The following is a 61,789-nucleotide window of genomic DNA, read 5'->3' on the forward strand; positions in this document are numbered from 1 at the left end:
ACAGGTGTCAGCAGCTGCTCCAAACAGACACGTTACAAACTTTATTTTGAAGGGACAGATTAGATGTTGATTTTGTTAACAGTGACTTTATTGCACCCAAACATTAAGCATAGCCTATCTGTCGGCTGCTGTCTCGTTTAATCGACCCCCCACAATATTTGTTTGCAGAATGTTGTTGTTGTTGCGGCTGCGATTTTATTCAGAGGATCTACGGGGGGGGGGGACGCTTCACCTCCTACGACATCTAAAGCTTTTATCTTGGTTTAGGTGAGGGATTCTCCAGGCAGGGACTGTTTTCAATGACTGAAATGCTGGCGGAAAAAAAAAAAACAGCGGCGAGAGCTGGATGTGATCGCTCAAAACGTGACAGTGTCTTAATGACCAGTGAGATGACCTAAGTCTTCGTGGTTGCTGCTCTGTGCAGTGTCCGGTCTTGTCGCTGAACCAATGTTTTATCCTCCAGCTCCGTGGATCACGTCTATGAAAACTATGAATTATCTTTGTGACTGCGTCTCTTGATATCGCCAAACTCTAATTGGCAGCTTAGATGAGGGGAATCGCCGTGCGTAATGGTCGCGCGTAATGACAGCTCCTCGCCGGTGAAACACAATAAACTGCGCTACTTCTTGCATGTTTGTCTCATGGCACGGTGGAGCCTACACAGAGGTACACAAACAGGTGGATCAGGAGAACGAGCGAGGAGAACAGTACATGAGGAAGATTAGTTAACGATCAGCTTGTGTGAAAAAATAAACACAGCTGTGAAAATGTATCTATGTGCTCAAATGTATCCATGTGCAACAGTTACAAAGAAAAAAAGTATTTATAGGCCATTCATATACAGTCTGTGGCTATAACACGAGTCACTGGGCTTTTATTTGGAGTTCAGACATTTCCGGTCTGTCATCGGCGTTAATGTGTTGTTTAAGATCAAAAACAAAAAGACAATCAAAATTTGACCGTAATTTGATTTTGGTTTCCTCGTTTTTCCGTTTCAAAACCAAAAAACAAACAAAAAACAACTTTGTCTTTCTGTTATTCTGTTTTAAAACAAAAACAGAATAACGTGGAAAATTAAGTCTTTGACTTTTCTATTGTTTTGTTATTATGATATTTGGAAACTTCGCTCCACAGCGGCCAGGTCCCGGAGCAACTCTCTCCACACCTTGCGTCCGCTCCCCCCCACCCCCCGGCCGGAGCTCCGTGGTCCATATGCCATCCCTGCACCAGAGTTCCCCGGGTCACGCTGCTGATCCGCCCCGCGGAGCAGGCAGCTCGACCCGGGGATGGCATATGGACCACGGTCCACAGCGGCTCAGACGCAAGGTGTGGAGAGAGTGGCTCCGGCCGGCCGCTGTGGCCAGCTGGGACACGGATTATTCTCTCTGTCTTCATTGAACAAATAAATCATGTCATGCAACAGCCTATATATCTGTATCTCGTATTGGATCGACTGCACCATCTACTGGATGAAAATGAAAATGCAACACAGAACAACTAAGTTACACTACGCGTCACGTTACGCGTAGTGGTGCACACCGGGCAGATCAACTTCCGGCTGCGTATGGCGAGTTTATTGTGCCAAATCATGGATTACCAGGAGAAGGAGAAGGAGCAACCTCCCCTCCCGTCGCCGTCTGAACGTGTGGATTTTTGAATGGGAGTGGATGGGACAGCAGATGAGAGACCGGCGGCGACGTCACGGCGAGTGCACTGAAGGAACGTGTGACGGCGGCGACGTGACGGCGGCGTATGTTAGAATTACCAACAAATTTACGCCTGCTCAGGACGTCTGAACTAAGTACGTCGTCACCACAAACGTGTGAAACGACGTGTGAAACTAACGTCGCCACCATTGACTTGTGAAACACACGTCGTTGCTACTACGCCGTCGTCAGACTGCAGTGAAGTTAGTTTTAAGTTGGATATTTGACAGACATTCACTCCTTCTCAACACATTAAAAATCCATATAAAATATAAGATGTGTTCAAATACAATAAAAACAGGTGTGTGTCATAGAGGAGGCTTAGCTCTACCCTCCTGTGTTGATTTTGAGTCAACAGGTCACATGACCTGGGAGTTATTGTGCTATAATGCTCATATTTACTGTATAAAATACATACAAAATTCATATAAAATATTATTTGTGTTTAAATGCTATTAAAACAGGTGAGTGTCATAGAGGAGACTTGGATCTTCTGTCCTGTGTTGATTTTGAGTCAACAGGTCACATGACCTAGGAGTTATTGAGCTCTAACGCCCATATTTACTGTATAAAATATATAAAAAAATTCATGTGACCTGTTGGCTCAAAATCAACACAGAATGGCAGAGGTGAGCCTCCTCTATGACACACACCTGTTTTTATTGCATTTAAACACATTTACTATTTTAAATGAATTTTTAATATATTTTATACAGTAAATATGAGCATTATAGCTCAATAACTCCCAGGTCATGTGACCTGTTGGCTCAAAATCAACACAGGATGGTAGAGCTAAGCCTCCTCTATGACACCCACTTGTTTTTATTGCATTTAAACAAATGTAATATTTTATATGGATTTTTGATTTATTTTATACTGTAAATATGAGCATTAGAGCTCAATAACTCCAGGTCATGTGACCTGTTGACTCAAAATCAACACAGGATGGTAGAGCTAAGCCTCCTCTATGACACACACCTGTTTTATTGCATTTGAACACATCTTATATTTTATATGGATTTTTAATGTATTGAGAAGCGAGTGAGTGAGCGAATGTCTGTCAAATATCCAACTTCAAACTAACTTCACTGCAGTCGTCGTCAGTAGGACAATATTATAGGGCCTGGACTCGATTTAATCTAATTAATTAGAGGCTTTGTAATTAGGCTAATTAATCGAAATTAAGATTAGCCTAGGCTACTGTATTTAATAGCCTACTTAAATCACAGCATAAAGTGATTTGTCCCTGTGTGATGTCGAGGGACAGGTCAGGACAGTCTGAAGACAGAAATCTCTGAGTTTGAAGTCCTGGACAAGTCTGTGTCTTGACCACATGTCAGCTGATCAGCTGCAGCAGTGCAACTCCGCTCTTCTCAGCTCCACCGTGACCATCGCTTTTTTTTTTTCTTTTTTTTTAATGATGCTCCTAAAGACTGGAGGATAGGCTATTGTAACCCCCCCCATCTGGTCAGACAGAGCTTTTTTAGATCAAGTATCATTTGAACCACGAGCCTTCTCATCCCCCTACAGTAGCCTAGCGCACAGCGTCTCCCAGACCATCATATGTAGCCTACTGTAAATTCTCAAAAAGGAGGGGGGAAAAAAGGCGAAAAGGGAGATGCCGGTTGCACTGGGTCAGGTCTGTCTCCAGGTTTCAGCAAATAAAAGCCGGTCTCAATTAGAAGCCGGGTCTGTTTTGTACAAGTTCTAGTGAATGAACAAAACCTCTGAAAGTGCTTAATTCCTGCTACAGTTCTTAAAGACCTGATGGTCCGATCTGATCCGCTATTGCGGCCAGACTCACGTGCATTAATTCTCGTCCATTCTCGAATTAATTATGATTAGATATTATTTCCCATCTTTGCTGAGCTGATTTGTTTTAAATGAAATAGCTAAAAGCGTCCCATAGATGCTTGTCTATTAACATAACCTACTGTGTGACTATAAACTACAGGTCCACAGGTAACTTATGCTTAGCTCATAACCTGTTATGTTCAGAGTTTAATCATAAAATCGGATATAAGGGCGCCGCTGTTTCACCATTTAACTCATTTACAGCTGCGTCACCTTTACATTGAAAGTCCAGTGGAGCTGGATCAGAACGGAGCGTTTGTACGGAGGGAGAGATCAGCTGATCCGCTGCTGTTGACTTTCTCTCTGAGCGTCTCCGCCGAGAGTTGTCTCCACCTATGATGTTCTCCTCACCCGTTGAGCTGAGTGTCAGGAGGTCATTAGCTATAGCCTATATTTTACTTTTATATACAGTCACCACTGATAGAAGTTGTTCGCTCGCAGCAGGACGGATAATCAGATGGATAATCGGTAAAGTTAATAATTTCACTTAATGTGGCCGTGAATAAATTAATTCCGATGTGTCGCCTGTTATATTTCAGTGTTGCCCAAACTCAAATCTTGAATAAGTTTCCACTGTTTTCACATTTAAAAAGGTCTTTGTTTATGAGATTTGCTTGTACCTAGCTGCAGCAGCACCTAAAAACACTCACTATAACCTATCCAGCCTCGCTTCCAATAAAACACACACTCGTGTTATAATTGCGATCAGTGAAATATTTAACAATATAAAACACAATTTAAAATGACAGTTGATGTTGCTCCTAGTTTAAATGGATAAAGCTTCATATTTAAAAGTAGCGCAAGAGCTGTCAGAAAAATTAAAAGCAGCCTCCTCTCGCAGCAACACTGTTGCTTCAGGCTGCGATCGTGCTTTTTTTTTATATCGCTCATACTCTCTCCATTAAAACAATTGCACTCCTCTGGGCTGAAATCATAGAACTTAAACATCATAACAAGAACATTATTGATTACAAGCTCTGTCACCAAGAAATGTATTTTTTTTTATTGTTAATTCTATTGTTCTCTCTTTAGTTAACTCTTATGCTGTCATGTGTAAATCTAGCTATTGTACTGACACCTGGAATGTCTGAATTGTCTGTTGTTCAATAAAGTTGGAAGAAAAAAAAGTAGGCTACGTCGATCCCCTCATTGTCACTTTCCCCAATTTACAGTAATTGAGTGAATTCCAGTCTTTCAATATTGGATTCACTTTTTGTTTTTCTTAGGCCTAAGCTGTGTTTTATATGTACTGACGGTGCTTTGTGCAGCTTAGGCAGTAGTAGCTACTTTTTACAAACTGCAGGTGTGTGTGTGTGGTGGGGAGGAGGGATGGGGGGTGGGGGCGGCGGCGTAGGTGAGGCGACGTACTTATCAACACGTAGGTGAGGCGACGTACTTATCAACACGTAGGTGAGGCGACGTAGTTCAGACGTCAATTCCACACGACAGTCTCCTTTGGCTGGGTAACTATGGCGGGTTTATAGTGCCACATCATGGATTACCAGGAGAAGGAGAAGGAGCAACCTCCCCTCCCGTCGCCGTCTGAACGTGTGGATTTTTGAATGGGAGTGGATGGGACAGCAGATGAGAGACCGGCGGCGACGTCACGGCGAGTGCACTGAAGGAACGTGTGACGGCGGCGACGTGACGGCGGCGTATGTTAGAATTACCAACAGATTTACGCCTGCTCTGGACGTCTGAACTAAGTACGTCGTCACCACAAACGTGTGAAACGACGTGTGAAACTAACGTCGCCACCACAGACGTGTGAAACTAACGTCGCCACCACAGACGTGTGAAACTCACGTCGTCACCAAAGACGTGTGAAACTCACGTCGTCCTAAGTACGTCGCCCCATATATGCCGTCGTCAGTAGCTGCATGTCTTCAGTTTGTTTACTCAGCAAGACATTTTCCAAGACGAAAATGTTTCATTTAGGGCCAAAAATTGAAACAGTAATGTTAATCAATAAAGCAAGCATAATTGACCACAAGTAGGTAGTAGTAGTAGTAGTAGTAGTAGTAGTAGTAGTAATTTATTTGTCCCTGTAGGGAAATTGAGTTGCAGCAGATCACTTGACATTTCATCTAAAAAACAACAACAACAACAACACAGATAAAAACAGCACAGTACAACTTTCACACAGATTAACACTCATCATCAGTGAGTCAGCTTTATGTTGTTTATCGCAGCCTTAACCTGGTCAGACCAGCTGAGCAGGCTATGAGCTGACCAACACTAACAGTGACTATCGATTATTATTAAGGGATTTAATGGCCTGGGGCACTCTGTTTTTAGTAAACAGAGGGGGGCGATATCATAATATTTTTCATCCTTGTGTATGACTAGCCATCAACCTACAATTTGTGAATATCCAACAACTGGCAACAATGCACTTAATTTTTCATGTGGGTATAATGTTTTTAGTGTATGAGGTGCTTGCAAACGTAGCCTACTGTTGTTGAGTTAGTAATGTAGGCTAACAATCTTTTTTTTATGTAGCATAGCCTACTATTCAGCCATCCATCTGTTCCTTTCTGCAAAATAGCAAATTAAACATTCCCAGGACCTTCAGTGTTTTTTTTTTTTGTTTGTTTTGTCCGTACACTACACATATAGATTATAGCATACTGCACACAAATCTAGCCTACACTTCCGGTGAAAATTTTGGACACACTATCCTAGGCTATTTAGCCTACTTGAATTTAAAAGTCCATCTCCAATTGTAACAATGTTTCCCTGGGAATTTCTATTTTTAGAGGCTTCGAATCAAATCCTGGACCTGACAGTGGAGGACACCTCACAGTGCAGACGTCTGCAGCCAGACTGTGTTGGATCTTAAGATAGTCTATAGGCTACATCTTACCAACTAGATGGTGCCATTGTTCACAGGGCAAGTCTGGTAGCTCTGAGTTTTTATTTAACCGTTTCTCTATTTTTTGTGTTTCTGTATGTTTTTGTCGTATTTTGTCTACTGATGACTACTTTACTTTACTACTTACGCTTCTGTCAGTCTGCCACCATTGTAGGCTATGTGTATGAATGAATAATGTTTACTGTAAAGCATCTTTGGGTGTCTTGAAAAGCGCTATGTAAATGTAATCCATTATTATTATTATTATTTTGCATGGAGAGAACATTCTTCAGGACAGGAGCTTCTTTCACTGAAAATGGAGCAAGTCTGGAGGATAACACCCTGTTCCAGATGAGATGAAGATGTGATTTCCTGGTTGCCATGCTGGTGGTGAAAGGGTTGAAGGCCTGGAAGTGGAGATGAATCATGGGAAATCTCTGCCCAACAAGAGTGACCCAGAAACTTGACTTATTTTTTCATATCATAACAACACTTGTGTACATCCCACCAACGGCTACTGCTGAAGTTCTATGTAAAGTTCTGCATGTCGTTGCCAGGATACAGGACAAACCTTCTGAGGCACCTGACTTCAGTCCTGTTTCCCTGATGGACTAGGGGATATGATGGAGAGAGGCACACTGAAGATGGAGGAGGTCATTCTGAACAACTGGGATCATCCACTTAATGGCAACGTGATGGACCACTTAAGAATGGAATGTATCAGATTATAATTTTATTCCAATTTCCTTTCACAGATCTTTCACTCAATCTCTGTTCTTTTCAAAAATACAAAATGTTCCTTTTTCTTTTTTAATTGGCATTAAAATGCGCCAGGTTTTTGAAAATATGACCGAAAATGTCATCTTACATGTCATCTTATAAGAGATTGGAGATTTTTCAGACCCTTGGCTCGAATATGTCAAAGATTAGTATCAAACTGATTCGATGAATTATTCATTTATTTTTGTAGTTTAAAAAAAATAAAAATAAAAATAAACTCACAGTTAAAGCCTATAACGACATAAAACATGTAACATCTGCAATAAAAGTGTCTTTTCTTTTACAGAGGGGGTGATTTTTGCAGCTTTTATTGTTCATATGTCGTGAGTGTCACAAGAGTGACACAAGATGGCGCCATATTACAGTAATGCCGGTTGAAACAGATATAGGGTTTTCAATGGTACTCTAGGGTGTGGTGTTGAGTTGTAGAGCAACAGGCAAACTGACAGATAGACAGTAGTAGAGCTTCCTGGGTCACTTGAGAGAAAACCAGTGTTTATTGCCTATCATGAATAATGACTGTAATTCAAATATTTTAGCGTCCTTATGATACTGATGGTACCCTAATTGTTTAAGTCATCCTTACTTTGAGATTTATAGCTTTAACAACGACAAACATGTTGTTGTGTTTGTTTTGTTTTTTTCTTAGTTTGCCCCCCCCCCCCCAAGAACCATTGTCTCATCTGCATTATACCTGCTTGACTATAGTTTCAGAGAATATGAATGTGACATAAAAACCTATTTAATCTAATGTTAATAGTCAATGAGGATGAGCTAGTAAAGTGAATTGTATCCTCTAATACATGATTTTTTTTAAAAAGAAAAAAAAGAAAAAGAAAAACGATGATGTCTACGCTGGGGTGTCTCTAGGTCAAGACAAGTTATATATATTTATGGAACAGAATAGAATATAAAAAACTTTAATCATCCCCAGGAGGGAAATTCCAATTCAAAGACCATCTCTGCACTTTCAAAGCTGCATTATATGCGACTATAGGCGTTAAGGGGATATATATATATATATATATATATATATATATATATATATATATATATATATATATATATATATATATATATATATATACATATCCCCTTAACTCCTGAATTTATATGCAATTATGTAATAAAAATTAGTGGAGATTATTAATTTGAGTGTAGCACATAGAATAGTTATAAATTTGGGTATGATGCAAATTAGCAACAACAGGCATCAATGGATAAAAGTAGTAATAAAGTAGTAATGAAAACACATTTCCCATCTGAGGTATGAAATTGATTTTATTAATGCCAACGTACAATTTAAATTTATATTGTAATCTGGTTTCATGACAGACATTCAAAACTTCATCATGACAATGATAACAAAACAATGAAAACAAATATGTGCGTGTATGTGTGTGTAGTTCAGTGCAGGACCTGACATGACTTGCCTGGTTGAGCCAACGTCAACCACTTGTTTCTGACTGTCTGTGTATGTCCTCAATGACAGCCCAGATGCAGCATACAGTATGTGTGATGTGTGTGTTGTGAGTGAGTGAGTGAGTGAGTGAGTGAGTGAGTGAGTGAGTGAGTGAGTGAGTGAGTGAGTGAGTGAGTGAGTGAGTGAGTGAGCGAGTACATTTGTGAGCGAAGTAAGTGCAAAACACTCATGTAAATTACTGTGCCAATGAACTGTTCCAGTTCATTACGATCCAATTTTAGCACACAGTTGGTATTTTTTTGTATGCAGTATAGATTGCTCTGTTTCTGTGTTTAGAAGCTCGGTGTCAAAGAAATCTCTAAAGTACTGAATGGGCAGTTTTATTGCATCTGCCTCAGGAAGAGCAGCTTTCCATTTCCACACTGGGACTTCTTTTGCAGAGTTTGGTTTCACTGACTCCCACTCTACCCTCTGTCTTTTCTTTCTGATAGCAGCTGCTCTTGAAGGAGTAGCTGTGCTAGGAAGTGCATCGTCCTCTGCTTCAGTGCTGCTGTCATCACTGCTGCTGCTGCTGCTGCTGTGGTCACCTGGTGTTTAAAAAAAAAAACACTACTGGAAAAAGTGCAGACATTTGTATTTACATATACACAGCATGTTCTCACGGTGACATCCACAAATATGAGGCTAACAATACAAAAGCTGAAAGTCTGTACAGTATTATAGCATTATTACCGCTATTTTCATCACCTTGTGCAGGTATGTACTCGTCATCACTGTCTCACTGTCCATCGCTATCTGCTGGTGGAACCCTGGTTTGTACTCCTTTCCATAGCACGTGCATGCATATTCTCCTGCTTAAAAATAAAGGGCAAAAATTGCATTCATATAACAACATGCTAATTCTATAGTGATTACAGAGAAATACAAGGATTGTATTTGTTATTGAAAGTGTGTGTATTGTTTACATGTAGCCGCTATGGCTAATTTAGCCAATATGGCCGAACGTCGCGAATTCTCGACGAACGGAAAACTTCAAATATATTCAAAAATATTGGTCAAAAGTAATCTATTTGCTTTTGCTAGCTCCATAGACAAACAATAAACAGACATGTATTTTTATTTTACTATACCTTACCTCAAATAAGACAATCCATTCGCGTTTGCGGCTTAGACTCGCTAGCACCAAAACCGGAACGTAAACCGGATGTGGCTCACACTTTGACCGGTCCTACGAGAAACCAGTGATTGCATCATCGAGCTCTGACAGATTACATTCACACATATTTATGTTTCCTTTTGCAAGATAAACAACTCCCTTTCATTTTCCCAACCCCACTTCAATGGATGGATACACGAAGAAAAAGTCTGTGCACTACATGAAAAGCAAAAATGCCCTAAGGTTATTTTCTTTGCTGGACTTACCCTAACGTTCTCTTTTCTTTCTTTTTGTTCTTTGTTGATCAAGATAGCTGATTCAACACTATCTATCACCAATGTGCCTTTAATGTTTGTATCTTGACGATACTTAAAAAAAAAAGATAAACAACTTCCGTTTCTTAAAAGTGACGGCGGAAGTCCGTCCCTAAACTTACGCAAGGCACTACAAATTGCCCTCCGGGGACAATGAAGATCTCTTCACTTGACTTGACTCTTCGTGGGAGTAGCTTTGAAGTTAAAGCAGAGACGCTAAGAACTTTGGTTGCCTCTTCGTTTTGCTAGATGGTTGTGCTCTCAACTTTGCTTCAACATTTTATGCCTGGTTCTTATTGCAATCGTACAACTCTTTTCAACAGAGATGGCTAGGTAAGTTTTAAAAAAAAAAAGTTTTTAAGTAATTTTTATTTTGAATGTTGTACCGTCGTCAGTGTCTTTATCCAAGTCCCTGCCCGATTTCATACAAAGTTTTGTTTTTATTTTCTTTCTTTTTTCTTATTTATTTATTTGCTATTTCACTTATTATGCTGGAGAATTTTACGTTTTAATTTAAGTTACTTCTCAGGTATTTCTCTGTGTGGGTCTTGGTCTTGTAATGTTACTTTGCATTTCTTGCAAATGCGCTCTTACAATCAGGAGCACTTGTTTTCAATTGTAACATATTTTGTTACTTTAGTATGCTATTTTATGTTTTTAGATACGTTATTCAAAGAACCACGTTGTTGTAATCATAAAAACAAAACTTGATTCATCACTGATACACACAGGGAATCCGTGTTATTCACTTTCCATTTCCACAAAAGTTTGTAGGACAAATAGGCTAGTCGGCAACTTGGCTTACATCATCACTGGAGGTGGGTGTTGATAAAGTTAGCCAGCATTAGCTGCAACTGCTAACGCCTGAGGCCTATTTCACGACTTCCGGCCGGGTTTAGGTACAGGTTTCCGTTACAGGGTAAAAGTACTTCCGGTCGCGGAAGCGCAATGGCTGAATCCAAAAATAAAAGCTTCTGCTGCGTACCTCAGTGTACAAATTCAAGAAAAAAAAGAGCCGTGCTTGCATTTCCATTAGTTTCCGAAAGAAAGACCTGAGAAAGAAGTGGGTTTTGGCTACTGCTAAAAAAAAAAACAGCATAGACCAGCATCATTTCCATGCTGGTTTTTCTAGCAGGGTAGGCTATACGAAGAGATGATGGAAAATACTTTGTTTAGCTTGCTTTTAAACGGCAAAATATTAAAACTAAACCGTAGGTCTACACTGGTTTACAACCGTTACTGAATTACTGTATATCAATGTCAGTTCTCCAAAAAAATCTTCTAGCTTCAAGGTTTTATTTGTCACTGTCCAAATGGAAGATTAACAGCTAATCATTAGCCTACTGTAATAATGCCATACATAAAACATATTAAGCAGCAATATGTATTTAATCATCAAAGATGTTCACTCAAACCCACATTATTTGAAACAACCTTCAAACCACACACAGCCAGTACCACTACTAAGCATAAAGTCCGTTAGCTTAATGCTAACTAAGCATAACGTCCGCTAGCTTAATGCTAACGACGGGCTAAAAAATTAGCATCGCTATCGCCGTTCAGCAGCAACTGACAGTGATAGCAGTAAAGCTGCTAAAAGTTTTAATATTCTTTAATGCGAGAACATCGCCGTTAAATCCGCAGCCTGTTGTCAGTTTATCCAGATGTTGCCTGTTAGGAAATGTGCTTGTTTTGGGAGAAATGCAGAGGGAGCAGCGACCGGGGGCTAGTAGGCAGATGCTCGTAGGCTACATCCAGGTAACTTTATCCACAGGTTTTTAGAGGTTTACCGCTGACTGGTTAAACCTTTTTTTAGGAGATTAATGTTAGTCTCACTGATGAAATCTTTTGTGGCGGTCGTATTAGTTTGTTTGAATGAAAAGTGTAGCCACTCAATCGCTCTAGCCGCAGCTGACCGGATGTTGATTTACCCTGTGTGACGTCACTTCCGAATCTCGTGAAATAGGCCAGATTCTATTATTTTTCTCTTGAATGCAATATTTATTAATTAAGGTGTATCTGACCTCAGTAGTCACAATTGTCATAGCCTACACCCGCAACACTTTCCACATGCACTGTAAGACAGAAAATAAAGTAGCTGCATTAAGTTCAGCAACTATTTTTTTCTGCCTTCTTGGTGTAATGTAATGCTGCACATGTTCTATCAAACCATTGTTGCAAGTGTTACATTCTTCGCCATTGTCTGCTGGGGTAACAACATTAGAGTCAGGGACCGGAACAGACAAGCTCATAAATGTATCTGGGAGAGGGAGTGGAGCTGGTGGAGGCTGAAGGCCATCATGACTGACCCCTGTAAAATTTTGAATTTCGCTCCTGGTGATGTTTAAAGTATTTTCTATTCTAGTAGAGCTGTGCTAAGAGCACATTAATAGCACTGATAACACCTGCAATTGCCCCACTAACTGATATCCTTTTTCTTTTTCAGTCCACAGGAGGTGTTGCGATATATAGCAGATACCTTGGATGACTTGGGCAACCAACTGCAAGTGCCCCAAGTAGAGACAGATCGCATCCTTATCAGCTTGGAGGGCATCGGTGATCTCCTAGCGATTTTAGGTGCTTTCGGGGAACTGAGCATTGCTAATGAGGAGCACATCTTCTCTCTATTGCACATGGCAATTATGGAGGTTGAGGGCTGCAATTCTTTCATGTCAAGTGAACAGCTCCAATTCCTTCTGGAAAAACAATTCAAAGTTACAGATATTGCCAAAATCTTCGGCGTCAGTAAGAGAACTGTACGAAGGCGGATGACAGAATATGGACTGTCTGTGCGTCAGACTTATTCTGCCATCTCAGATGATGAACTTGGGCGAGAGATAGCAGACTACATATCTCACTGCCCAAACGCAGGAATCAGAACAGTGACTGGGTATCTCTGTTCAAAAGGAATCAGGTTAGTTACTGTCTCATTTCCTCTATAATGAAATAACTTGTCTATATCTGTCTCTGCTTAAACCACTGAGCATTTAGTGTTAATTTGATCATCTTTATTCCTTATCAAGAGTCCAGCAGTACAGGGTGCGCCAGTCTTTAAAAGCTGTTGATCCTGTCGGAAATTTCCTTCGTGGGCTCCAACTCAACACCACTCCTAGGGTTCCATACTCTGTCCCGGGTCCCCTGTCTCTCTGGCACATTGACGGCAACCATAAATTAATCCGGTAAGAAAATCTATACTTAACACCATTAAACATTACTTTTTGTGTTAGGCTCTAAGATTTCTTAAAGGAGATAAATGTTAAACTATTTTTTTTATAAATGTTTTGTGCCTTTTCACGATTAATATCAGGAAAAAAATAGTTTTGCCTCATTCTTCAACAAATCTCCTCATTACACACAAACTCCACATTTCTTTTTTTTTTTTTTTTTTCAAGAAAGGGGGCGAGGCTTACAGTTAGCCGTAGAAGATTTTTACATATTGTAAGTTATTAGCTGGTTGGTATTACAGTACAGTTGCCTGTCAACACCATTGTTGATGAAAACCTGTGCCAAGAAGAGCTGCAGAGCTGGAGGGACGCTACTTGGCCATGATAAGTTGATGATACGATATGATATGAGCAGTCACTCCAGCCTTCAGCTCGGCCTTTGGAGATCGGCGAAGTTACAGTGTACCGGAAGAGCGGTGTTCCTACTCGCACAAGGAAGTCCCATAATTCTATTTCAGCTGACCTGAATCGAGTCCGGCTTCAGCTGAGGCAACATTCATACTATTAACAGTATTTCTAACGCTTAAATTAGTTCGGTTGAGAAAGTATGCAGTGGGGCTTTAAATTTTTGTCAATTTTTTAATTTAATTTTCAAATAATAGGGTTTAGGGGTTCTATCATGTATAATTGTTTATTATTCCCTCCTAAGTATTTTTCTTCTCACAGCTGGAGAATTGTCATCCATGGAGGAATCGACGGATACAGCCGACGCATTATGTTCCTCAGGGGTAATGCAAACAACAGGGCAGCAACAGTTCTGGAGTGTTTCCTGACAGCTGTGAATCGGCATGGTTTGCCCCACTGTGTCAGAAGTGACAAGGGCGGGGAAAATGTTGATGTGGCAAGATACATGTTGGAGCATCCACAACGTGGACCTGGTAAGATAATTTATTTCTGCTCATTCTCTCTATGGGATCTTGTATAAGCATGCCTAAAACAACTGTAGTGAATATTACTTGTCTCAAAATTTCTATCATTAAGGTTATTCTTTTTTTTTGGTAGGAAAATTTTAATTTTGAAAATCCTTAAGCAACCAATTATATATTTAGTCTCTGTCTTGCTTTTCTGTCCAATAAATATGAAACAGAGAGAAGAAGCCACATCACAGGCAAGAGTGTCCACAACCAGAGGATTGAAAGGCTGTGGCGTGATGTGTGGTGTATGGTTGTGTGCAACTACTACAGCACTTTCAGGCGTCTTGAAGAACTGGGACAACTGGATCCAGATCAAGATCTTCATCTCATCTGCCTGCATTTCGTGTTTCTGCCAAGACTAAATTGGCATCTCCAAGAGTTTATTCGGATGTGGGACAGGCATCCTCTCTCTACCGAGGGAAATAGGTCCCCAGAGCAACTCTGGGTGACTGGCCTGCTATTGGGCAATCAGGAGAATCCTGATACGGTAACATTGATTTCATTGTACAACACATTGTTTCCTCTACCATTTTGTTGGGTGGTTGACCGGCCCCACCAACATGCGACCCGCCCTTCATAGTTCTAACTAAGTCTTTTTCATATCTGCAGATAGATGCAGCAACCTGGGGCATCGACTGGGAGGGACCGGTTGGAACACCTGACCCAGAGGCTGCGGTGGAGGTTCCACAAGCTCCTCTGGATATGCAACAGAGAGTCGAGGGACATTTGAGGCTCCACATTGACCCTTTTCTGACCAGTGAAGAGTTTGGTGTGGACATTTATAGGCAGGCCTTGTCTATGGCAAACAACTTTGTTGCTGCACAAACTTAAAACCTGTGAGGAACTACTAACTATTGCATACCTTGATGTTACATTGTCCCCCTCTGCTGGCCTGGCCGTAACCTCTCCTGTGCTCTCTTTTCCCATCCAGGTGTGTGATTGCTGCGGGGCGTATATAAGGGCGGAGGTTCTGCGCGCTCTCTCTCTCCTCCCTCTCCGGTCCTGCGCTCCACCACTCGACCACGCTTCCTCTCGTGGTGCTCGCGGCTGGCTGGCAGACCTTTTGATTTGGTTTTGTTTCTGTTCAGGGTTTAGGTTCTGGTTCTGTTGGGGATAGGGAAGAAGGTCGGTGCCAGGTCCGACGGCCCTGTGTGGGTTGGCTGCGGTGGCCGTCCTTTCCTTTTTCCTTTTGTTTCAGTTTGCCTGACAGTCCAGCCGCCTCCGTTGCGCACCTTGTTTTATCCCTCCTGTTTGTAACAATAAACCTTTTTACGTGCTTTTGTAACTCCTGTCTCCGCACTTATGTTGCCTCCCGTGAATTTACATGGTGGTCGTTTGGGGTTGTAACACTTGATAATACACCTGCACAATTGCAGCAATGTCATAGCCTCACAAGCCAGACTGTATCATTACATATTTGCTGCCGCTAATAAATGCTAATGTTCCTAGGTGTAAATCATCATAAACAATTAATTTTGAATGAATATAAGATATATTCCAGAGTCATGTCACATACATTGATTTCGCATAAAGAGTCAGTTTATAAATACATGGTTGAAATGAAGGTCAGAAATGCTCAGTTTATTCTGAGAAGTGGGTTTTCCTGTTGGCCTTTGGGAGACAATTTTCTGGACATGAAAAGCTCTTCAAGTTTGGACTTGCAGTCTGTGGTGCAAAAAGAATAACATCTTGACTTGGCTGCTGAGTCAGTATCATTTTAATTCAGATCTTCATTTTATCTTCCTGCTCTACTTAGGTTATGAGAACAACAAATTCTGAATGAAAAAATGTTCTTTAGACATGGTAAGACATTAACTTTGCCTGACACGTGCTATGTTTTTGTTTGATACCCATACTGACCTCATTAGACCAGGTCCAGATCAAAAAGCACTGTAGGCCTACCCAGATTTCTCAAATCCAGACTAGATTAATCTACAGGCCCTGAAGATTCATTCATCCCACAGAGGCTAAACATTCATTATAACAGTTTCTGATCTGTAAAACCTTGATTCTATTTGTTACGTCTAGGCATAGTGTTTTTTTGATCAGGACTATGGTGAGAAAACGGTGAAATCTGCCTTTATAGCATTTTCAAAAATAGAATAAAAGTTTCACAGAAACTGTGTTATAATGAATTCTTAGCCTCTTTAGGATAATCTAGGCCAGATGTGAGAAGTACAGTGATTTTTGACCTGGACCAGGTCTAGTGGTCTATGATGAGAAAACAGTGAAATGTGCCTATATTGCATTTTCACAAATAGAAGAAAGATTTCACAGATCAGAAAATGTGTCTGAATGAATCTTTAGGGCCTGTAGATTAATCTAGTCTGGGTAGGCCTACAGTGCTTTTTGATCTGGACCTGGTCTAATGAGGTCAGTATGGGTATCAAACAAAAACATAGCGCGTGTCAGGCAAAGTTATGTCTTACCATGTCTAAAGAATATTTACATCAAGATGTGTCACAAAACAGACAATCAGTAGCCTACAAACAGTCGCACTGCACGTTACGTTAATTTCCTATCCCCGTGCCGTATCTGAGGCTGGCGAATCGGAGGCTAACTTCAGCGTCGTACAGCAAAATTTCTACAATCGCCATAACTGATTAACATTACTAAAATACGTCACAAAACCTGCAGTCCGACAAGGTATGTGATTACATGATCAACTATTACGTAATTCATAATGCGTCTATGGTCAATGGGGAAATCAAGTTTTTTTTTTTTTTTTTTTTTTGGCCCAAACTTGTTATTGAAGTTTTGTTTAACCTCCATGGGTGCCAGTCGCGAATCAGAAAATTATGAATAGTCTCTCTGAATGATTCTCATAGATTTCTGTAACCTTCCAATTTGGAAAATTCACGCATGCGTCGTGTGAAGTAACTACCATGGACGTTAGCAACAGTAACCAGGGGGGGCGTGGCTAATCGAAGTGGATCTGGCGGGCATTTTTTGCTGGAGAGTCACAGACAAGCAAGAAAAGCTAGAGAAGTTGTGTGTGTTCCATAATTTGCTTACATCATGGCTTCTGGAGATCGTCAGCAACGGTACGTTTTAATTACATTAGCATTTTGGTATTTACTGTTAGTACACGTGATTTCAATATTTTATGTTTAATTTTTAATGTGTTCATTCCAAACGGTGCTATGTACAGGCCTTTATACTTTCACTTTATACTGGCCTTTTTTTTGGAATCTCTGATAAATGGGTCTGGCCTTTTCTGTAACTTTAGGCCTGTACAGTAATCTTCTAACATTAACAGCATGTTTGAAAATGAAGCGTTGTAGGGGAGACTGGGGACAGTTGCAACAACTCGTGAGCTTAGAATTATAGGGTTCTATCTCCGTTTTGGGTAGTTCCGAGATATTGAGCATCAAAGTTCCAACTCGGCTTGTGTTTTGGTTGATAGAACATTTTTATTTTATGAATAACTAATTTAAAAAATGTTGAAAATTTAAAAATAACACCACACAGGCATTAACAGACCACTAATGGATGATATTATGCAAAAAACTCAATTTTGAAAAAAATGGAGATAGAACCTTATAATTCTAAGCTCACGAACTGCCATGTGGAAGCACATAAATGCAAATGTAAAAAATGAAACATTTTTAGCTAAAAATAGCCACAATATATCTATTTTATTCGTCATGATTAGAGCACTGGAAAATACAGTAACGTCACGCCTCCTGATGGCGGAATATGGGTATTGCAAAAGCGCCCAAGAACTGACATCTCCGCATTGTTGGTGAATGAGCAAGTGTGGTATTTTCAATAATTTAAGGACATTTATAGATCACCCACGTTAATAGCATCATTGAGGATCCTTTACAGATAAACATAGGCTGGAAAACAACAACAACAAAACAGTTATCTACATTAATGTTTCAATCTACATTTTATAATAAACTAATTATGAGTATGATATGAGCAAGACACCTAAAAACAAAAACACGGCCCTTACTACGGGAGTCAATGGAATTGTAGTTACTCTCATATTCCGGTGCTCTACCCATGATGAACAGAACAGCCAATTATATTAAACCATGAGAGACTAATGCTAAAGATTATAAAATAATTTCCCAGATAACTTCCTGTAATGAAATATGCAATTTGAGTTGTATCTTGTTCCATGGGACAAAGGTAGCCACATACTGTATTTTTCCCAATGGAAATTTGAGAAAAGTTAATTTTTTTGATGTCATACAGTGAATAAATCATCAAAACGTAGAGTATGTGTTTCATAAAAGTTTTTTGTATTGCAAATAGTTCCATTCTTCTTGTCTTACACTGAGCTATTTAGTTTCATTACCACTGGTAACCTCTGCACATTGACTCAAGGCCTATGTTCTATGCTAAACAAAACTCCAACTGTTCTCTGATATATATTACTACATAACTAAATAATACTATAGTACTATTGTAAGACAATGCATCTTTTGAGAATACTTTTGTTATTGGGACAAAAATCAAAAGCTGATTAGTGAAATTTACATGTTGCAACCGTCCCTTATCCGTGTTGGAACTGCCCCCACGTTTGGGCTCATTTGCAACATCTGGATTCTTCCATTTAAATGAATATGGTGATTGATTTGTCATATCTACGCATCTTTAAATGTCATGACTAATTAGCTGACAAATGTATGTTTAATCTATAAAAGTTTGATGAGCGTAGCCATAATAGTCTCTCAGTAAATAAGAAAAATGTAAAAAGTGTTAAAACTGTCCCCAGTCTCCCCTATAAATGTTTTCAGCCATTTTTTCTAATTAATTTTCAGTGAAAATATGAAAATCCAGATAGGTAGTTAGCTATTATAAAACAACACTACTGCACTGTATACAGTCTGTGTGTTTACTTTCACTGTCCCTCCAAAATGAAATAAACAGAAAGTATGAATTGATTTAGATTTTTTTTTTAAATTATGAATAATTTATCAACCCCAAAAGTTAATTATTTATTGATTTTTTTCCCTACAATGACACAGAGCCAGGGACATCATTATGGAGCTGAGCCAGGTAATCCGTGATGCAGCAATAAGTCAGCCTGCTCCACATGGTCCATCTGGAGGAGAAGCTGCTGGGCCTGCTCGACCGAGCACAGTAACACTACCACCCCCAACCCTCGGGAGCTTGCCCATCACTAGAGCCGATCTAGTCAGGTCCAACCTGAGTCGGCTCTTCCAGCCTTATGGTGGCAATAGGAGGCGCCAAAATGTAGCAAAACAGCCCTGGCAGCATAAGGTATTTTGCTGTGCAAAGATGGCCACCTCCGAAATCCCTGCCCTGGAGGAAGCCATGTGTCTCCAGGCCAGTGGACTAGGGTCCAAGGTGGTCGTCTTTAAGGATGCACAAGGCAGCGCCCAGGATTTTATCAGCACTCTGGAAGGGGCCTATCCACCACTGAAGACCTGTGGTGGATTTAAACTGATGCGGTGCTGCAGGAGCAGGCAGCTTGTCGATATTCCAATGCCACCAGGTGGCTACACAGTCCAGTTCTTAAAGGAGCGCAGCAGTCTAAAAAAGGCTGTTGCCTATATAGTTCCCCTTCAGAGTGACATCCAGGACAATGTGGAAGTGCCACAGGTAATATATTAAAATCATTTGAAATTCTTTTGATTTTTATTAAATTTTATGTCTCCTCACACATCTCTGTAAATTACATTATAGGAAGAAAATGTGGTGGACATTAAGGAAAGTTGCAGGAATTGCAACAACCTCATCCCACTGCATCTACTTCCGGCGCACTTAGCCCAGTGCAACATCGGGTAAGGCAATATAAAACTTTTGTGGCAGGTTAGGTGTGGTGTATGACACATATGCCGTGTTTCCACAGCAGGAGTTCCTGGTAAAGGAAGGGGGGTAGGAACTTCTACAGGAACCGTCCTCTCACTCGGCCCTCTCGGTGGCCGTGTCTCCACTGCAGACAGGACCCACCGGGCTCTTATGGCGACGTGCAACAGTTTTCCCATCATCGTGCAGCTGTTGTGCAGTGCTTTTTCCCGGCTTTTTTTTGTGCTACTGCTTTTTTTTCCTGATAATTAGTGTCGCTCGCCAGACCCTCCTCCAGAGAAGAAGGGTCTGGCTGGTCCGCCTATGATTCTGCTATCAGAGAAAAAAACGGTCCGTCCGTTTGGAATTCTTTTAACCAGTCACAATCGATGCGGTCGGCGCCGTAGCAATGGTGCGCAAAATATTGCCGGTTGGAAACTGGATTTGGGTCTGTGGTGTAACGACAGTTGGCAACCGTTGATGGATATTTCTTCTTCTGTTCAGTTCAAGACACAGATGTATAATAGATCCATGGTTCGGTTCCTGTTGTTGTTTGTTGATGTTTCCCGTTACTGGGCGGACTGTGAATGTTGCAGCACGGAGGCGGGAATTCCGCCGGGTGGCTCGTTCCGACCGATCAGAGGCTAATCACAGCAACGCGCTTCCGTCAGGCCAGACTACCTGATAATATACACGCTATCTAACAAAAAAAGGAAAAACTGTCTCGATCATCACTCTGTCCAGCAGTGCTCTTTTTTTTTTAAAGTAGCCCACTGCTAATAAGTAATGTTTATAATGTCTTTTTTTCGCAGTAGCAGCGCAACAGGTGGGGTGGCACTCTCCTCCGACCATACGTAAGTAAATATTCTAGATTACTTCTGTAACTTCTCCGCCCTCTCCGCCCTCTGAACACAGAGTGAAAAACAACAACAAAAAAGTTAGTTCCAACACATTGAAGACACATTGTTCAGATGTTTGTTTGGACTAGTGGTAAAGATGTACGAGAGAAGCTGTGTAATGTAATAACACAGTCAATTCAAATCTTTACCAATAGAAGGAGTTTCTCTCCACACCTGTAACTGTGCATTGGGGGTAGCGCACTGATATTTTGGCATTTTCATCATCCCCATGGTAGCAAAGCCACACAGCCAAACTTATTCAATGTTGAACAGGCGGCCTTGGTCAGTGAGGACCAAGCTCAAAGTGGCCGAATACGGAGACTAGTAATGTAATTAATAATACTTTCACTGCTACACAGAGAGCTGTTGCCCCCTGGAAAAATCATAAACAAAAAGGAAGCATCTGTTCTTAAAGGACACATTTACGAGCGCCTGTCTTTTCGTTCTTATTTTAAATTTTTCGTGAAAGACGCAGAATAAGATATACTACAATAATCTGATGCCTAGGATGTTTGTTCTCTTGTTGAAAGATAGGTGATTTGAATTAAGCCGGTGCATATTCTCATTTGTCCAGGTCATAGTATTTCAATGGAGGTGAAATCGAAAGCAACTGGACTTAGTTATTTGTCTAGGATTAGAGGTGAAACGTCTTCCTAGACAAATAACTAAGTCCAGTTGCTTTCTGAAGCAAAAGCTGGACCATGTAGGAGTGCATAACCATCTGATAGCTTGGCTCCTGGACCTCCTCACTAACAGGCCACAGTTTTTGAGGACAAAAGGCTGTGTGTCTGATACGGTGGTCTGCAGCACGGGGGCGCCACAGGGGACAGTTCTGGCTCCTCTCCTCTCTACCACCTACACGGCTGATTTCACTTACAATACACCAAGCTGCCACATACAAAAGTTCTCGGATGACTCTGCCATCGTTGGTCTCATCAACAGCGAGGATGAAAAAGAATACAGAGAACTGAACCAGAACTTTCTGACCTGCTGCCAGCGGAACCACCTACTGATCAACGCTGGAAAAACGAAAGAGCTGGTAGTGGACTTTCGCTGGCGAAAAGGCCCCCCCCCCCTCACCTGTGAACATCCAGGGAACAGACATTGAGATAGTGGACTCATACAAGTACCTGGGTGTTCACCTTAACAAGAAGCTGGACTGGGCTGTTAACACACAGGCACTGTATAGGAAGGGCCAAAGCAGACTCCACTTGCTCCGGAGACTGAGGTCCTTTGGGGTCCAGGAAGCCCCCTTGAGGACTTTTTATGACTCTGTGGTTGCATCTGCCATCCTATATGGTGCTGCATGCTGGAGCAGCGGCATCACAGCAGCAGAGAGACAGAAGCTGAACAAGCTGGTAAAGAAAGCCAGCTCTGTCCTTGGCTGCAGCCTCGATCCCGTGGAGGTGGTGGAGGCCAGGAGGATGACGATGAAGTTGTCATCAGTCATGGACAATGCCTCCCACCCCCTACATGGAACCGTTAGAGCCCTGGAAATGACAGTTGATGACTGTTGACTGTGTACTGTATTGTAACGGTTGGGCAACTGCCATTTTTTGTTGCTGTGTGCTGTGTTGGTATGGGTAACGTAGTATGTTGTTTAATGTGTACTGTATCAGTACAGGTGATTGATTGATTGATTGATTGATTGATTGATGTATATTTTATGCTGCTGTGTACTGTAGCAGTACGGGTTACTGATCGCTCGATTTTTATTGTTTGTTTGTTTGATTGTTTTTATTGTCAAACTGCGGACCACCTGTGAAGCCCACAACGAATTTCCCTACGGGGACAATTAAAGTATATTGAATTGAATTGAATTGAAAGCTCCATCAGTGACAGGCTTCTGCACCTGCGCTGTTCAACTGAGAGGTATCACAGGTCCTTTCTCCCCTCTGCTGTCAGACTCTTAAACAAGGCCTGCTCTCAGTAAAACCAGACCAGGAAAAAAAAACCCATCACTATGTGCAATAATAATCCCCCCTCCCCCCATCCACGATTGCACTTTGATACTTTTTTTAGCCATATATATTTTTTTATATTTCTTTTAATGTCTTAGTTGGCCTATATTTATAAATGTCTATACCTATATTTTTTTTTACCAGTCCACCACAGTGTGCATGGCATGTGTGAGTGTGTTTGTATGTACTGCTGCTGTAACTTTCCCCGTCATGGGATGAATAAAGGCATACTTTACTGTACTTTACAGTAATCAAGTGTGGCATATTATTTTATGCTGTGTAAACAAAGATTTTTATATGACAACTACTTTTCACGACACCCAGAGTGCTTTAAAATAAACACCTGCAAACTGCTCACCTTTTGGCTATTGTGACCTTCTTTTATGTCAACCAGGGTAGTACAAGTGAATGAAGAGGGTTTTAGCATCGTATGATGTTACTTTTTTCAATACCCCAGAGTTTGTAGGTCTGATTCATTCATACTTCATTCACACCGGTGGTGGCAAGCTACGTCTTTAGCCACAGCAGGAAAAGAACCTCTGAAATTTGGTCAATATCATGTAGTAGTAATTTCTCCTTGCCTGTGTAATTTTGTGTTGTTTGTGTCCTCATAGTAACACACGAGAGAACTGCTGGTCAATGCGAATTGGCCTGATGCGAACGCATCAAATGCTCTACAAGTCCCAGGAAGGTAAAACACCAATGTGTTTTTAATATTTAAAAATTAAGTGAGCATGTATTTTTTTTTTTTTATGAATTTCATTTTTTTAAAATTTATTATTCTACCTGTATGTTCAATTTGTTTTGACAATATGGTGTTCTTGGACTAAAACACAATCCAAAAGAGTAATCAATAAAAAAGTAATTGTGACTATTTAGCGACATTTCAAAACATGGAACATTTATAGCAGTAAGCAAATGTCCGTCATACACTGTATAAAGTAGCTGCTACCCACAAAGAAATAAATGTATTAAAGCAGGATAGGACAGTAATGGTCATGTGACTCATGATCAAGGCTTTTTTTGAAAATAAAATTTTATTCTACAAATATAAAGTATATCATAATTACATTAATTGTCAATAGTTAAACGTTTTCTATTACTATTTTAATTTGTTTTTGTTTGTTGTTTTAATTTATTGCATTTTTCTTTTTAGCCGATGAGGTAAAGGTTCACCAAGTCGGAAGGAACCTGAGCGAAAGTGGCTTTCGCCAGTTCATAAGGGATCACTACCCTGTGCTGCAGAACAAGGACTTTCAGTTCTGCAAAGTCAACAGGCACAGGGTAGTGATCCCTTTAACAGAGTCCACACCGAGGCTGATACGCCAAAGCAGAGTCTTGGGGCGCTCAGCCTTATATGTGCGTCCTATGGTGAGCAAATATTTTTCTCTAAGACCAACGTCAGTAGTTCAAATGTATTTTTTATCTGTTCTATTAATTATGTCTGTGTAATTCATAGACTGACTTACAAAGCGACAGCAGCAGTGACGAAATTGACATGGTAAGTTAACAATGTAAAAAATAAATAAAAAGAATTAAATAAGGTTTTCTGCACTTGGAAAACATTACACTGGGAAAAAAACTCTAAAACACTACTTTTCTAATGTCTCCTGATTAGTCACCTGCAAGGCATGAGGAGGAGGAGGAGGAGGAGGAAGACCATGAAGAGGAGGAGGAGGAGGAGGAGGAGGAGGAGGAGGTTGAAGAGCTCGTGGGGGGGGACCAGGAGGTGGAGGAGGTGGAAGATGTTGTGGAGGAAGAACATGACGAGGAGGAGGTGGAGGAGGTCATGGAGGAGGAGGTTGAAGAGCTCGTGGGGGGGGACCAGGAGGTGGAGGAGGTGGAAGATGTTGTGGAGGAAGAACATGACGAGGAGGAGGTGGAGGAGGTCATGGAGGAGGAGGTTGAAGAGCTCGTGGAGGGGGACCAGGAGGTGGAGGAGGTGGAAGATGTTGTGGAGGAAGAACATGACGAGGAGGAGGTGGAGGAGGTCATGGAGGAGGAGGTTGAAGAGCTCGTGGAGGGGGACCAGGAGGTGGAGGAGGTGGGTAGCAGTCGAGGAAATTAATAAAGAAACACAAGTAACTTTAGATGATTAATATGTATACTGTAATGGACAGTAAAGGCCAAATAAATGACTACATAGTACTTTATGAATATGATTTATGTTCCTACACCCTTGTACAAGGCCAGTTCAGTCTTTTTAAACAGCCAAAAGCATTAACAGTCATTTGCCATAATTTTATAATGTACCCTATTGGTCATCTAAAAGTGACTTTTATAATTAATCATGACATTAAAATACTAAATTTGAAAATATAAAGAACTTCCATGGTATGGCACCAAAAAACTTAATGATGTGTTGAATGATATCATTACTATAATCGACTATGGTCTGCCACAGCATCAATTTCATGATTATTTTTAACTCCCCTGAAATCAATATTTTTGCAGGAATCAATAAGAGATGTCCTGACCACACTTGTGGCCCGTGTGGATCAGGAGGAGGTGCCACCGAGAGCTAACCGGATAAATGTTGTCCGGTCTGATATAGTTGAAAGTGCCTTCAGGGCCTTCACAAGGAAGGCCTTTTGTCCAGAGAGGAGGCTGGACGTTGTGTTCGTGGACTCCTTGGGCCAGGGTGAGGGTTCTGTTGATAATGGCGGGCCAACGAGGGAATTCCTCACCCTCCTCGTGAAGGCACTTGTCACCAGCAGATTTTTCGTCGGACCGGCAACATCGAAAAGTCTGCAGCTGGACTCTGTGGGTGTGTAAATGACCAGTCACCATTTTAATTTACACTTACACATAGAAAGTGTGAGTTACATCATTAAAAATAAAAAGAAATGGTCAGAAATCATGCAAATTTACATTTACAGGTGTTAATTATAAACATCAAAGCAATTAAAGAAATTATGAAATAGTTCTACCAAATGATGTTTATAAAATTTAATTACTTATAAATTAACACAAAAGTGCAGCCACCTACACCAAAGATTTTAAATAACACGGACGTATAACAAATAAGTTATTTTAAACAAGAAATAATAGTTCACATATGCAGTACATTCTGTCTACAGTTGTGTACTTTCTTTGCCTAAACTCTGCTAACGTGAAATTTCAAATGTCTTTAATATTTCAAGGACTTAGTAGGGGCACCTACGCCGTCATAGGACGGATACTGTCAGTGTGTGTGGTCCACGGAGGAGTGGGGCCACACATTCTGTCTGTCAGACTGATGGCCCAGCTGACAGGGGAAACTCCACCCCCTGTACAGTTGGAGGAAGTGGAGGACAGTGAGCTGAGGGACCAGCTCCAAAAGGCAAGTTTTCAAGTTCGGCAATCAATATTCAAAAGTGGGATTACTGTGTAAATAATTCAGAAAGACCAAATACATGCAGGTTAGGTTAATTGGAGAGTCTAAATTGCCCATAGGTGTGAATGAGAATGTGAATGGTTGTCTGTCTATATACGTATGTTAGCCCTGCAATAGACGGTGACCTGTCCAGGGTGAACCCCGTCTCTTGCCCGAAGTTAGCTGAGATAGGCTCCAGCTTACCCGTGACCCTAGTGCAGGAAAAACGGTATAGAAAATGAATGAATAATTCAGAAGGACAGATCTGCGTCATTCAAGATGAACATATTACACATTTTAAGAGCAAATATTTTTCCTAGCTTTCATTTTTGGCTGAGAATTATTATCAAATGTTAAAAAGCAAAAACAAAACAAGAAATTGACACAGCTTTTTTGAAAATATAATCAGCTACACCAATTCCTCAATTTACAATTATATTGTAACATGTCTCCTGCCTCAGAGATGTCTGCTATGCTGTTGTTTTTAACTCTTGTAGTATTAAACTGAACATGGAACTTAGACAGTATTTATCTGTTCAAGAAATAATTTTAATTGAATTTCAGATTAAACAAGCCACCAGTAAGGCGGAGGTCCAGGAAGCGGTGGCGGAGGCCTCCACCAGCCTGTCACTGTTGGGGTCACTTGGAGTGATCCGGACCCTCAGTGACAGAGATGAGATCATGTCATCTTCACTGATGTACTACCTGGAGGCTAGGCTGGATGCACCACTAAGGCAGTAAGTCTTTTGAATGTTTAATTTTTAATTAGAGAATATATGATATTTATGGTGATTTTTCGCTTCTGTGTGTAAACATGCAATAGTAGTAGTAGTAGTAGTAGTTTATTTGTCCCCGTAGGGAAATTGAGTTGCAGCAGATCACACTCTTGACATTTCATCTAAAAAAAAAAAACAGCACAGTACAACTTTCACACATAGATTTACACATAGACATAGATTAACACTCATCAATAAGTGAGCAAATTACGCATTTCTTTAGTGAAAATGTTTCAAGCCAACCAACAAGAATGGCACAATGATTTGAGGGGGGAAATAAACAGGTATACATTTACATTCTCAGTTAGTAATCGAAAAACTTCAAATGTCACTCATTATCTCCTCACCCTCATGTGGACTAAGGGCTGGGAGAAGTTTCAGAGTCCTCCGTGGCTTCTCTGAGTTACAGTGGGTCTCCGTGCAGCACTGCATGTCCATATGACGGTTGAGAACGGAGCGTTTCGGTTCACTCACTGCTTTGCCTGTGTCTGTGCAAATCGCGTGAGATTTGAGACTGAGACACTGGGAGCTTCCGCTACAAACAAGCTTAAAATATAGACTTATTAATTTTTTTTCGGAACAATTTCTCATGTCGGGGCTTCAATACAAGAGGGACATTACATACAACAAGCACTATGGAGGTATTTGGTGTGTCTTTTTGGACGAAGAAAAGTGAGCTCCGTTTGCAACCGAGCCCCGCTGTAACTCAGAGAAGCCACGGAGGAATCTGAAACTTCCCCCAGCCCTTTGTCCACATGAGGGTGAGTAGATAATGAGTGACATTTGAATTTTGGGTGAACTATCCCTTTATTAATGGATTTTATGTTATTTCTTTTCAAGGCTTCGGGAGGGCTTGGAGACTCTGGGTGTCCTGCAGGCACTCAGGGAGAAGCCTGCCTTACGGGAGCTTTTTTGTGGAGGTCCCCCTGCTCCGCTGACAGCAGAGCAAGTGTCGTCACTATTCAAGGTCAATTACAGCATACCAGGAAGCTCCCGGCGCATCAAAGAGGAGAGGGCTGTCGGTCACTGGAGAGACTGGTTAATTGACCTTGAAGGTATGCACACTGTGATGACTTGAAAGAAATGGGGAAGTGATCTTCACAATTAAACCTTTAAAACAATGCTTAACAAATTATTAGGAATACATCAGAGAAAAAAAGAAGTAATTGTTACTGCATTATTTACAATAATTTCTTTTTGTCATGCACAAAAATCCATGAGCTGTTGTTGACAGTATACATAGGCTTACCATAAAGCCTTGAAATTCTTCAAATGTTTTTGATGTTGAAGAAGTCGCAGGTCCCTTAAAAATAGGCAATAAGAGACATCGGTAATTAAAATTACTTAAAACCATACCTTGCCCAAGATATTTTGTGAATATTTTTTTCATATTTAATTTTTACCTTGCAGACCCTAAAAAATGCATTTCCACATCATAACAAGTTTAGTTAGCATATACAGTATATATGGTCCAAAATTTTTCTTGAAGGGTCATTTTTCAATTAAATGTACTTACTCCACAGGCATTGTTCATGTCTCTTCAGCGAGCAGTGTACTTCGTTACCATAATTGTTACTGGATAGGAATTTATTTCAGAAGCAAACATTGATTTCGGCTCTAAACGGAATATTTTGGGCATGTCAGTTGGATCAATCATCATCACACTTCATCTTAGTTTAAATAATACAATACACATGGCCGAAAGGGAAAGCGGGAGAAGCAAAAGCTTATCTAGTCCCGCCCCTGTTACCCACAGAATACATTATTTTCATCATACTATTTTTCTTGTGACATTTTCACATAACATGTTACAACAGTAGGTAGTAATACAGAGCTGAAGTTTAGCTCTAGACAGTCAAAACAGACTACGTGTGTGTGTGTGCACGTGTCCATATTGGTCCATCATGAGTGAACAACGGTCTCGTCTTGTTGACTGGCATGTCACAAAGTCACAAAGTGGTCCAATCGACAGACATCAATTTCAATGATTTGATTATTTGCATAAGCAAACTATTGTTGTAACTCCATTAATACCTACCTTTTCAGTGTTCACTATTTCCATTAACATTTAAGATAGCAACACCCTCAATCAATATGAGTCAATATGATACTGGGAGCATCAGACAAAACACCAGTATCTGAACACAATCGTAATCATGTTCCTTAATTTGATTGAAGGGGTGGTTTTTACACTTAGACACTTACAGATTTATTTGGAGATATTGTATTTTTTGTGGATAGTAAAAACACAAAAAAATAACTGTAATCTTGTCTTTTAAATTACTCACCTTTTATATTGCAGGTGGAGATGCAGTCCTAGAACAGGAGGGACTAGAACCGGTGCAGGTCACCATGGACAGGCTCCTGATGTTTGCCACTGGGGCAGATAAAATCCCTCCTCTGGGGTTCAGTGTTGTCCCCACTCTGGGGTTTTTACACGAATCCCATTTGAATGAGAGGAGGAGGTTCCCGGAGGCGAACACGTGTGCCCTCATCCTAAGGCTCCCACTACACAACTCCTATGAGGACTTCAGTGACTGCATGATTTCAGGCATCGTGCAGTCACCGCAGTTTGGAAATGCATAACTGTAAACATCAGTTTACACGTTAAATGCTGTCCTCAATATATCATAGAGTTTATTATTATTATTATTATTATTATTATTATTATTATTATTATTATTATTATTATTATTATTATTATTATTATTATATTATCTCCTGTGACTGTATAAGGGTTGTGTTTGCTGTGAGTGGCCCCAGGGAAAAGCATCTTAGCTGGGGAGGAATGCAGGCATAGGGGCCCCTGTGTAGGCCGGGCACCAGGAGCACACTGGGTGCTGTTATGTCAGCTGGGTGCAATGAGACAGAAGTACAGTATGCTGTAGGGAAACCATTTAATAGTAGCACACCATCCACCGCATGCAACCAGCATGCAGGAGCACACTCCATGCACCTGCATGGCAGTAAACAACATGATGCAGTCTAATATCCAGTGCTTTAATAATAAGCATCCCTTTTCATCTTCATCCAAAACACTTGGATAAAGTTACATAACAAGTCTTTATGACTGTGAACTTCCTGCCATGCCCTGACTCACCCCCCGACAAGGTGACTGAGAGGCAGGAGAGCATTCCTGGTGGCTAGGGAAGTTCAAGCTGTGTGTCTGGGACTCAGCGCTTCGCTGTAGGGGGTCTTCCTTCCAGGCTAATCATTGACTGTTTACAGTTACCGGTACAACCCAATTCCAGTCCTGCTAGTGGGAACTGGGTTACTCAGTAGTCAGGACATACTCTGAAATTAGGGAAATTTAAGGAAAAAGAAAGATTCTCTCAGTTTTGCTCTCAGTATTTTTATATATAAAATGTAAACAGGTGGAAATGGCTTTTTATTGTGTGGTAACTACATTTAGATGCTTTCACACAGGAGCAACATGAGCAAGAAGAGTGGAATACAGTCCCCGTCTCAGTTTTCTGCTTTCATAATATCAGCCTCTTATCCCTACAGTCTTCAGAGAATACAAACAAGGATCTGATTGGTCCTGAATCCACTGGTATGTTAACATCTGGTGGGTAGAAAAATGTCAGGGCCTTGACCAAATGTCCCAGGTGCTGTTCACAGTCAAAGGAAATTCACAGAGCACACTGAGGTTTACCACTTTGTCTGTTTAACATATGTAAATCAAACACATCTAAATCAAATGACTTTAGAAGAGAATGAATTTCAATGCACAGTGTACAACTGTGGAAAGGGAAATGTGTGTTAAAGGGGATACACGTAGGTATTTTGCTGAGATGTCTCACTTGACTAATTTACACGCAGGAAAGAGCAGGGTTAAGGCTCTATTTGGGAAGTCGTGGTAGGGTCATTGTGAATTGCATATTTTCTGAATGGGATTACACGAGGGAATCCATCGAATGTTTTAATTAGAAAATGGCATGTGTGTTTTGTTCTGTCCCTCAGGTATTTTACATTTTTATGAAAGTGGAATAGTCGCACTTTGTTCTGGTGCTTTTCAAACAGTTAGCCCTGACTACTGACTTTAAACATACACCGATAATTAAAGGGGATGAGCCTACTCATATGACTATAGGGATTATGGTAGGAGAATTTGCCAAAATGTTGAACCATCCCCTTAAATGGGAAATTCCTGAAATTCAGTGCCTTGCTTTCTTTATTTTTATTTTTATGTTTAAGTTTTCTATTATGGTACTGGATGTAAATAAACTCTGTAGAAGTAATTTTGTTTGTTTGTTTATTATACGGATCTGCCACAGCTATTCTTCCTGGGGTCCAACAGTATCAGATATACATTCAATAATACAAAAACAGAGACACTGTACAAAGAAAAACAAAAATTAAAAACAAAGAAAATACAAAAACATAATATTGGGAGTTTTTCCTCAGTTGATGTGAGGGTATAACGGCAGCGGATATTGTTATGATGCTATAAATAAATGAACTTGCCTTGCCTAATGACATTATTTTCAACTCAAAACATTGCATGGAATATTGTATTTATTATTTCATTTTAAATCCTCCAGTAATACAACAAACTGAACAAAATACCATTCACATGGTGACTACAATGTGCTCAACAGCGCCGCCTGCAGGCGGAGGAGACAGAGTAGTCTGTGTGAGGAGCGAGCAGAGCAGAACACCTGGGGGCAGAAGGATCATGCTGATCTGTGGTGGTGGTTAGTGGTACTGACAGTAAACTCACTCACTCATAAAAGACGTGCCAACCAGTGTGGTAAAAGAACCTCGGCTTCGTGGTGTAGCGGTTAGCGTCGTGGCTTCTGTTACAGGCAACCTGGGTTCGAAATCAGGTCAGGGGTAGTTTCCTTACAATACTAGGCTACTTCTTTTTTTTTTTTTTTTTTACATCCCACATCCATTATAAATGCTCTGTCTTTTTCATTAGGCCTGTGTTAATCTGAAAACAGTAGGATTGAATAAAATTATGTTGTTTTTAAGAAATCTTGTAAGACATTGTTTTACTGTTTAATTTTCATTGAATATAAGAAAGTAGGGATAAGTAGTCAACTAGTATAAAATAACATGACGCCGTGGACTGGTCTTCCTCCTGTCCTCTCCAATTTTTTCAGTCACCAGCCGCCACTGTTCCCTATTTACATATAGCCTATAGGGGTGTTTGTAGGGAAAAAAACAAAACAATAAACTCAACTTAATGTCTGTGTGAAAGAAAATGAAAATAATTTTAATTTTTTAAAAACATAATTGGATATATATTTGAAGCAATTTGCACCTTGTGGCTGAACGTATAGACTCAATTCAATCAAAGACGATAAGTATCTTTGGTTCAAATGACACTCAATTTTTTTCTCATTAACTTTATTGCTGACACTGAAACACAAACAATTCAACAGCGCCATCAAGCGTTTAAAGATCGCAGTACATTAGAGTCACGACGGCGTAGGTGAGGCGACGTACTTATCAACACGAAGGTGAGGCGGCGTAGGTGAGGCGACGTACTTATCAACACGTAGGTGAGGCGACGTACTTGTCAACACGTAGGTGAGGCGACGTAGTTCAGACGTCAATTCCACACGACAGTCTCCTTTGGCTGGGTAACCGTGGCACTATCCACTCGCCATAGGGTAACCGTGGCACTATCCACCCCTCATACGCGTGACACAGTTTGCGCACGTCGTTTCCGCGTACGCGTGAGCGCCTGACAAAAATGTTCAATCAGCTTCACGCGAGCGTGAATGCGTGCGTTCGCTGAAAAACGCATGAATGTTCAGGGATGCAAACGGGTCAGGACCAAAAAAGAGAGGAATTGTCTGGCGTGGAGGGGGGGGGGCTCACCATTAACAAATGATTACATTACAATATCATGGAAAAGTCAATTTCCAGTAGTTCAACCCCAACCAAGTATTGAGTGCATATAGATGGACATAGTTTTCAGAAGGACAACATTTCTATATTAAAAATGCTTAAAAAATTAAAAAAAACATCCTTTGCAATATCTCAGTTTTGGAGATACTGAATTTTAGGTCTTCACTGAATGTTAGTCATAATTATTACTATTAAAATAAACTGAATTGTTTCATTCAGTGTGTAATGGACATATAGGTCTATATACAGTAATGTGTTAGTTTCACTTTAACTGAACACATTCTACATCGCGGAGGCGACGTCTTCAGGGCTTCCTTCACCTCTGAAACGGGGCAGAGCTCCGTGGAAACACCTGCCTGACACAGCAACGTAGGGAACCGTGCATGTCCGCGGTGCACAGCTCCACGGACACGCACGGGGGGAAAAACGGCGGCGCCGTCGCACCGACTGCACGCGGATACGCGCCGCTTTAATGAGCGTGCATGTCGCGCGTCAACATTGGAGGTCGGCTGTTATCAGCATAATCAGAGACCATGAATGATTTCGCCTCAGTTTCACGTGATTGTCACTGTCAGCCTGTTAGAAAAACATTTTACTGACCCCAGCTGAGACGCTGAGACCCCCCCCCCCCCTCCCAAAAACAAAAACTCTTCGGATCTGAACGATTCACACAAGTCACCTAATTGGTCATGAAAAAAGCTAGTTTCGCTTTTCGGCGCGCTGTTTGCATCCCTGAATGTTACACGTGGTCACTACGCGTAGTGTGATTACCGGCGTGCAGCAGTCATCACACGTGAACGTGCGCGTGAACGGGGGGCCATTATAAGTCAATGAGGAAACTACATTACATGTCAGGCGCTGTCTGCTGCACAGGCGTCAAAGCACGCGGGTGTGACACGTCCAGTTGATAGGTGCGCACGTAATATGACACGATTGTACCGGCATAGTGTGTGTGTGTGTGTGTGTGTGTGTGTGTGTGTGTGTGTGTGTGTGTGTGTGTGTGTGTGTGTGTGTGTGTGTGTGTGTGACAGTAACATCTCGGCAGACGACATGCTCTACACGGAGACGGACCTGGAGGACAGCATGGAGAAGATCGAGACCATCAACTTCCACGAGGTGAAGGAAGTGGCCGGCATCAAGTTCTGGTGTTACCACGCCGGACACGTGCTGGGCGCCGCCATGTTCATGATCGAGATCGCCGGCGTCAAGGTAACGGACGCTCACCGCCACTCACATGACTCAGCTGTTCAACCCTCTGTTGGTGTTTTGTTTTTTGCTTTTTTACTTTATTTTGCAAATAAATCGATGTACAAACCAATAAGGCAAATAGTAAACTTGTAAATATAAATAAATACAAAACATAAGATATAAGAGCATGAAATAAAATAAACAAACATCAAATAAACAAGACAAAGAAAAGAAAGTATGTACACGTAAAGTAAATAAATTAGAAAAATTTAACATTTCAATCAATAATCGATGTGACCAGATCAATAAACTGAGTCTGACAAACAGGAAATCAGAAGTAAGGCTTCTAAAACATGCAGCATCCCTTCAAAATAAAAGCATGGAAATACAAATCCTTTTAAAAAAAGAAACTGTTTTTAACACCGTGTTGTCCTGCACTTTATCGTCATCATGTCTAAATGGAAGCGCATATTGATAAGTAATTTCATCAACTCACAAAAAATATTTCCCAGAATGCACCTCTTCACCTAAACTTCATTATCACATAATATCACATTATGTAAATTATAAACATATGAATCGCAGTGATTCACTCTCTCTGCTGCGACAAAGAACAGATGTTATTATGATTTATTTATCTTAGTTGGAGCAGAAACAGTGAAGATTAAAACGCAGCTGTGTTTTGATTAAAAAGTGATTGATTGAAAATCCTAATCAATAATCACAGACTTCAGGCTCCAGAGTCAATTTCTCTTCATTTGATGAGCAAAATAAACTGTTTAAAGACGTCGCCTCGGGCTTTAAGTTGAAGGATGGTTTTATAATTTTAACATTTTGTTGAATAATCCCAATTAATAATAAACAAATGTATACTTTTAGATCATTTTATTCATTTGTATGTTGTGTTAATCCTATATATGCTGGTGTTGATGTATAATTAATTCAAATATCATGACAAGGAGAGTTTGAAGGTGATCCGTGACTAAATCTGAAGTTAATTCCCATCTACTGATTACCTTGTTTTAACCAGTCAACAGGCCTCCTGAGGTGTGTGTATATTAACCTACACCTGAAATACACAGCATCATAAAATATGCATGCACTTAAACTTTTATATGAAATAACAGGGTATCCACGGGGTCTTAAAAAGTCTAAAATTTGAAAATCTAAATTTTAGGCCTTAAAATGTCTTAAATTTGTTGAATTATTGTGTTCAAGTCTTAAATCATTTTAGACAGGTCTTAAATTTTCTTATGCCCACCATGGACGAGCATTTCACTCGCATTTGCCCCTAAAAAAAAATACATGTGTGAACCAGGAAAATCACAAAAAGAAAGAGCACAACCTGCGATTGGTCAAAAACTACAAATCCCACAATTCTCTGGCCTCAACAATAACAGTAGTTAGTGTAAGTAAGGGAGAGTGGAGCTGTCGGTGAAAAGAGGAAACAACGCCACGTCTGGTCCTGTTCTATGTTGTTCGTTCACACCGTCACCGTTTATTCGTTACGTCCGCGGTGTAAAAGGCCGTAACGCAAAGACGTGATTAGGCGCGAGACGCAATTAGGCGCGCGACGCGGTAGACGCGACTTTTTTTTTTTGCGACGCAATACACGCGATTCTTTTTGGGCGACGGGACCTTCGCGTCTTCGTCTATTTCATCAGGAACGCTTTTTTTTCGCTCGAGTTGTGACGCGCGACCAAACGCGAGATACGCGGTTTATCGCTCTTTTTGACTCGTGTCAAAAAAAAATTCAAAAATTTCAAAAATTCAAAAATTGGGAAGACCCTAAGGGGCTTCCCACCAAACACGATGGTTTGGTGGGAAGACCCACACCAAACACGAGGAACGCTTTTTTTTCGCTCGAGTTGTGACGCGCGACCAAACGCGAGATACGCGGTTTATCGCTCTTTTTGACTCGTGTCAAAAAAAAATTCACGAGCCCGCCAACAACTTTTTTTTTTTTTCAAAGCAGGTTCAACTGGACTTAGTTATTTGTCTAGGAAGACGTTTCACCTCTCATCCAAGAGGCTTCATCAGTTCATGTAGCATCTGACCAGGCTGGGACTGGTCCAACTAACTGGTCTGGAGACTCAGTATAAGTCCAGTTGCTTTCGATTTAACCTCCTTTGAAATACTATGACCTGGACAAATGAGAATATGCACAGGCCTACAACAACATTTCTGCTCTCATCAACCATGGTTGAGGTCACAACGCTGCGCTGTAGCTGCTCTGGAAGTCCGAGACACTGAGGCCAAACGCCGCCGTCGCTTCTGATCCATGTCGGCGAGTTCCGGGCTGATGAGCTACAGAGACTTTAGAGTCAAAGGAGCAGTGCGTCGCTGTGTCGGACTGTTTGGATTTAATGAAGAAGCTGCACAGAGTCAGGTGAGCAGAAGCTGCCCCCCCCCCCCCCCCCCCCTCACCGTGGAGCCGCTGCTGTCTCACAGCCGCCACCGACCCCTAGAATAAAACACCACCGACCCCTAGCGTGACGCACAGTGTTATGAGACACATTATGCATCCCAACTGTCTTTTTTTTTAGAGGATTTTTTTTTTTTAACCAAGAATGCGAAAAATCATGATCCAGGGGCCAAAATTCGAAACAAATATATTTTTAATCATAATTCTCATTATTCTCCTGATGTCGGTTTAATGTAAACAGATTGCGCTGATACGCGAGAGTAATGTGACAGCGGGGCAGTGCTGCAGCTGCTGTGCTGTGATGGACCTGATCAGACTGGTGGTGGTCCACAGTGAATCAGTCCCAGATCCTCCACCGTCAGCAGATCCCCCGAAAGCCCCCGCAAATAATACATCGACAAGAAGTTAAGTGGCAAGTTGCACCTTTTCGTCGGCTTATTATTTGCGGATTTTTTTTTTTATAGCCTATATAACGTCACTGCAACATGCGGCTCTCAGTGCTTGTCGGTGTTGTGTCTATAAATTGTGAAATAACTTTTCCTCAATAGAAATATGAGACGTGGTCGATATGTTTCATTCATCCATGTTTTGGCAGACAATACAAATAACCAATGATAATGAGATTTCCACCGCGTCGAACCAATCATGTGGCTGGAATAGAGCCAGTCAACAGTAACATGTGCATTTGTTTGGGTTGCTGCAGATGTGCACATCAGCTGACACCGCCAGAGAGAGACACATAACAGCCGCTTCAAGGAGACTAGCGGACTTTTTTTTTTTTTAATAGCCTCTTCATTCATCTTGGGCGGGGGGCGGTGCGCCGTCTTATAATGTTACAGAAAACCCTGCATTATGTTTTTTACAACTCGTGTTCCTACACTATAGAGACAACTTGCTGTTGGCTCTATATTTCAAGAAACTTGTTTTCTGTTTAAAAGGCACAATTCACCCATCTTTTAACCGGGTAGTTACGTCTCCAGTCTGTCGAGCGGGCGAGCGCACAGCTGATGTGCTTCCATTCCCACAGACGCACGGATTCAGTGTGGACAGAGAGTATGGGATTATATCACTGACATAAATAACGCACGCGCAATGAGACTCGCGCGCGAGCAAATGAGATCCGAGCGCGCGGAAATCAAACACCCCCGCGCGCATTTCCTCCCCCCGAGCACTTTTCCAAGCACTCGCGAGCAATTTTGTATCCTGCATCTCTGCCCCCTGGAGCAATATTGTAGCCTGCAAGGAGAAAAACAGCTCGCGCGCGCGCAGAGTCCGCTCGCAGTACTTTCCCCTGCTCGCGCGCACGCAGACTGCTCGCGCTCGAAACTCTCCTCTCCTCGCGCAGAAAACTGTCCCCTGCTCGCGCGCGAGTGATTATTTTTAGGGGGCGGTTTTTGTCAGTAGGGGGGCGGGCCTGAGGGCATACCAATCACCGTTGTATCCCCCAATATAATTGGTTGGGTGTATTGGCCAATTGGACAGCAGGGTACGGCAACATTACTAGGACAAACGGGACAAACCACACAGCCCTGAAGGCCTGAATGACATGTGATTTTATGTCTTGACTTCAAACTTGAAAGGAGCTGGCTTAAGTTCAGGAAGTGGCGGAGTTGTGCATATAGATTGCAGCAAATAATAAAATAAAATAAAAATAATTAAAAAAATAATAAGAAGGCCGTGGTTCCGATCCGACCAGAGGTTATCAATGTTTTAGATCTAAACTCAGCACATCCGGACAGTGTTGTTCGGCCTGACCATCGAAAGCTCTGTGGCCGGAGCAACACATTTATTTAGAAATGTAATCAATAGTTAACTTCAATGAATGTGTGCTCCAGATCCCTCTATTACTCTTTTAAACAGTAAACATTAGTTGACTATATTATTATTTTTTTCCATCTTCGCTGAGCATAAGATTTGTTCAGAATTAAATAAAAGCCTCTCCCATATAGACACCTGTCCCAAATATAGCAGCTGGAGAAATAGCCTACTATATTGACACACACCTGCTTCCATCCCATCTATTTTTTTAAATAATTTTTGGTAACACTACATAATATGACCCGCTTCTTACTGTGTACTTACCGTTCTATTACTTTACACCAGTTCCACAGGCGCAGGCTATTCATTCTCTCTCAAATGCACATCTATGGAAGTCTTGTATTGTCATCCCAGGACAAAACACAAACAATACATAATGTAATAATATACATATCTTTAAATGCAATAATGAGTCATTCAGAGATTTATAAAATGTTTTCATTACTGAATTACACAGAAACCACACAGCAGGTGCTATTCTCTCCTCCATACTTTGTGAGTACAGTAATGTAATTAATTACTGTTTAGGTAGAGCCTACAGTAATTTCCCTGGAAGTACAGCCTAACAATGGGGAACCAGTCTGGATTATGAAATTAGCATTGCTCTCTGGTCCTTGGTGTGTATTTTGGCACTCAGATGTTTACCTCTAGAACAAAGTTACTTCAATGCTTCACAAGATAACATCATCTGAATATAATACAAAGACGAACAAAGTGTTATAAACTGTTGAATTCAGTTTTAATCCTTTATTGTGATCTTTTTCACTGGAGTGTGGCACTCAATGATGGAGACTGAAGAATGGATGGGCTCCTCTGGATAAAAGGGTGATCTTGATCCAGCTGCTCGGGTCAAGGCAGAGATCAGGGTCATGGGTGGCTCGCCATCTCCCTCGTCAGGTAGGCCTACCGTTTCCATGGGATCTCAAAAACCTCATCTGTGTAGAAACAGAGCTATTGCTATTGTGTATCACATACGTACAGTAAATATATCACTGTAACACAAAGTGAGAAGATTAATCACTTTTAACCGTGCAGTTTCTCTCATCATGGAATAGCCTACTTTATCCAGTTTTTACCTTTCACATCATGAATCATTAGCCTTTTAAACCATAACTTGTAATTTTTAAGCATATTAATCAGTTACAAATTATACGTACTTTTTCTTAAACTATTGAGTGAATGTTTTAACCATTTATTTAACATCTTCAATGTAGGTATAAATACAAAATCAATGCTATTACCACACTGTTTCACAACTGTAGGCTGCACCAGTACACACACTGTTAACGTTACTCTTGACTGATTTCATAGTAAAGTTAGGTAATGGAGCTAATGTGTACAGTACTAACACAAATACAAACGGATACAATCTCAAAGCAGAACAACCGCAACACTTTACAGATCCCGGTTAGCCTGGTGCAGGGGAAAACACTATCATCTTTAGCACAAGCTAACATCGCTAGCTGCATTAGCATAGCTACGTAACTCACCAAGACGTTTATAAACGCGCTGAAACTGCCGTCGGTTCATCCCTCTCGTCTCCGCTGAGTGTTTGTTCTCTGTTTATATCATATCACATCGTAGACATTGCATAATTTCCCTCATTTCTCCACTTCGTCTCCTCCTGTCGTCCCTGTGGCGGTGTCAACAAGCTCCGTCCTCGCTGTGAGGTGGGACTTTCTACCTTCTCAACAGGCAACCAATGGCAAGTGAGCTGCTTCTGGTCTGACCAATGACAGATGGTCAAAGGTGAGTGACTGTGATTGACAACTAAGTTCATCCTATTTGATTCTAACCTGTCTAATTACGCTGCTATTATTGATCACATAAGTTGTCAATCACAGTCACTCACCTTTGACCATCTGTCATTGGTCAGACCAGAAGCTGCTCACTTGCCATTGGTTGCCTGTTGAGAAGGTAGAAAGTCCCACCTCACAGCGAGGACGGAGCTTGTTGACACCGCCACAGGGACGACAGGAGGAGACGAAGTGGAGAAATGAGGGAAATTATGCAATGTCTACGATGTGATATGATATAAACAGAGAACAAACACTCAGCGGAGACGAGAGGGATGAACCGACGGCAGTTTCAGCGCGTTTATAAACGTCTTGGTGAGTTACGTAGCTATGCTAATGCAGCTAGCGATGTTAGCTTGTGCTAAAGATGATAGTGTTTTCCCCTGCACCAGGCTAACCGGGATCTGTAAAGTGTTGCGGTTGTTCTGCTTTGAGATTGTATCCGTTTGTATTTGTGTTAGTACTGTACATTAGCTCCATTACCTAACTTTACTATTGGTTATGAATGTTATTAATGATGAAATCAGTCAAGAGTAACGTTAACAGTGTGTGTACTGGTGCAGCCTACAGTTGTGAAACAGTGTGGTAATAGCATTGATTTTGTATTTATACCTACATTGAAGATGTTAAATAAATGGTTAAAACATTCACTCAATAGTTTAAGAAAAAGTACGTATAATTTGTAACTGATTAATATGCTTAAAAATTACAAGTTATGGTTTAAAAGGCTAATGATTCATGATGTGAAAGGTAAAAACTGGATAAAGTAGGCTATTCCATGATGAGAGAAACTACACGGTTAAAAGTGATTAATCTTCTCACTTTGTGTTACAGTGATATATTTACTGTACGTATGTGATACACAATAGCAATAGCTCTGTTTCTACACAGATGAGGTTTTTGAGATCCCATGGAAACGGTAGGCCTACCTGACGAGGGAGATGGCGAGCCACCCATGACCCTGATCTCTGCCTTGACCCGAGCAGCTGGATCAAGATCACCCTTTTATCCAGAGGAGCCCATCCATTCTTCAGTCTCCATCATTGAGTGCCACACTCCAGTGAAAAAGATCACAATAAAGGATTAAAACTGAATTCAACAGTTTATAACACTTTGTTCGTCTTTGTATTATATTCAGATGATGTTATCTTGTGAAGCATTGAAGTAACTTTGTTCTAGAGGTAAACATCTGAGTGCCAAAATACACACCAAGGACCAGAGAGCAATGCTAATTTCATAATCCAGACTGGTTCCCCATTGTTAGGCTGTACTTCCAGGGAAATTACTGTAGGCTCTACCTAAACAGTAATTAATTACATTACTGTACTCACAAAGTATGGAGGAGAGAATAGCACCTGCTGTGTGGTTTCTGTGTAATTCAGTAATGAAAACATTTTATAAATCTCTGAATGACTCATTATTGCATTTAAAGATATGTATATTATTACATCATGTATTGTTTGTGTTTCATCCTGGGATGACAATACAAGACTTCCATAGATGTGCATTTGAGAGAGAATGAATAGCCTGCGCCTGTGGAACTGGTGTAAAGTAATAGAACGGTAAGTACACAGTAAGAAGCGGGTCATATTATGTAGTGTTACCAAAAATTATTTAAAAAAATAGATGGGATGGAAGCAGATGTGTGTCAATATAGTAGGCTATTTCTCCAGCTGCTATATTTGGGACAGGTGTCTATATGGGAGAGGCTTTTATTTAATTCTGAACAAATCATGCTCAGCGAAGATGGAAAAAAATAATAATATAGTCAACTAATGTTTACTGTTTAAAAGAGTAATAGAGGGATCTGGAGCACACATTCATTGAAGTTAACTATTGATTACATTTCTAAATAAATGTGTTGCTCCGGCCACAGAGCTTTCGATGGTCAGGCCGAACAACACTGTCCGGACGTGCTGAGTTTAGATCTAAAACATTAATAACCTCTGGTCGGATCGGAACCACGGCCTTCTTATTATTTTTTTAATTATTTTTATTTTATTTTATTATTTGCTGCAGTCTATATGCACAACTCCGCCACTTCCTGAACTTAAGCCAGCTCCTTTCAAGTTTGAAGTCAAGACATAAAATCACATGTCATTCAGGCCTTCAGGGCTGTGTGGTTTGTCCCGTTTGTCCTAGTAATGTTGCCGTACCCTGCTGTCCAATTGGCCAATACACCCAACCAATTATATTGGGGGATACAACGGTGATTGGTATGCCCTCAGGCCCGCCCCCCTACTGACAAAAAACGCCCCCTAAAAATAATCACTCGCGCGCGAGCAGGGGACAGTTTTCTGCGCGAGGAGAGGAGAGTTTCGAGCGTGAGCAGTCTGCGTGCGCGCGAGCAGGGGAAAGTACTGCGAGCGGACTCTGCGCGCGCGCGAGCTGTTTTTCTCCTTGCAGGCTACAATATTGCTCCAGGGGGCAGAGATGCAGGATACAAAATTGCTCGCGAGTGCTTGGAAAAGTGCTCGGGGGGAGGAAATGCGCGCGGGGGTGTTTGATTTCCGCGCGCTCGGATCTCATTTGCTCGCGCGCGAGTCTCATTGCGCGTGCGTTATTTATGTCAGTGATATAATCCCATAATAGAGCGTCAGATGTGACGCGATTGTCGGACGCTCGTTCGCGTCGCATCCAGTTAGGACACGGTGTGAGCAGCCACATCCACTGCGCTCTGGATCAGCTGATCGGTGCTCAGGTGACGTTAGATCTTCACTTTTTTAAACTCATACAAAGTGCAGCCAAACAGCAGGCTGAAGAGAGAGGACCAGCAGCAGCAGCAGCAGCTCTGACAGCTCCTCTGTGGCGCTGCAGACAGGCTGCAGGTGAGCTGGCCTGAGAGCAGAGTGCCGTCTCTTTTTTTTTTTTTTTTTTTTAGCAGCCTTTGTTACAGGTGATAGGCTACATGTCCATGTGCATGTGCATGAGAACTGATTTTGAATCGAAGAGACACCCAAATATTCACATCCTTCAGTCCAGGCTTTTGAAAAGAGAGTAGCCTATAAAATCAGCTTCATGTAGCAGTTTACTTTAAAATGGTTCGAATATATTGCTGCTGAATAAATCTGAAACATGTGATGTGCATTTTTTTGGGGGAAATATGGCTTCTGATATAATAGTCTGTAGACATCATCATCATTCAACGTTTTCACATGGTCTGGTGTTAATAAAGCAAACTAAAAATCGCAAAAAGAAAATCAAGAATCGGTTGAATCGAAAATCGATTTTGAATCGAATCGTGACCCTAAAAGTCGGAATCGAATCGTGAGCCACCCAAAGATTCACATCCCTAGTACAGAGACCTGCCACAGTGTCATGGTGCATTAATATAAACTTCAACCTCAGAGCTGTCAGTCCTCAGACTGTCCTGACTGTCCCTGAACATCACACAGGGATGCAAACAGCGCGCCGAAAAGCGAAACTCGCTTTTTTCATGACCAATTGACCCTTCGCCAACTCCTCCCACAAACGGCTATTGTCCAATCCTACGTTAGCAACCGTAACTACAGGCCTGGCAAGCTTTCAGCAGTGAGTCATTACGTTTGCTTTTGTGGACACATTTTGAGACTAGGACGAAAAACATTTGTTTGTAGAGAAGGATGTTGTTGCTGCTGCTGCTACTACGGCGGCGGCGGCGGCGGCAGAAGCAATATAGAGATGTTCAGATATGAGCGGACTTTTTTTTTCGACTTGAGCAAGTGTAGATATGGGGAAAACCATATGTTCACCTCCGAAATGACAGCTGTACTTTTAGGGCTTTTACCTGGGCTTTTAGGCGAGGGATCCTCCAGGCAGGGACTGCTTTCACTGACTGATACAGCGGTGGGAGAAAACAAAACAGCAGCGAAAACTGTATGTGGTTCACAATCGCCCAAAAACTTAGAGTTTGACAACGTTTCATGACCAGTGAGATGACCTAAGTCTTGGTGGGTTGATAGACGGTAAAATTACCGGTCCTTACTGCTGCTCTGTACATTGTCCAGTCGTGTCGTTGAACAGATGTTTTATCCTCCTGCGCGAGTCACGTCACTGAAAACTATGAATGCTCTTTGTGATTTCTTCTCTCTATTATCTCAGAACAGTTTATCCAGAAATTTGCTGATATTTCCTTTGAAATCGATACCAAATACTGCCAGGAGCATGGCTGGGAGTGAAAGCTTGCCCGGCGTAGCAACAGTAACCAAGGGGGCGGGGCTTACGCGAAGGGTCAATTAGGTGACTTGTGTGAATCGTTCAGATCCGAAGAGTTTTTGTTTTGAGGGGGGGGGGGTCTCAGCGTCTCAGCTGGGGTCAGTAAAATGTTTTTCTAACAGGCTGACAGTGACAATCACGTGAGGCGAACTCATTCATGGTCTCTGATTATACTGATAACAGCCGACCTCCAATGTAGACGCGCGACATGCACGCACGTTACCCAAAGCGGTGACGCCGTTTTTTCCCCCCGTGCACGTCCGCGGCGCACAGCTCCACGGACGTGCACGGTTCCCTACGTTGCTGTGTCAGGCAGGTGTTTCCACGGAGCTCTGCCCCGTTTCAGAGGTGAAGGAAGCCCTAAGTGGAAAGACGTCGCCTCCGCCATGTAGAATGTGTTCAATTAAAGTGAAACTAACACATTATATAGGCCTATATGTCCATTACACACTGAATGAAACATCCCATGTCTTTATTTCTTCAGTTTATTTTAATAGTAATAATTATGACTAACATTCAGTGAAGACCTAAAAATCAGTATCTCCAAAATTGAAATATTGCAATGGTTTTTATTTTTTTAAAGCATTTTTAATATAGAAATGTTGGCCTTCTGAAAACTGTCCATCTATATGCACTCAATACTTGGTTGGGGTTGAACTACTGGAAATTGACTTTTCTGTGATATTGTTAATGGTGAGCCCCCCCCCGCCAGACAATTCCTCTCTTTTTTGGTCCTGACCCGTTTGCATCCCTGTATATGTGTGTGTGTGTGTGTGTGTGTGTGTGTGTGTGTGTGTGTGTGTGTGTGTGTGTGTGTGTGTGTGTAGTTGTTGTACACAGGAGACTTCTCCCGTCAGGAGGACAGACACTTGATGGCGGCGGAGATCCCCAGCGTCAAACCAGACATCCTCATCACCGTGAGTGGAGCCGTTCAACCTGTTCAATCTTTATTTAAACACAGAGCACAGACACTTAACATTGAACCTGTGTGTGTGTGTGTGTGTGTGTGTTTGTTGTGTGTGTGTGTGTCAGGAGTCGACCTACGGGACTCACATCCACGAGAAGCGGGAGGAGAGAGAGGCTCGGTTCTGCAACACGGTCCACGACATCGTCAACAGAGAAGGTCGATGTCTGATCCCCGTGTTCGCTCTGGGCCGAGCGCAGGAGCTGCTGCTCATCCTCGGTGAGACCACGGCAACAACGACGCCATGACGACACACGGCGACCTAAGAGTGGCGCTTTCCCTTCAGCTGAGGGAAAAATAAATTCAGGCTTCAAGTTTTATTTACAAGATTAAACTAAGGGACGTGTTTCTGTCTATGGATCACACAGAAACATTTTAATTCACCATACACACTCGTTAAAGCCCCAGTGTGTAACTTATTTGGCTTTTTATTAGCAAAAATCAAATATTACTTTCATAAATACGTATTTCACTGAAGTCGAATCACACCCGCATACAAATGAAAGCTTTCTCGTACCTTAGAATGAGTTGTTACAAGTCGTTACAAATACATGAGTGGGCGACGCCCCGAACCGAGGCGGCCATGTTGCATCGTGACCGTAGGTAACCACGGAAACTCAGCGGAGCTGTCGGCTCGGCCTGTTAAAACTGTCACCACTGTGCAGGGCCGTTGCTAGGAATTCTGGGCCCCCTTAAAGAATACTAAAGTGGGCCCCTCCCCCTAACTTTTCCAGTTTTTTTTCTTAGACTACGTATGTATTATCATTTTTTATTTAGCCTAGTAGCCTACCTTGTTTTGATGCTAATGCAACATTACACTGCAAAAACCCAAGTATCTTACCAAGAATATTTGTCTTATTTCTAGTCAAAATGTAATTTCTAGTCAAAACAAATATCATTATACCTAAAATAAGACTCAGAATATTAAAAGTAGCTTGTTTTTAGACACTTTTTACTTCTTTCAAGCATATTTTCACTTGGAATAAGTAGAAAAAATCTGATAGTGGAACAAGTTTTTCTTCCTTATTACAAGCACAAAAAACTTGCTTTCACTGGCAGATTTTTCTACTTATTTCAAGTGAAAATTAGTTTGAAACAAGTGAAAATTATCTAAAAACAAGTTAATTTTTAGGTTATGAGTCTTATTTTAAGTGGAAAGAGATTAGCTTTGACTAGAAATGAGACATTTGGACAAGAAATAAGACAAATATTCTTGGAAAGATGTTGAGTTTTCACAGTGTACTATGAGTATTAGTCAGGGTCTTACACAGAATAAATCAGTCATACAAAGATTAGACTACTGGGGTTTTTTATGGGCCCCACTGGGCGCTGGGCCCCTAGAATTATCATCACCTTTCTCCCCTATACAACGGCCCTGCCACTGTGTAGTGTGAGGAAGGACGGAGGCACTGGTGTTGCATTCAGGTGCAGTCAGGCAGACGGCCGTCGGCAAACCAACCGGATGTCATTTTACTCCACGTGAGAAAGACGGTAAAACGTGGGTCGGGTAAACAATACGACATCACCATGACAACATATTGCTACGCCTGTATTGTTTTGCCTCGTGCTGGCAGACCACTTGTTTACATAGAGGCTTGTTTATCCTGTTACATGCAGCGTCTGTTGTCTGTCTGACGTCTGCCCGATTTCACGTGAATGCAACATCAAGAATACGTTCAGATATGCAACCGCACCGCTAGATGGGGGGAATTCCTACATACTATACCTTTAAAGAGGAACTATGCAAGATTTTTACCTTAAAGGGATAGTTCAACATTTTGGCAAATTGGTCCATTGCCATAATGTAACATGCAGAAAAAATGAATATGTGAGTATTGGGGGCGGGACTAGATAAGCTTTTGCTTCTCCCGCTTTCCCTTTCGGTCATGTGTGACATGCCCAAAATGAACCAAATAAATAAATAAATAAATAAATCCCTATACTCATAGCAGTAGGTTCGTTAACTTTATTTGTGTGTGTGTGTGTGTGTGTGTGTGTGTGTGTGTGTGTGTGTGTGTGTGTGTGTGTGTGTGTGTGTGTGTGTGTGTGGACCAGACGAGTACTGGCAGAACCACCCGGAGCTCCACGACATCCCGATCTTCTACGCTTCGTCTCTGGCCAGGAAGTGCATGGCCGTGTACCAGACCTACATCAACGCCATGAACGACAAGATCCGCAAGGCCATCAACATCAACAACCCCTTCGTCTTCAAGCACATCAGCAACCTGAAGGTTTGTTTTGTTTTTGTTTTTGTTTTTGTTTTTGTTTTTACTTTTCTGTCCTGTTTTATTGTGTCGTCAGGTTTGTTCTGTCCTTTGTTTTCCGTTTTGTCTGTTTTGGTCAGTGTATTGTCAGTGTATACATTGTGTATGCTTAGGGTTGCAAAGGGGCGGAAAATTTCCAGTTTTTTATTCCAAATTGGAAAATATCCATGGGAATTATGGGAAATTATGGGAATTTATGGGGATTAACTGGAAATTTGGGGTAATTTAAACAAACTGTATCATATCCAAACATAAATGTAAATATTTTGTTTCGTCATAAGCAGACATCCATGCAAAATAACAATACAATTAAAAAACATGACATTTCCACAGATTTATTTGTGAGTAGAACTTTATCAAGTTTTAATTCTTGTATGAACAATCAGCTATTTTACTGAACAACAAAAACATGAATGTTGAGTAAAATATTACTAATTGCTTATTAAAGGGATAGTTCACCCTAGAATGATATTTCGCTCATTATCTACTCACCCTCATGTTGACTAAGGGCTGGAAGAAGTTTCAGAGTCCACCGTCCCTTCTCTGAGTTACAGGGGGTCTTGGCGTAGCAGTGCATGTCCATATAACGGTTGTAAAGGGACACCAGAGCTCTTCGTAAAAAAAACACACACAAAAAAACATCCAAATACCTCCATGATGCTCGTATGTAATGTCCGTCTTGTGCTGAAGCCCCAAATTGCGTAATTGTCCCGAAAAAAATTAAATAAGTCCACATTCCAAGCATGTTTGTAGCATTAGCTCCTAGTGTCTGTTGTCCGGTTCCGCTGCCAGCGCGCATGCGCAAGGTTCGCACTGAGACCGACTCGCTTCCTTGTTTACCCCGGTGAAGGACTAGAAGCAGTCCGTAATAGCCTGCCTTGCACCGGGACAACACTTTTTCGTGCAATTTTGGCCTCTTAAAACATATTTTAGCCATGGCTGAAGATTTTGATGTCGAGGACGAGCTGCATTTCTTTGCTGAGCCGTATTTGTACGAGCCAGAACCTTGCGCATGCGCGCTGGCAGCGGAAGAACAGACACTAGGAGCTAATGCTACAGACATGCTTGGAATGTGGACTTATTTAATTTTTTTCGGGACAATTACGCAATTTGGGGCTTCAGCACAAGACGGACATTACATACGAGCAGCATGGAGGTATTTGGATGTTTTTTTGTGTGTGTTTTTTTACGAAGAGCTCTGGTGTCCCTTTGCAACCGTTGCATTGAAATGCACTGCTACGCTAAGACCCCCTGTAACTCAGAGGAGGGATGGTGGACTCTGAAAATTCTTCCAGCCCTTAGTCAACATGAGGGTGAGTAGATAATGAGCGAAATATCATTCTAGGGTGAACTATCCCTTTAAGGGCCAACCTTCAATTTTGTAAATTTCGGATTTATTCCCGTTTATTCCCATAGAAAGTTTCCGATATTACCCGATACCCGATATTTTGCAACCCTATGTATGCTATTGCCTGTTTCCATTGTCTTTGTCGTTTGTTTTCTGACGTGTGTGTGTGTGTGTGTGTGTGTGTGTGTGTGTGTGTGTGTGTGTGTGTGTGTGTGTGTGTGTGTGTGTGTGTGTGTGTGTGTGTGTGTGTGTGTGTCAGAGCATGGACCACTTCGACGACATCGGGCCCAGCGTGGTGATGGCGTCGCCCGGCATGATGCAGAGCGGTTTGTCCCGGGAGCTGTTTGAGAGCTGGTGCACGGACAAGAGGAACGGCGTCATCATCGCCGGCTACTGCGTGGAGGGGACGCTCGCCAAGGTGGGAATCAAACCTGCGACACCTCGGGTCCCTTCTGCAGTTTTTAAAAAAAATTATTATCACCGGAAGTGAAACGTTTCCTCCACTGGTTTTAGAAATGTCAGGTCTGTGTTCACTTTTGGAGACAAGATAAGAACAACAGAGAGTGAGAGAGTGAAATCAAATAAACAATCACAGCAATAAATAAAAATAGACAATAACAGCTGTAAAATTAGTTTGTCTGCCCCAAATGCATCTTTCTTTATTCATAACTTCTCCTTTAATCGGTATCTTATAGTTTGGAGATAATAACTGCGATGGCAAGAACAGCAACACAAATAACTCTGACTGAGAACAGTGTAATTGCTGAAACAAAATCTTTTACAGTGTGTGTATCTGAATAAAAACCAGAAATAAGACTCTTATTTAAATTATATTATTGATCGGCATCAATAGATATTCCCAGTATTGGATCAGTCCGGTCAGTTTTATTGATAATGTTGAGTTTAATGTGGCTACGTAACAAGAATCTGAATCTGTGACAGACGCCTGTGTTAACGACATAGGACCGATCAGAAGAGTGTGTCGTGTTGCGTTCAAGTGCTGCTGGGATTTAATGAATTTTTAATAATATTTTTATATTATTTTAAATGATGAAACTTTTCATACAGGTTATTTAATATACTGTGTGTGTGTGTGTGTGTGTGTGTGTGTGTGTGTGTGTGTGTGTGTGTGTGTGTGTGTGTGTTGCAGCACATCATGACGGAGCCTGATGAGATCGCCACCATGTCGGGACAGAAGCTTCCTCTCAAAATGTCGGGCGACTACATCTCCTTCTCCGCTCACACCGACTACCAGCAGACCAGCGAGTTCATCCGGGCGCTCAAACCGCCGCACGTGGTAAAAACATCACACACACACACACACACACACTATTTAAATCCACACTATTTAATTAAATCCACAAACCTTTGGGTTTAATGTGACACACTAACAGGCAAAAACACAGTTTTTTCATGCACTGATCAATTTTGAGATTTTGGGATATTTTTCTCTCAGAAAAGTGGAAAGAAATGGTAGAAAATCCACATTAAGGTTTTTTATTTTACTTCATTTTGTCTCTTTCATCAGTAGATTTCTCCTAAATTCACCAAAAGTTATGTCAGGTATCACTGTAAAGCTCCCTCTCTCTCCTGAACAATTATGTGGATCCAAAAATTGTCGTTTCCTCCGTATCCGCAACCAATCGTAAAAGTACGATTCACATTAATGATCTATGGAATTTTACAGTACAAATCTTTAAAGGCCGTTTTCTCAAAATGAGTTTTTCCTCAGACTCTGGACCCGAAATCTCCACTTCAGCGGCACTTACAGACACCAAACCTTCCAGTTTTATTCCTGTCTATATTCTGAAGGTTTTTACAGAGGGGATTGTTGATATATCATCCACAGCCTGATTTATACAACATTTTATTCATAAAAACAGGGCGATATTTGAATTTTTAGGGCTGGTGACAGTATTTTCTCATTTACAGAGTGATACAAAGACATATCCAAAATCCTCCTCTGTAAAAACTTCTGACTCTAGTATGTCAACAAAATAAAACAAGAATTTTGAAAGGTTCTTTATCCATTGTTCAGATTTCGGTTCTGGAAATGTATGCAAATTAGCGCATATTTCATCAGATATTGCCTCATTTACATATTTAAACATAAAACTTGACAAAACTTGTAATACAAAAAATATTTGTCTTAATGTGAGTGATAAACTTGGGAAGTTTCATGGTGATATCTGTTGGTTTAAATTTCTACCCTATTCACCTGTAGTGTCCCACCTTAATGCAGTTTGTGTGTGTCCGTGTGTGTGTGTGTGTGTGTGTGTGTGTGTGTGTGTGCGTGTGCAGATCCTGGTGCACGGCGAGCAGAACGAGATGGCCCGGCTGAAGGCGGCTCTGATCCGAGAGTACGAAGACAACGACGAGGTTCACATCGAAGTCCACAACCCGCGAAACACTGAAGCCGTGACGCTGAACTTCAGAGGAGAGAAACTGGCCAAGGTGTGTGTGTGTGTGTGTGTGTTGTGTGTGTGTGTGTGTGTGTGTGTGTGTGTGTGTGTGTGTGTGTGTGTTGTTGTTGTGTTGTTGTATTGGTGTGGGCCGTGTTGTTAACTCCCAGCATGCTTTGCTCCGCTGTGCTGTGCTGCAGGTGATGGGCGTGCTGGCGGATGAGAAGTGCTCTCAGGGTCAGAGAGTCTCCGGGATCCTGGTGAAGAGAAACTTCAGTTACCACATCCTGACGCCGTCCGACCTCTCCAGTCAGTCTGCGTGTGTGTGTGTGTGTGTGTGTGTGTGTGTGAGGTTGTGTGTGTGTGTGTGTGTGTGTGTGTGTGTGTGTGTGTGGTCAAACACTTATTATAATTGATGAATGTTTAATGTTTTTGATCCGTCATCAAATGTTTCAAGCTGCTTCTGTCACAGAAAGTAAACCTCAACATCTGGACTGATTGGTTGGTTGGTTGATAGAAAGAAAGAAAGAAAGAAAGAAAGAAAGAAAGAAGTAAGGAAGGAAAGAAAGAAAGAGTGAAGGAAATAAAGAAAGAGTGAAGGAAAGAAAGAAAAAGAGAGAAAGAGGTGGAAAGAAAGACAATAGCTGGGTTTCCATCCAAGTCGTATTGAATTTAAAAGCGGATTTTGTGAAAATGCGCAAAAAGCAAATGCGAATTTATGCCCGTTTCCATTCATTAGTGTTTTGCGATTAGGAGGAGTGCACCGTGAGATTACGTCATAAGAGAGCGTGAATGTATCCAACAGTTGACACTCAGCTGACACTCAACATCATGGACAATTTACGTACTTTCCGGACTATAGACGCACCTGTATAATCCGCACCAGCTACATTTTAAAAGAAAATACATATATAGGCCGCACTTAAGGTTTTCATGTTGTAACATGAGATATTTACACAGAAAGACAGTAGGAACTGTGACAGTCCGCTCGCTTTTCCGCTGTTCTGGTTATGCTCCTCTCGCCCATGTGCATCTGTTTACATACGAAGCCGGTGAAAAATCAATAAGTTACATAACGATGTTACGGCGTGTGTTTGTGTAGTCTTAACCGTCATAAACAAAAGATTATGGGTTACGGAGCGCGTTTGTGTCGCGGTGCAGAGAGGAGAGCTGGGAGACCGGGGCGTCGCTGGGTGAAGTCCAGCAGCTTCACCCACAAACTCTGCCTCAATTCGCATAATCTGTTTCCATCACAAAAACTCGCATTTCCTTTATTCGATACGCTGACAAATCCACCCCCTCCAAGCGTATAAACTTTTATGCGCATTTACTGCCTTTATTCGAATTTCTGGCGTTTCCATTCAAGTATTTATGCGCATTTTCACAAAATGCGCATAAGAAAAGGTGGATGGAAACCCAACTAATGAAAGATTGAAAGAAAATGCAAGAAAGGAAGACCAAGAAAATAATAATCAGAAGGAAAGAAACGAAGAAAAAAGAAAGAGGGAAGATAAAGAAAGAGAGAAAGAAAAGAAACAGGAAAAAAGGAAGATCAAGAAAGAAATAATCAAAAGGAAAGAAAATAGAGAGAAAGAAAAGAAACAAAAAGGGCAAAGAAAGAAAAAGATAGTAGGAAGAAAAAGGAAAGAAGAAATACTTAGAAATACTTAAGAAAAAGAGAGGGAAGGAAATAAAGAAAAAGAGAGAAAGAGGAGGAAAGAAAGACAATGAAAAGAAGAAAAAAATAATCAAAATAATAATAAAGACAATGAAGGTAGAAAGAAAGGAAGATCAAGGAAGAAATAATCAAAAGGAAAGAAACAAAGAAAAAAAGAGAAACAAACAAAAAAGGCAAAACAAGAAAAAGATAGTAGGAAGAAAAAAGACGGACAGAAAGAGAGAAGAAATAGAAAGAAAGACAAAAGGCTACAGAAGCAAAGAAGAGAGAGAAGTGACAAAAAAGTAAAGAAAGAGAAAGACATGAACATGAAGACGTGAAGAAAGTAGAGACATAAATGATGGAGTGACTAACAGACTCCTCCTTCTCCTCTTCTTCCACATTTTCCTCTTCCTCCTCCTCCTCCTCTCCTTCCTCCCCCTTCCTCCTCCTCCTCCTCCTCCTCCTCCTCCTCCTCTCCTCCTCCTCTCCTCCTCCTCCTCTTCCTCCTCCTCCTCCTCTTCCTCTCCTCCTCCTCCTCCTCTTCCTCCTCCTCCTCCTCCTCCTCCTCTTCCTCCTCCTCCTCCTCTTCCTCTCCTCCTCCTCTTCCTCCTCCTCCTCCTCTTCCTCCTCCTCCTCCTCCTCCTCCTCCTCCTCCTCCTCCTCCTCTTCCTCCTCCTCCTCCTCTTCCTCTCCTCCTCCTCCTCCTCTTCCTCCTCCTCCTCCTCCTCCTCCTCCTCCTCTTCCTCCTCAGACTACACCGACCTCGCCATGGGAACGGTGAAGCAGACTCAGGCGATCCCGTTCACTGGACCGATCTCTCTGCTCGTCACGCAGCTGCGCAGCCTCGCAGGTGAGTTGGCTCCGCCCCCTTCGTCCTCTAACTCCTCCTCCTCCTCCTCCTCCTCCTCCTCCTGCAGTAGCATAGATATACCCCCAATTCCAATCCGCCCCCTAAAGACTCCTTAAAGCCCTGAACCCTCACTGACTAAAGTGACGTCAGCTGTAAGTGACAGAGTGTGAGAGTCTGTGAGGGTCCAGATGCTGTAAATATGAATGGAACAGCACTTACCCACTCTCACGACATGTTACCTTGACAACAACATGTTGTTGACTCCGGTCTTGGACTGATAATTTACCGTACTTTCAACGCGCACAAGGTGTGTGAGGTGGACGGACTCAAAACAAAATGTTCCCGGATCAGATCTGATCAAATCATCATCAATAATCACAAACTGCACGTTAATACTGACAGTAAACTTCTTTTTTTCTTTTTTCTTTCTTTCTTTTTTTTTTGGTTGTTGCTCCTGTCCATTAACAATAAAGAGAGCGGCGGAGCTCTCTCTGACTACGTGTGGTAATTTACTTTTTTTTTAACACTTGCGTTCCGACGGCATCTCATGTGTTTGACTTCACAACGCTATGAACTGTGGGTAATTCCCCTACCCCTAGGGTAAGGGGGCAGTAAGGGCTCATTCACTGACTCACTGACTTGATGATCTGACAATGGAACAGCCCTCACACACTCACGGACTTCCCGTTAATGCGCCTCTAAGTCAGTGAGTCTGTGAGGGGTCGGATTGGAATTGGGCCATAGTATATACTGACTAGATGCCGCGTTCTGCTTCTCAGCGTACGTCAACACGGCCGCCATCTTGGTCCGGGGTTCTGACCATAGACATGATATACATCTGACCAGCAGTCAGACCGGTCAGTAGGGCTGGGTAAAAATATCGATTCAGCAATGCATTGCAATTCTTTTCTCTGCAATTCAATATCGATTCAGCAATCTTCTGAATCGATTCAAGCCCCTGGCCAGTGGGGGCGCTGCGAGCAACACCCTCGTGTGATTCGCCCTGTACGGACGGGGGCCGCACTAGACCAAACCATAACAATATGGGAGTGAGTAGCAGCAGCAGCGGGGATCGATCGTCGGGGGAGGGACGCACCGCGCCGTATTAACTTTCGCTTTCAACACGCGCTGCTGTTATGCATGCGTGCTTCTCTGTGGTGTGTATGTGTGTGAGAGGATGCGGCCATCGTCCGACGGGGGGGGGGGGGGGGCGGCGGCGGCGAATATCGCTACTTTTTTTTTTTTTTAAGACGTTACTTTAGGCGGCAGCTCTTTGTTGTTAAGGCGGCCGCCTTAACAGGAAAGCGCTGCGGGAAACCCTGAACTTATCTGACAGCTGCTCTCACTTCTTCCTCTGCTCCTCCTCACTCACTCACCTACACACAGACAGGACTCTGTCTTCCTCACACTCACCCCAGCCCCTCAGTTTCTCATCCCACCTGCCCGTACCATACACATTGACAGTCAGTCAGAAATCACAGAACTTAAACATCATAACAAGAACATTACTGTGGGGTCGCTACAATATTTTCAGTTGTGCAGTCAACTATTATTAATAATATTGTTTTGTATTGTTTTATTACTCAAAATGTTATGAGTTATTTTCCAAGAGGAAAGTATCACATAGCCTAATTTAAATTTAGCCAATGTCATATTTTGTTATGCTATGAGTTATACTATGGCTGTTCATAAGGCATGAAACTAAACAAATAATTATTAAAAAAAAAAAAATCTGCTACTCTTATTTGTGTATTTCTGCTTGATACTGAATCGATATCGAAGCATTTCAATCAATATCGAATCGAATCGATATCGAATCGAATCGTGACCTAATGAATCGAAATCGAATCGAATCGTGAGATTCTCAACAATACCCAGCCCTACCGGTCAGACCCTTGTAGAACACATTTCAGTGTGTTTATGCATGTGGGTGTGTGTCTGAGTATGTAAGTGTATGTTTAATACATTAAAAAAAATATATAAACATTTTTCAAAGATTTTTTGTTGTTGTTGTATCATAAACATATGTCTGACATTTATAATAAACCAAACGGCTTGAAAATCGGTTGAATATTTGGTGAGTTATGGCGATTTTAATGGTTGATAGACGTCTGCCTCTGTTGACTAGTGCAGTAAGTAGACACGGCTTCCCCCTGACCAAGATGGCCGCCGCGTTGACGTATTCCACTCAATAGAGTTGCCTAGGAACGCGGCATCTAGTCAGTATATATATATATATATCTATGCTGCAGTAGAAGCTGTAACTTCCTGTTTCCTCTGTGTGTGTGTGTGTGTGTGTGTGTGTGTGTGTGTGTGTGTGTGTGTGTGTTTCAGGCGACGTGGAGCAGGTCGAGGGGACGGAGAAAATCACGGTGAAGATCTTTAAGAGCATCACGCTGGTTCACGAGGCCGGGATGGTCGTACTGGAGGTCGGACACTCGAACGCAACACGACACTTTTTACACTCATCATCATCCACCACATGTCGCCTGAAGTGGCTAAAACTGACCTGTTTATCAAAACTTTATTAACTCTGAGCACACGAACGCGTCTGTTTTTTATTTAAACCAGTTTATAAACATTAAATATACAGTTTATGACATGATTATGTAGCTGCAGTCAGGTTTTTATTAATGCTCAGTATTTGTTCTACATGTTTATTTCAAACTATTTTGTATATTTTATAATTTTATTTATGTTTTTAGACACAGATCTCACTCAGACCTGGTTACAGATACATTATTAACCAGTTATTACATGTTAATACATTCATTATACAGATATATACAATAATTATGACAATTTTTTATTTTTATCACATTTTTTCAAACACTACAAAAATCTCAACACAAATAAAACAGAGAAGAATGTAAAAACAACAGACAATTGAAGTAAAAAAACTCGATAAACTAATTGATGCAGCAATAAAATTTATAAATCAATAAATAACTGAAATAAAATTATTAATAATGAAAATGTTCTCGTCTCAGTGGGTCGCCAACCCGCTCAACGACATGTACGCAGACGCCGTCACCACGGTGATCCTGGAGGTCCAGTCCAACCCCACCGCCCAGAAATGTCAGTGAACGCATCACGAGGGAATTTATTTTAATTTCACTGATGAACAGAAACTTTACTGACGCTTGTTTGTTTGTTTGTTTGTTTGTTTGTTTTTTTTGTTTCAGTCCACGAGGGCAGGAAGGAAACGTTCGACATGGAGCTGTTCGTCGAGCGACTGGAGCTGATGCTGCAGTGAGTCTGAACACCTGTAGCTACACCTCGAAAATGGTTTTAATGGTTAAAATATCTGACAAAACTGTAGAATCTGACACTTTTTAAGTTAAAATTAAACCTAATTGATCCAAATATAAGAGAATAAAACTTTTAAATGAAGGTAAAGATTAAAGATTTTCTGTTTTCACCTGGTAAAATGTTTTTTTTTTCCGTTTCAGCGACATGTTCGGGGACGACTGCGTGAATTTCAAAGACAGTAAAAGCCTGAGTGTGACGGTGGACGGAGTCACGGCGTGCATCGACCCAGAGACCAGAGTGAGTCCAGCGTCTGACATCTATTCTATACACGAACATTAAAGGGATAGTTCCACGATTCTCGATACTAATTCGATACCACGATTAAAAAAACAAAAACAAAACAGAACCCATGTACTTTTAAATTCACTACTTTATTGAAAACTGTTTCAACATCTTTTTGCACAGAATTTAATAGGGCTGCCCCCAAATAGTCGACCAAGCACCGGTCGACCAAAAAATCATTAGCCAACCAAAATTTCATTGGTCGATTGGTCGCAGGAAAAAAAAAAAACATTTGGAGCCGTGTCTGGTTAAAATTAAAGCAGAAGTAAGCGATCCAGTCGTTTTGTCTAACTTCCTGTCAGCCGATGGAGTTAGCAGTTCCCGCCCTCGTCCCTACGTCACCACATTCACGCGCATCCCTTGGCTGCACACACAGAGAGGACTGCCCCTTTATGCCGTTCTCTCTCCTCATTGGATAAAGGTTGTAGGATACAAGGAAAGTTTTCTCCTCGGCTTACAGCAGAGCAGAGTGACTGACAGACCCGTGTTTCAGACCAAACACTCTATGTAAGTGATTGCTGTCGTAAGTAAGTAAGAAAGTACAGGCTCTGAAATGTACTTTCAAAGTAAAAGTAAAAAGTAAAAATGATTTTTTGCCGTTAATGAAACCTACATAATTTGATAATTTTGTTAAACAAAAAAAGTTCAGACAGAATAATCAAGATTGAACTGACCAGAGACAGTGTTTCCCAACGTTTGGGCCGCCACAGACCTCACAAATTTTTAAACAGCGTTTCATCACCTCTCATCTCTGCCAGTCACCACCGCGCGTACACACAGACACGGGCGCATGGACAGGTTGCGCTTTGCCGCTCGTAAACGGTAAATGCGTTATATTGCGCAGATTGTACGGTGTTCAACCCCCCCGTCGGATAGTCTGACCACCACCGCTTCCTTCCTCCATGCTGCTGCCTCCATGTCGCTGCTACAGTACAAGTTGGTAACTCAGTTCTCTCTCTACCGCCCCCCCCTCCCTCCTCCCTCCTCCCTCTTCTTCTCCCTCCCTCCCTCTCTAGTTCGTCACGTCTTTTACCGGTGCTTTTACGTCGTGTCAAAAAAAAAAGTAACGAGCCTGTTTTTACAATGTAAGGAGTAGAAAGTACATATTTTTGGGTATAAATGTAGGGAGTAAAAGTAAAAAGTCGTCAGAAAAATAAATACTCAAGTAAAGTACAGATACCTGAAAAATCTACTTAAGTACAGTAACGAAGTATTTGAGACGGACCACCAATACCTTTATTGATTGATTGTTTTTGTACTTGATTTGTCTATAAAACAAAAGTTTGAGTTCTTCACAAGGAAAATAAACATTTGTCCAGAGAGAGAGAGAGAGGGTCACTGAGTTTCTGTCCTCGAAGATAAAAAGTGAGTTAGATTTAATGTGAGTGAAACAACAATGACATCATCAATACTGCAGATAATTTATCAATCATCTTGTTTTCTATGAAACAAAATTAAGGTTAAAATCATCAAAAATGTTCGTATTGTTAAATAAAAGCAGAAAATTGTTGCATTTTAGAAACTGGAGGCAGAATTTTTTTTTTTTTTTTTTCATTAATTTAGATTTTCTACAAGAATTTATCTGCAAAATATTTTAATTATTGATAAATAATTTAGAGTATTTTCTTTTTTACACTAACTTTAATATTTTTTTGGCTACAGGTTTTATGTTTTTATGATGCAAGTCGATCTCATCTTGGTCTGAATATTGATATTTTTAGATTAAAATATAAAAATAAAATCACCAGAGATTAAAATAGTCAATAAATTACATTAAAGCAGAATATTTAAAAATGTTTTTGACAAAATAATGATCCATTAATGAGAACCATGAGATCTTGCTGAAAGCTCAGGAAGAAACGTGAGTTGATAAAATATCAGAATATCAATAAAAACTCTTTATCGATCAGCACTTTAAATCAGACAGTAGAACGTTTTATTTTGAAAGGGCAGACTGAGCGGACGCCTCAGTCCGACGACGACACAGTGACGTTAACAACATGACTCTCAACCGACCTTTAATTGGATCAATACAGACGATCGTCAGCATGTACATAACACACAGACACACACATCACAGTGTACAGGACTCAACACACACACACACACAGTATCAGATAGACACAATATTAAAAATACTGACAAGTGCATTTGAATACCACAGAAGAGAAGAGAAGGCACTTTGAGCTCTGACATGTCAAAAATAAACATTTAAAACGATAATATGGCTTCAATCAATCGACAAAAAAACAAAAAAAACACAAAACTTACCACAAAATAAATCTGACACAGTAAAAACATGTGATGAGAATAAACTCTGGTACCAAACAGCTCGAGTGACACAAACCAAACAGCTGAAAACACTCTGAAGTTTAACATCTGTGTCTTTATCCCCCCCCCCAAAAAAAACAGACACAGTCACAAAAATAAAAGCAACAACACAACGATATTTTATACAAAGATATATATACACACAGTAATAATAATAATCTGCCCTCGTACAGTAAGAAACAAACAGGTGAAATGTTCAGATAACTGACCTCAAACCAGGATAAAATAAAATAACAGGGAGGTGTTTTAAAACTGTTTAGGTTAGGACAATTTTATACTGAAGTTTTAAGTTTTTCCTTTATTTTTATTAAGTGATTTAACATTTTGTCTATAAAAATTTACAAAATAGTAAAAAAAAAAAATGCCCAATGTAACTTAAAATGTATCAAAAGTCCCTTCAATCAAATATTCAATTTATTATAAAAAAAAAAAACAGTTGAGCCATCCATTTATCAATCACAATTTTTTTTTAAAGCAATTATTGACTGAAAAACGACTTTAATTATTTGTTTCATTGCTGATCAACATTCAATCAATTAATCAGCTTATTGTTGCAGATGTGATACACAGTAAATAAAATTGATTGACAGGTTTTAGTGGTTTTAAGGAGATGATGAACATTTATGTGATATAAAATACGGTCTCATGTAGCTCAGTGGGTCGAGTTGAAGGCACTTAACACTGTCACGTTCAAGGGTTCGATTCCCACTGAGTCTTAAAACAGAAACACTTTTTAATCCTTTAAACTCTCCAAACCTATTTTAACCCTATTTGTACTTTATTAATATCATTTATAGAATATAAAAACATTTTGATCCTTAAAAATAAAACTTTGACCTCTGTGTTTTTGACTTTTACTGTTTTTTTTATTTGGCAGCTGCACGTGTCATTGACTCTCAGTGCACTTTGACCTTTTGAAGCTGCAACTAATAATCATTTTGACTATTAATTAATCAACTAGAAAAAGCATTTCCAAGAATGGAAATGGTGTGACTGCTGATAGCAACTGAACGCTGTTGCAGAATTAGCAAATAGTGCAAGCTGTGATCACCATACAAATGTTTGACCAAGGTCGGAATCGAACCCACAACCTCATGGTCATTAGACTTCCACTCTGCCTCTAGGCCACAGTGCACACACAGTTACAGAGACTGTTGTCTGTTAATGATCTGCACACTGTCAACATCAAGAAAGCTTGAGAGTCAAGCTTGAATGACTTAGAATGAAAATGTCTGTGAATTTCAGGCTGAGCACTAACCATATGGCCACAGAGAACCTGAGTTACAATGAGCTTTATACTATGAGGAATCAAAGACTGTCCAATGACAGCTGAATAATTAGTGTGACTGCTGAAGCAGTCACACTATTGTTCTTCTGTTTGGCCATTTTCTTCCGCCTTTTTACGGTCTTCTTCTAGTCCTTCATACTTTGTGCTATTTCAACAATTCATATATCAAAACGTGCAGCTTTTTTTGAACTTTATCGGCATTACTTTTCTCTTTTTAACTATTTATACTTTTTCAAATATTTAACTTTTTCACAAAAAATCTCACATTCATCAAAGTCTCAACCTCTCTTCTTCACAACTCCACTGTAGTGTAGGGGGTAGGGTAACTGGTTGCCAACCCTAAGGTCACTGGTTCGAATCCAAGGGAAGAATTCTTGTTATGTTATGTTGAATTCTGCTCTCCTCCCCCGCCTTCAATTGGTTACAGGTGTTTGTTATCTCCTTGATTACTCGTACCAGTTTGCAGCACATCATCACATTACAATGAATGACAACAGTCTTGAAAGCAGTGTGCTCTCTGTAGCCAAGTGGCAGAGTAAAGGTTTAGTGATCATATGGTCATGGGTTCGATTCCTGCCTCAGTCTTTTCACTTCATTGCTTGACTTTTGATTCCAATTATTCAGCTGTCATTGGACAGTCTTTGATTCCTCATAGTATAAAGCTCATTGTAACTCAGGTTCTCTGTGGCCATATGGTTAGTGTGTTAGGTGTTGTGCTATTTCAACAATTCATATATCAAAACGTGCAGCTTTTTTTGAACTTTATCGGCGTTACTTTTCTCTTTTTAACTATTTATACTTTTTAAAATATTTAACTTTTTCT

General features: G+C 41.1%; 2 protein-coding genes across 2 annotated transcripts; both read left to right on the plus strand.

Moving 5' to 3' along the window:
- The first annotated feature begins 14,026 nt into the window (after positions 1–14,026).
- Positions 14,027–15,056, plus strand: LOC146960276 (uncharacterized). Its single transcript, XM_085772468.1, has 3 exons — positions 14,027–14,189; positions 14,399–14,712; positions 14,835–15,056. The coding sequence occupies exons 1-3, from the start codon at positions 14,027–14,029 to the stop codon at positions 15,054–15,056; spliced, it is 699 nt and encodes a 232-aa protein (XP_085628594.1).
- Positions 15,057–24,640: 9,584 nt separating this feature from the next.
- Positions 24,641–57,344, plus strand: LOC146960277 (cleavage and polyadenylation specificity factor subunit 3-like). Its single transcript, XM_085772469.1, has 17 exons — positions 24,641–24,895; positions 25,354–25,492; positions 25,995–26,173; positions 26,771–26,943; positions 33,876–34,053; positions 45,093–45,182; positions 45,298–45,448; positions 47,285–47,460; positions 49,101–49,259; positions 49,992–50,138; positions 51,143–51,295; positions 51,444–51,552; positions 53,655–53,753; positions 56,088–56,182; positions 56,744–56,831; positions 56,939–57,005; positions 57,206–57,344. The coding sequence occupies exons 1-17, from the start codon at positions 24,641–24,643 to the stop codon at positions 57,342–57,344; spliced, it is 2,397 nt and encodes a 798-aa protein (XP_085628595.1).
- Positions 57,345–61,789: the final 4,445 nt, after the last annotated feature.

The sequence above is a fragment of the Trachurus japonicus genome, unplaced genomic scaffold, assembly GCF_045865225.1.
Source record: "Trachurus japonicus isolate A0001 unplaced genomic scaffold, Traja_1.0 AP030513.1".
Lineage (NCBI taxonomy): Eukaryota > Metazoa > Chordata > Actinopteri > Carangiformes > Carangidae > Trachurus > Trachurus japonicus.

Coding starts and splice junctions, on each gene's coding strand:
- LOC146960277 (XM_085772469.1), top strand. CDS start 24,641: ATGGAGGAGGAGGTTGAAGAGCTCGTGGGGGGGGACCAGGAGGTGGAG. Junction 53,754..56,087: donor GCAGCTGCGCAGCCTCGCAG/GTGAGTTGGCTC, acceptor TGTGTGTTTCAG/GCGACGTGGAGCAGGTCGAG. Junction 56,832..56,938: donor CAACCCCACCGCCCAGAAAT/GTCAGTGAACGC, acceptor TTTTTGTTTCAG/TCCACGAGGGCAGGAAGGAA.
- LOC146960276 (XM_085772468.1), top strand. CDS start 14,027: ATGTTCCTCAGGGGTAATGCAAACAACAGGGCAGCAACAGTTCTGGAG. Junction 14,190..14,398: donor GCATCCACAACGTGGACCTG/GTAAGATAATTT, acceptor AATATGAAACAG/AGAGAAGAAGCCACATCACA. Junction 14,713..14,834: donor ATCAGGAGAATCCTGATACG/GTAACATTGATT, acceptor TCATATCTGCAG/ATAGATGCAGCAACCTGGGG.